Source organism: Ovis aries, chromosome 2 (assembly GCF_016772045.2).
Source record: "Ovis aries strain OAR_USU_Benz2616 breed Rambouillet chromosome 2, ARS-UI_Ramb_v3.0, whole genome shotgun sequence".
NCBI lineage: Eukaryota > Metazoa > Chordata > Mammalia > Artiodactyla > Bovidae > Ovis > Ovis aries.
In genome coordinates, this window is record NC_056055.1 from 71,061,265 (window position 1) to 71,115,104 (window position 53,840).

The window sequence follows — 53,840 nt, forward strand, 5'->3', positions numbered from 1 at the left end:
TGCATATAAGTTAAATAAGCAGGGTGACAATATTCAGCCTTGACGTAGTCCTTTTCCTATTTGTAACCAGTCTGTTGTTCCATGTCCAGTTCTAACTGTTGCTTCCTGACCTGCATATAGGTTTCTCAAGAGGCAGGTCAGGTGGTCTGTATTCCCATTTCTTTCAGAATTTTCAACAGTTTATTGTGATCCACAGAGTCAAAGGCTTTGGTATAGTTAATAAAGCAGAAATAGATGTTTTTCTGGAACTCTCTTGCTTTTTCAATGCCATTGTACAGGTATATATAAATATGCAGAGATACAGTGATTTCTGGATGAGTGTTGTGTTTGCTGAGTGTTTGTTGATGAGTGTTTGTTAAGAGTAGTATTTGCTAGAATATGAGATGGATTTTATTTTCTTCTTTGTACATTTCTCCATTGTTGATTTTTAAAATATTGATCTAGTATCTTTTTTAAAGCAATGAAATTTAAAAGATAGATTTCTTTCTGAATAACTTCAAATATCAGGAGCATGCTAATGGGTTGAACACATATTCATGATAGAACATGGACAATGGAAATAGAGAGCACAGCAAGACCTACTTATCTAGCAAAAGGGCTGGGAAAACAAACCTGCATGTAGGACCAAGTGATACAACTTCCTAAAATAATCTGAAGGAGCTTGCATCCTGGATGACACACTTAGTCTCCACCAGCCTTGGACTTCCAGGGCTTCAGGCATCTTCTGACAGGAGAAAAACGATGCCTGCATATACAACCTCCTACTTAGCATGCTTTCAGTTACATGCAGCTGAATGAATTTGTAAAAGCTGCATGCAATAAACTGCCTCAAATTGACTTTCCTTAGTCATAGTTTGTGATGTCCCCATATAGCAGGAGCTAAAATTGATTTTTGCCAAATTAAAAATAAATCAAGAGTGAAATTATGAGGGCAAGGAAAATGATTATCTTTGCTGAAAGACTAAGCTACTTATTAATCACAAGCCCTTTAGCAGCACCAAGCACAGAGTTACATACAAATAGTTCCTATGTCCACTATAATTATTTTTATTTATTTTGTAACACTTTTGGCAATACCTTCCTAATCTTGTTCCAACTTGTCTGAAGTCCAGTATACTGACTTTTCTCGTGGAGTTCTTGAAAATTAGCTGCAAAGCCTTAAAGTTTAATCTACAACAACTTAAGTATACGACCACAAACATAGCAGTTTACATCTAATATCTATGCTTTCCAGTGAGTGTAACTCACACAAACATGTACATCACTTAAGGTCTAACTCTTCTGTTCCAATTATATGAATAACCTTTACAATCAGAGATACAATATTTTAGAAAGCTGCACAGAAAGTACTTACCTACCCTATGCGATTCTGCCATGACTGGTAACTATTGATCTGTCTTCCTCCCCCCAGAAAAGGTTTGGAGTAAAACTACACAGGCAATGTGAATAATGTAATTGAGTCATTATTAATCACTTGTAATCCCTTTCCTTTGCCACATTTATTAATCCTTAAAGGTTTTCAGAAAATCATTCTATTCCAAAATTCTTCACATACCATCTGTTTAGGCACATTCCTCGTATTCTTACTAGGTTTTCACAGATGCCACTTTTTAAATCGGCAAATCTCCTCAGGAGCATCATCTGGCTCCCATCACCCCTACTTCAGGGAGCCCCTAGTCATCACAGTAATACCAGCATCAGAACAGATGTTCCATATTCTCAGGCAGATTTCCCTCCCTCCATAGAGTTTCTGAATGCAAATTTTGAGATGGGGAAAAAAAAAATCTTTTGGGTGCAAGAGTTTTCTGCAGTTGCTTCCTCTGTGTCAAATGCAGCCTGCAACCCTCATTTCTGCTCTTCTGGAGAAGACATGGTCAGAGGGAATCTCTTTTCTCAGGGTATAGGGAGCAGAAATGAACACACAGAGACACAGACCAGAGAGAATCCTGGAAAGCCAAAGGCAACAAGATGCAAAGTCGAGTTATACAAGGCTTAGTTCTTGTTTTGGTTTTGGCTGCCCTGCACAGCATGCGAGATCTTAGTTCCCTGACCAGGGCCCCATTCAGTGGAAGTATGGCGTCTTAACCACTGGATCGCCAGGGAAGTCAAGGCTCAACTTTGTGAAGGTCAACTGGGTCTACTCTGCCATGGAAATCAAGCAACACTCTGATTTGTGCAGAAGGGAACAGATTGTCTTTGGAAGATATGTGGAAATACAACTGTGACTCAAAACATAATGGAAGACTGAGAATTTTTCCATGGAATTAGATCACTGAAGGCAATTACTTTGGATAACTGATTTGTTAACTGCCAGGATCTGATACAGAAATTATCCCAAAATACTCTTTCCAGATCTATAACTTGCTTGTTCCACGTGAACACAATCTCAAAGTGAAGCTACATGCTGCAGTGATGCTGGAAAGGCCCTGGTATGAAACAGGGCTCTGCCCTTCTTCACTGTTGTTGGGAATGTAAACTGGTACAGCCACTTTGGAAAACAGTATGGAGGTTCCTTAAAAAATGAAAACTAGAATTACCATATGATCCAGCAGTTCCACTCCTGGATATATATCCAGACAAATTTAAATTTGAAAAGATATATGGCAGCACTATTTACAACTAAATGTCCATCAGCAGATGAATGGATAATGAAGATATGATATATATATATCATGTGATATATATAGTGGAATACTACTCAGCCATAAAAAAGAATGAAATAATGCCATCTGCAGCAACATAGATGAACCCTGAGATTATCATACTAAGCGAAGTAAGTCAGACAGAGAAAGATAAATATCACATGACATCATTTAAATGTGGATCTAAAATATGACACAAATCGCCTGCCTACAAAACAGAAACAGACCCACAGACATAGAGAAGAGATTTTTTGCTGCCAAGGGGGTGGAGGGAGGGAAGGAATTGGAGTTTGGGATTAGCAGATGTTTATACAGAGAATGAATAAACAACAAAGTCCTACTGTACAGCACAGGGAACTATACTCAATATCCTATAATAAACTAATGCAAAGCCCACCTCCCCCCCCAAATAGGGTTCTAGAATCAGACATGTACTAACTTGCTCAAGAGCCTGGTTAAGTGGCTTGTTCTATCTGACACCTCACTTCCTAATCTCTAATGTGAACAGTTGAACTAGATGACTACTAGGTCTCTCCCAGCCTGAAAGTAGCACGATGCCTTGTGCACAGTACGAATGCTCATATTTTATGATGAACTGGTTGTACCCACTTCCAAAATAGTATAACAGATGTCAAGATCTACTGGATCAGCTGGAGCAAAAAGAACAAAAGGAACCACGTTGAAAGACTATGTATGTTTCAGTTCAGTTGCTCAGTCATGTCCCACTCTTTGCGATCCCATGAATCACAGCACACCACCACCTAATCTTCAGACTCCATTCAGTTCAATTCAGTTGCTTAGTCGTGTCTGACTCTTTGCGACCTCATGAATCACAGCATGCCAGGCCTCCCTGTCCATCACTAACTCCTGGAGTTCAGTCAGATTCACGTCCATCAAGTCAGTGATGCCATCCAGCCATCTCATCCTCTGTCATCCCCTTCTCCTTCTGCCCCCAATCCCTCCCAGCATCAGAGTCTTTTCCAATGAGTCAACTCTTCGCATGAGGTGGCCAGAGTACTGGAGTTTCAGCTTTAGCATCATTCCTTCCAAAGAAATCCCAGGGCTGATCTCCTTCAGAATGGACTGGTTGGATCTCCTTGCAGTCCAAGGGACTCTCAAGAGTCTTCTCCAACACCACAGTTCAAAAGCATCAATTCTTCGGCACTCAGCCTTCTTCACAGTCCAACTCTCACATCCATACATGACCACTGGAAAAACCATAGCCTTGACTAGACAGACCTTAGTCAGCAAAGTAATGTCTCTGCTTTTGAATATACTATCTAGGTTGGTCATAACTTTTCCTCCAAGGAGTAAGTGTCTTTTAACTTCATGGCTGCACTCACCATCTGCAGTGATTTTGGAGCCCAAAAAATAAAGTCTGACACTGTTTGCACTGTTTCCACTGTTTCCCCATCTATTTCCCATGAAGGGATGGGACCAGATGCCATGATCTTCGTTTTCTGAATGTTGAGCTTTAAGCCAACTTTTTCACTCTCCTCTTTCACTTTCATCAAGAGGCTTTTTAGTTCCTCTTCACTTTCTGCCATAGGGTGGTGTCATCTGCATATTTGAGGTTATTGATATTTCTCCCGGCAATCTTGATTCCAGCTTGTGTTTCTTCCAGTTCAGCATGCTTAGTAGAAGCAATAAACAGACTTCAGATATCAAAGCAAGGTTTTTCTGAGTGAGAAACATTGCTCAGGGCTGCATGACCTGCCACTGAATTACAGAGGAGAGGACGGCGCCCAGAGTGGCAGATAGATGAGTCTCAGAGTCCAGATCCAGGTCTACCGGCCAATCACTGAGTAACACCAGGTAGAAAATCCACATGTCAATGTATGGCAAAACCAATACAGTATTGCAAAGTAAAATAAAGTAAGAATAAAAATTAAAAAAAAAAAAGAAAATCCACATCTCTGAACTGCTGCTTCTTCATCTTTAAAAGAAAAATTAAAGAGGACAGATATGCTTTGGGAAAGTGGGGTGTACCCTCCAGATTTAAGTCTGATTATAAGACATTGACAAAAAGAAAGTTTAGTTACTGTCTTCTCTTCTCCCCATCACTCATTCTTTCTTTCTCCAAACTCACAGACAACTTTAATTCGGGTAGAAAGAATGTCAACTGACTAAGACACTTTGCAATCAACAACTGTTCCCATTCATTCCACTGTTCACCTATGACAAGACAGGTAAAGTTACAGAGGAGGAGGTCAGCAAAATCTCAACTATTCAACTATTGGAAGAAATTTGTCAGGCTCAGCAGAGACCTAAAAAAAAAAATAACTTTTTTTTCTTTTTTATAAGTTGGGGAGATTGTTGTTTTTTAATTTCTTAGTTTGGGCTCAGGTACTAATCATCCATATTTTTACCTCAACTTTCCCCTGAACAACTACAGTCTTAGTCATGTTCTGGCAGCGACCTCAAAGATCTTCAAGAAAAACAGCTTTCCAACTAAATCCTAAACTTCTTGCCTTTTCTCTCTCTGCCTTTTAGGACTAAGTCTGCATGAAATTGCTAAAATGTATTCGGCTAGCTTGTTCTTTCCATTTGCCTCGGTTTCTCCCTTTGAATACTACTCTCATCCCAAGCCATCTGAATCCCTTCTGTCATGCCCCCCACACTCAAGCCTGCCCTCTACCTATTGACACTTTTCCACCCCATCCCCTGGCTCCATTCATTCCTCTCAAAATTACTTTCTCTCTGTCTCATTCCCTTTCAGTCTGGGAAGTGGTAGGCCAGTTTATGGGGTCAAACTCCTACGACCATGAGGTTAGTCTCTTCATTGTTCTTTGCGGCTCTACGAATTTAAGAGAGATTGACTCAGACACAGATAGTATCGTAACACTGCCCTGCCCAACATGGTAGCCACTAGTCACTTGTGATCCTTTAAATTAAATAAAATTTAAAATTCTGTTCCTGCTTATAGTCATGTTTTAAGTCAAAAGATTATTTCTAACAACATAGAAAGTTCTATTAGTCAGCACTGCCTTCACATAAAGGAATTCGTTGTAATGGTGAGTTGCGAATATGACCATTATTTCTGGACTGAGAAACTCTACAGGTGCTAAAAATGAATATATTTGTGTGTTATCAGTATATAATCAAGAGTTGGGGTAGGAGGTAGCTGGATGAGGGAGAGACAACTCTCTTTTGACAAGTATATTAGGCCTTGATTTGGGCAGAGGCAGGCCAATTGAAAATAGAGGGGCATTCTCTTTTTTGGCTCAAATGGTAAAGAACCTGCCTTCAATGCAGGAGACCCAGGTTGGATGCCTGGGTTGGAAAGATCCCCTGGAGAAGGGAGCGGCAACTCACTCCAGTATTCTTGCCTGGAAAATCACATGAACAGAGGAGTTTGGCGGGCTACAATCCATGGGGTCGCAAAGAGCCGGACACGACTGAGGAACTAACATCTTTCTCTTTTTATATTCACAGGAAATCCTCCAGCAACCTATTTTACAGGTGAGAAAACCGAGACAAAAAGGTGTTAAGAAGTTTGCCCCAAACTTAGAAACCAGAATGTAAACTCGAGTCTGCTTGAATCCCAACATTCTTCCAATTGTACCATGCTGCCTGTCAACCTCTGTTACCAGGGAAATGGGACTCCCAGTAAAGGTTCCCAGCCACTGGGTCTCAGGGGTTACTAGTTTTCTTTCCCCTTCAAAGTAGGGCTTGGGGGCATGTAATATAGAGCAATAAATATTTTTTAACACTTCCTTTTGAGATAATCCTAGATTCACATGCATTTGTGAGGACTAAGACAGAGATCTTGAATATCTTTTCAATACGTGTGTATATATATATATATATCTAATATGTTTTTGCTTTGTTTTTTAGTATTTATTTCTTTGGCTGCACAGGGTCTTAATTGTAGCAAGTGGAAACTTTGTGTTTATTAAGATTTTATTTATTTTTAATTTTATTTTTTGGCCATACTTCAGGGCATGTGAGATCTTAATTTCCTGACCAGGGATCAAACCCATGCCCCCTGAATTGGGAGAGTGGAGTCTTAACCACTGGACCACCAGGGAAGTCTTCAATTTATATTTTTAATCTTCTACAGACTGGATCCGCTATAAGACTATCTTTATCCTAGAAGAATTTAGAAGCTATCAGGGAACACATAAATAAATAATTAATATAGAGCCTGTTAAAACAAAAATGCAATGCCATTTTCATCTTTTGATTACGGAATAAGGATAATAGCAGTAACACAGTAGCAAAAGCACACTGACAGACACATTCCCATATTTATTGGTTAGAGTGTAAAGTGAGGCAAACTGGAAAGCAGGTTGGCAATACACGTGAAACATTTCCATCTTTCAGCCAGTATCTTTTGAGCCCTGCTATATATGTGCCAGGCCCTGGGCTAGACCCTGGGGAAAAACGGAAAACAGAGCAGACACTGTCCAGCCCTTCTGGAACTTACTGTCCTGTCTTGTTTATAGGCAGATACGCTTTGGTGAGAAGTGCTGTGATAGGCAAAGTACAGATGTTATAGAAGTGCATATGAGGAAAGCTGAATTCAGCCTCAGGCAACTAGGGGAGGCATTCCTCAAGCAGAGGACAAGGGAAGATAGCCTTCCATCCAGTGAGTGATAAACAGGAGCTGGCCAGAGGAAGGAGACAGTGTCACGTGGAGAAAGAGTGTCCTAAATGGAAGAAGCATGGGAATGGCCCACAGGAAGGCTCAAAATGAAGAAAGAATGGCCTAAAACATCTGGCAAAACTACCCTAAGGAATAACCTAGAATACCAAAACAAACAAACCAATAACCTTTAAAACAGATAGACTTTTTACCACATCATTAGTTAAAATAGTAGAATATTAAAAAATATCTATTTCAGTAAAAGATACTTGGCTATGTTATGGAGGGAACACCCACAATACGGAGTATTTTGTAGCCATTTAAAATAATGCTTACAGTGCTTTTTTAAAAAATACTGAAAATACTTATGTTAAAATGCTGAATGAAAAAGGCAAGAAACATAATTTTATATCTAATATGACCACGATTGTGCTACATATATATCAAAAGAGGGCTTCCCTTGTAGCTCAGCTGGTAAAGAATCCACCTGCAATGCAGGAGACCCCAGTTTGATTCCTGGGTCAGGAAGTTCCCTGGAAAAGGAATAGCTACCCACTCCAGTATTCTTGGGCTTCCCTGGTGGTTCAGACAGTGAAAGAATCTGCCTGCAATATGGGAGACCTGGGTTCAATCCCTGGGTTGGGAAGATCCCCTGGAGGAGGGCATGGTAACTCACTCCAGTACTCTTGCCAAGAGAATCCCCAAGGACAGAACAGCCTGGTGGGCTACAGTCCATGGGGTCACAAAAAGTCACACATGACTGAATAACTAAGCACAGCACAGCAGCATAATCAAATGAAGGAGACAAGTTAAAAGATTGATAGTGATCTTTTTTTTTTTAATATGTATGCTGTCAAAGTAAGTGTGGTAGGCTTTTGATAGTGAGATTACAGATGATTTTCATGTACATGCTATTTTATAGCATGATGTTTACTTAGTCTGGGGCAGAGCCCAGCCCCACCATTTCCTATCTGTGTAGCCCTGGTAAGTCACATAACTTCTCTGTGCCTCAGTTTACTCATCTGCAAAATAGGAATAATTATAGAACCTATGTAACAGATTGTTATAAACATTATCATAGTAGTTTCTCAGCATGCTGGCTATTAATGTATATTAGTATTCTGTTAAATATAGTAGCATTCTACTTTCTATTTGTAAATTTTTCTTTGATGCACTTACATGACTTTTATGAAGGGAAAATCACTTTTCATGAAAAGAAGTGCTTCATACTGTAAGCTAGCGGTATGTGTTATCTTAAATGAGAACACTGAGAACAGGCAGCTCACCCATTCCGAGGAAAAAGAGGGATGTGAGAGAACGGTCTCTGAGAAGGTGAAATCTGAGCTGATTTTTAAAGACCAAGGACTTAGAGAAGAGAAGGGCAGTGGAAAATTCTAGACAAATGGGACATCAAGCAAAGACTTAGAATCTTAGGAATCTCAAGGGAGAAGGGGGCTGGAAGATTAGCCAGCCCATCTTTCCACCCACTCGGGTCTCCTTCTGCTGCATACCCTACAGATGCTGACATGCATTCAGGGAGGGGGAGCTGACTGCTTCCAGAACAAATCCATCCTCTGGCTGGATAGCTCTCTTTGTTAGGAAACGCCTCCACATTTAGACGCTCATCTAACACTGCACTTGCATACATACACATCCGAGAAAATCCAAGTCACACGTTCACACCAATACACACACGTGAGAGTGTTGGTCACCCAAGTGTGGTCCATTAAGGCAAGACTCCTCAGTCTACCGCATGGCTGTGGTGTTTGTGGCTTGACTCTGAGACACCTTACAAACATTACTAATTCTATAACTTTTAAATGCAAAAAGTCAGGAGAGTGTTCAAGTTTTAGGTAAAAAGTAGCACATGATTGCAATAGAGGAAACAAAATATAAAAACAGTGATGCTATCACTTTCATAATAGCATAATTCATTCTGAAGGAAAAAGATGACTTTTAGCACCACATGAAAATTCTTGTAATGGTACAGCCTAGAGAAGAGATGGTGCTGGAAAATGGACAAGTGTGTGTCTGGAGAAAAAGCATCAGTATTGTATGCTGGAGAACCCTGGAAATTCACTAAGCAACTCAAGAGGCCAGGCCTGACCTCTGAGGCTTTATTGCAAGCTTGTAAGTCTAAGCCCTGTTGGAAGCGAAACACCATCTGCCGACGTTAATCTATCGAGTGCAAACCTTGTAGCAACTGTTACCTGTCCCAACACCTCTGAAACACAGTTAGAACTGAACTACATGATAAAGATAACACAACAAATCCAAGAGGAAAAGATAAGATTATTCAATTAATGCATTTGAACATCCAGATAAAATCCCATAAAACAAAGCTGGGTCTCTACTTCACTGTCAATGTCAAAATTAATTCCAGATGGATCAAATTCTTGCATGAAAAATGAAAATATAGCAAGTAAATTTTTTAAGAATGGCAGAGAGGCAAAGACATTTTAATATGACATAACACCCAGAAGTCATAAAATAAATATCTTACATGGAAAAGAATTTCACCAAAGGATAACAGGAAAAGTATTTGTAATTCATATCTCAGACAATGGGTCTATTTTCATAATATAGAAAGCTCTCCACTGATCAGTAAGAAAATAAAAACAACTCAGTGAAAAATAGAGAAAGAAATACAGCAGCTCTTAATCACATGAAAAGATGCTCAGTTGCATTCATAACAAGAGAAATATAAAGTAAAATTAACTCATGCATCATCTTTCATCTATAAAGTGGCAGAACACAGGAGTGTGATAATACACTCTAATACACTGATGAGCTGTCAATTAAGAAAGATTTCATGAAGGAAATCTGACACCATCAATCAAAATTACAAATACATGGTCTTTGAGGTAACAATTTATCTAACAATTTATCTTTCATACATCCTAACACATGTAAAATAGTGTGGGTACCAGGTTATTAGCTGCATCATTGTTTATAAAAACCAAGATAGAAAACAACCTGAAATCTGTTACTATCAAACTACTAAAGGGCTACCTTCAAGATGAGGCAGATACTTAATGTTCAGATATGAAAACACTTCTAAGATATATGGTTAACTGGAAAATAGCAAAGTGAAAGTGGAAGTCGCTCAGTCCTGTCCGACTCCTTGCAACCCCATGCACTATGCAGTTCATGGAATTCTCCAGGCCAGAATACTGGAGTGGGTAGACGTTCCCATCTCCAGGGGATTTCCCAACCCAGGTCTCCCACATTGCAGGCAGATTCTTTACCAGCTGAGCCACAAGGGAAGCAAAGTGAATCGCCTACTATAATTTGTGTTAATAACAAAGAGCTATTCAGATGATGTAGATGGAGCTAGGTTTTTGCTTGTATATGTTTAGACTATTTCTGGAAGGGTAATCAAAACCTCAGAGGTACACTCAATAATAGCTAGAAGTTTGAGTTGGGGGAGAAAGAAATTTTCTACTAAAATGCATCTTTGTACCTCTCAAATATTTTGTCATGAACATATATTAGCTATTCAAAATATTAATAAATCGAATTCGGCAACAAATTCCTGCTTGCAACTAATCCCTTCCTCCTCTCCGATACCCCTGTATTTTTCACTCACTTATTTGTTGTGCTTGTATATGTATTTGTATCACCTATAAAACCAAGAACATCTTGAGGGCTGCAACTCTGTCTCTATCAGGTTTCTATCTCCAGCATCTAGCACAGTGTCTTAGACACAGCAGGAGAATTTTATTTTAAGTGACATCTTGAAGACCGATGAAGACTTTTTCATGGAAGAAGTCTGGTTCCTTGATACAGCAGCTGAGCAGGGCTGCAAGACCTTAAGAATATTCTACCTTGCAACATGTCCTGATTCTTTAAAAGAAGGGAGAGAGAGACAGAAAAAAAAGAAAAAATAGAGAGACACAAAGAGAGAGAAAAATTGAGACAGACTCAAAGATCAGACTAGACTTTAGAGCAGTGCTGCTAGGAGGAATACATTTGGGGGAAAAAAGTATGATCATGTGACTAGATGGGAAAGAGATCATTTAAGATCTTCCATAAAGAGCCTCTTGATGAAAGTGAAAGAGGAGAGTGAAAAAGTTGGCTTAAAGCTCAGCATTCAGAAAACGAAGATCATGGAATCTGGTCCCATCATTTCATGGCAAATAGATGGAGAAACAGTGGAAACAGTGGCTGACTTTATTTTCCTGGGCTCCAAAATCACTGCAGATGGTGATTGCAGCCATGAAATTAAAAGACGCTTGCTCCTTGGAAGGAAAGTTATGACCAACCTAGATAGCATATTCAAAAGCAGAGACATTACTTTGTCAACAAAGGTCTGTCTAGTCAAGGCTATGGTTTTTCCAGTAGTCATGTGTGGATGTGAGATTTGGACTATAAGGAAAGCTGAGCACCGAAGAATTGTTGCTTTTGAACTGTGGTGTTGGAGAAGACTCTTGAGAGTCCCTTGGACTGCAAGGAGATCCAACCAGTCCATTCTAAAGAAGATCAGTCCTGGGTGTTCATTTGAAGGACTGATGCTGAAGCTGAAACTCCAATATTTTGGCCACCTGATGTGAAGAGTGGACTCATTGAAAAAGACCCTGATGCTGGGAAAGATTGAGGGCAGGAGGAGAAGGGGACAACAGAGGATGAGACAGTTGGATGGCATCACCGACTCAATGGACATGGGTTTGGGTGGACTCTGGGAGTTGGTGATGGACAGGGAGGTCTGGCATGCTGTGGTTCGTGGGGTCACAAAGAGTCAGACATGACTGAGTGACTGAACTGAACTGATGATCTAAACAAAAGGCAAATGCTGAGAGGAAAAGTAACTTGTCAGGAAGTCCACTTTTTAAGCATTCTATTGTCATTTCTGTCCCTGTTCATGGTGGGTTTACCTAAGACAGAGGCTGCAACTTCAACAGTTGAGTGTCAAGGCACAGGTGTCTACATTCTTTAGCAAATTCCGTTGATGCCATCTCAGCACACCGACACTGCTCGCTTCCTAAGGGCAGGGTTGGAAGACACTTTTATTAGCAATCATCTCTGCCACCTTCTGATTATCTACAGATTTAAGGCCACATAATCATCCCCTGCGTCACAGAGAGGAGGGGGGTGGGTGGAAACTAAGAGTCTCTAAATCCCTCCTAACACTTGCTTCTTCCCTACCAGCAAGATTAGAGCAGTCAACAGCTGCGGGCATATGTGCCCAGAACAGACAGGCTGGACTGGGCTGTCCAGGGCCTGAGGAAGGCCAGTTCTCAGGGCAATGCTGGGGACCCCAGGTCTGTTGGTCCAGGCGTGTCTCTCTGAGACAGCAGAGGGCACGTGACCAACTCCTAGGGGCAGTGAGCAGGCTAGGAGGGCAAAGCCAGGGCTCCCATTCCTCCAGCTATGCTGAAACAGACTGAGAGGAGGCGGTCCTGGGGCTACAGGTCCTGGAATACTACAGAGGGTGAAGACGCGACCCAGGAGACGGGGAGTCAATCCCACCGCAGGAGCATCTGCTCCGTGGGGGGCCGCTCGGGTTCCCAGGCCAGCATCCCACCGTGGACCGAGGGCAACTATAACTACTACATCGAGGAGGATGAGGATGGGGAAGAGGAGGAGGAGCTGTGGAAGGACGAGCCGGCCGAAGAGGAGGACCGACAGCCAGGGGAGGCCGCCACCACCGAGCGAGCGGAAGGCGGCGGCGCCGACACTCCGCTCGTGTCCACCACGCTGAACGTGAACGTGGGCGGCCACAGCTACCACCTGGACTACACGGAGCTGGCCTGCTACCCCAAGACGCGCCTGGGCCGCCTGGCCACGTCCACCAGCCGCAGCCGCCAGCTGGGCTTGTGCGACGATTACGAGGTGCAAACGGACGAATACTTCTTCGACCGCGACCCTGAAGTATTCCAGCTCATCTACAACTTCTACTCGTCCGGGGTGCTGCTGGTGCGCGACGAGCTGTGCCCGCGCAGCTTCCTGGAGGAGCTGGGCTACTGGGGCGTGCGTCTCAAGTACACGCCGCGCTGCTGCCGCATCTGCTTCGAGGAGCGGCGCGACGACCTGAGCGAGCAGCTCAAGATCCAGCGCGAGCTGCGCGCCCAGGCGCAGGCAGAGGAGGCGGAGGAGCTCTTCCAGGACATGCGCTTCTATGGGGCGCAGCGGCGCCGCCTCTGGAACCTGATGGAGAAGCCCTTCTCATCCGTGGCCGCCAAGGCCATTGGGGTGGCCTCCAGCCTCTTCGTGCTCATCTCCGTCGTGGCGCTGGCACTCAACACGGTGGAAGAGATGGAGCAGCAGCCGGAGCGCGGCGAGGGCGGCGGCAACCCGCGGCCCTTTCTGGAGCACGTGGAGACACTCTGCATGGCCTTCTTCACGCTCGAGTTCCTGCTGCGCCTGGCCTCCACGCCCGACCTGCGGCGCTTTGCGCGCAGCGCCCTCAACCTGGTGGACCTGGTGGCCATCCTGCCGCTCTACCTGCAGCTGCTGCTCGAGTGCTTCACCAGCGAGGACCAGCTGCACGTCAAAGGCTCGCCGCGGGAGCACGACCTTGAGACGATGGGCCGCGTGGGCAAGGTGGGCCAGGTACTGCGCGTCATGCGCCTCCTTCGCATCTTCCGCATCCTCAAGCTGGCGCGCCACTCTACAGGTCTGCGCGCCTTTGGCTTCACGCTGCGCCAGTGCTACCAGCAGGTGGGCTGCCTCATGCTCTTCATCACCATGGGCATCCTCACCTTCGCCGCCGCCGTCTACTCCGTGGAACACGACGTGCAGGGGACCAACTTCACCAGCATCCCGCACGCCTGGTGGTGGGCCGCGGTGAGTACCATGGCCCGTGACCTTTTCCTCTCGCTTCCCCAACTTGGCAGAAGCTGCTGCTCTCCTTCCTGAGTGATGCCGCCCTCCTTGCTTTGTTCCATCATCTTTCCCCTGCCTTGCTTAATGGTCACTGCCTTCTCGTTCTCACTGTCCTCAACCAGAAAATATAAAGCAGTAGCAGCAAAACAGGTTGGGTGTTAAAAGGCTCGAAAGACATAGTCCAAGAAGAAAGACGAAGTCCAAGAAGCTTGACATGGTCCTGACGTGATTCTAGGAATCTCCAAAGCTAAATTTAGTTTTAATACCCCTGAGAAGCTGATTTTAAGCAACAGTGATTGTTCACTGATGAAGCCTGACGAACTTCATCATCATCACTCGTGTTATCTGTCACTTACTGAACACCTGTTGTCCTGAATGGTTTATAATGCTTAACTTATTTCAGCATCACAACCATGTGAAGTGGCTAGGATCACTATCTTTCAAAAGGAAAAAAGTGCTTCAAGTGTTGAAGGAAACTGTTGGTGTCTGCAGGGGAGGAAACAAGACTTGGCTGAAGAGTGTCAACCCTCACTGAAATTTCACCAGTTCTAGCTAAATCTGAGCATCTAACTTTGAAACTTGCTCTGGTATCACAAAAATTATTTCTGGGCTTGGCATTATTGCCCCATTTTACAGCTAGAGGAATTAAGGTGCAGAGAAATTGAATGTAGACACATAGATAATAGCAAAGTGAGGATTGAAATGCAAGCCTGCCCAACTGCAAAACCCATGCCCTTTCCCCACCAAAACCCATGCCCTTTCCACACCCCAGCACTGCCCTTCTCAAGCTTGAGTTTTTCTGCATTCCTTGCTTAATTTGAAGTTAGTGCGTGAGTTATTTCTGTCATTATTTTCTTTGGTGTTTGCCTTTTATAATAATTTATGCCAGTTACTCAAATATCTGTTTCTCATGTGCTAGACTAAATCCTTGGAAAAATCCCTGAATTCCTGGAAATGTTGATTGGGTCTTAAGTCAATGAATGAACTGACATATGTGCATAGGAAGGGGCTTTCTTGGTGGCTCAGTGGTAAATAATCCACCTATAACGTAGGAGCCATAGAAGATGCAGGTTCCATCCCTGGGTCAGGAAGATCTCCTAGAGATGAACATGGCAACACACTCCGGTATTCTTGCTGGAGAAGTCAACGGACAGAGGAGCCTGGTGGGCTATAGTCCATAGGGTTGCAAAGAGTGGGGCATGACTAAAGCGATTTAGCACCCACACACGCCACGTGCACACATAGGAAAGAACTAGGTGTATGCTTTCCTTATTTTTTAATTAGCTTGTTTGTAATGCTTTTAAAGACAATAAGCAAATATAACCAGTTTTGGCTGTGTTAGAAAATAGATACTTTTGACATTAATATTGGATATGTTATAACCCACAGTCTGGTGTAAAATTCTGATGTGAACCTACTCAGGGCTCCTACTAATAGTGTAGCATAGTAAGATGGAAAATTGAGGTTTAGGTTCCAGTCACAGATCTGCTAAGAATTAACTGATCCTGCATAGTGTGTGGCCCTTTCATCAACTGTGAAACCTCGCCCCCTTTCTCCCTGGCCTCAGTCTTCTCATCTCTAAGAGGAAAGGGTGTAGAGCTCTACAGTTCAGTGAGTCTCACTTCCCTGAAAAGCAGAGCACTCACATGTACAACAGGGTTTGTGAGCTTTCCTTGGTAACAGGATGATGTTCGGCTCTTCCAAATAAGCATTTGAGCCAAATGCTGCTCCTCTGATCATATTCCAAATGATGAAAGGTCATCCCCATAGTAGATAGCCATGTGTACAGATGGAACTAACGGAGCATGATTTATCCATTATTGGATAAATAATGGATTCATCTTATTAAATAAATAAATTTTTTATTTATAAAAAAATTGTTTATAAATTTTGGCCGATGCCTTGGCCAAACACATGCATTAGCAAACAACATTGATGTTAGAGATGAGTAAAGCAAGGAGGGAAAAAAGAAAATCCACAGGCTGATAACATAAAACCAAGTTGTAGAAAGTCAAGTTTTCATTCAGCCAAATATCTTAGAAGGCTAGTGTTTGTAAGCTGGACTTAGTGGACTCTTTGATACTGTATTTTTAATGCACAAAAGGTTTTTTCTTTTACCTTTTGTATATTAAAATTTATAATGAGAAGTCTGTCGCTAATGAGTTTCCTCTTTAAAAAATTTTCCTGAAGTGAATGCCTAATAATCTCCTTTAATGTCTTGATCTGTTTGATATATAATACTTAAAATATTTTCAACTTATCCCCCTTTTTATATTAACTAAAAGCTGATATTTTCAAAGATTGGTAATTTGGTAATTTCAAAGTGGGTATTTTCTATCGATTTGACAATAAAAATTGAATTATCATTCAGTTTCTATCTGTAACAAAGTTTACCAATTATTACTTTTACCAGTGTGATTTTTCTTTTGTTATCTCTATAAGGCATGGTTTTCATAGGCCAGAATTTGCACATGTCAACTTGCCATTTAACCAACCTTAACCTTTGCCAATGGCATTCATCCATTTTGTTCTCTAAGAATTAGTTATACTAGTAAAAATCATTATGAATTAGACAAAAGACTGATTGCCTGTATTTGTTTCTGAACTAACCTATGAAAACAATGAGAACAACTCCCCTTGAAGATTCCTCAGGGCCAATATATTGTTAACCCAATTCATCTATATATTTCTGATAACATTGCATATTGTATACTAAGGGCCCTTATTTGCAATAAAACAAAGAGAAAAGAAGATGCAAAGTAAAAAGATACATAAGATTAGGACCAAATCTTCATGTAACCCTCAAAAATCCATTTTCATTCACTGAGCAAGATTTTTTTTTTCCCTCATGGAGTTTGCATCCTAATGGAGAGAGATAATAAATTATTTCAGATGTCAGTGTGTTTTTATAGGATAGAGAGTGATCTGGGTGGTAGAATCTACCTTTGATATAATAGTGGAATAGTCAGAGAAACCTTCCTGGAAAAGAGGACATTTATTAAAATTTGAGTGGTGAGCAAGCTGTGAGTACTGAGCCCCCGGGGCCTAGAATCAGCAAGGTGCCACAACTACTGAAGCCCATGAGCCTAGAGCCTGTGCTCTCCCACAGGAGAGTCACCGCAGTGAGAAACCCGTGCACTGCAGCTAGAAAGGAGCCCCCGCTCTCCGCAACTAGAGAAAGCACTCACGCAGCAACAAAGATCCAGCACAAACAAAAATAAATACATAAATATAACAGTGTGCACATGTATTAAAAAAAAAAAAGAGAGAGCTTGACTGGTGAGAAGCAGCTCATCTAAACAGGCATGACCGAGCAGACAGGAGAATCTGAGAAGCAGAATCCTAATGTATGATTATGATATCATACATCTCGTAACTTAAGGAATTTTGAGCACACACCCATGATAACTGTGTAGTTATTCGTAAGTTATAAGCTATTTGTTGCTGTAATAATGATGCATTACAAACCACCCCAAAATTCTGTGGCTTAAAATGTCCAGCATCTTTTTGGCTCATGAGTTTGCAAGTCAGCAACTCGGGCTGGTTTCAACCACAGGATTCTTGTCGTTTGGACTGGTGTCAGCCACTCATGTCCCAGTCTGACGGTCAGCTGCTGACATCTGGGATGAAGAGGGCCACTACGTCTTTCCTCATCCAGGCAGCATGTATCCATGGCTGTGGCAAAGGGCGAGAGAGAGAGTGTGCAAGCCCAATCATGCAAACCCTGATAAGCTTTTGCTCTTGTCACACGCTCAACACATTGGCCAAAGTAAGACACAAAGCCAAACTCCGAGTCAAAGGGCAGAGCAAATTAGCCCACTCACTGTAGGAAAGCACCACAGAGTTGTATGGCAGAGAACCTGGATACAGGAAGACATAGAGTCTTGTAATATAATCAACCTACTGCATTAAGGTATTACTTCTCAAATACATTGTATAGTTCAGAAAACATACACTCCCACATTGAAAATCTAAAGATGAAGTAAAGAAAAATAGTACTGATATTTGCTTGCCCGCTGCAGTGCTGGAGCCTCTGTGGTATATTCACCCACATTAGGAACGGGTTCTCTCATCCCTCCTTACATGCGTTTTTAGTGCTCTCGGACAACCCAGCATCTGACTTGTTTTTAATAATCTCCTCTGTCTCTATGCCAAGGATCCTGCAACTTTCCTCAGTAATTCAACTCAGGGTTTTTAAGAGAAGCATGGCAATTTTCATTATTGTGGATTCTCCTATAGCTGCAGAACAAATCCCTCATGGACACTCATGTCTGGAGATGCTCATGCAGTAGCTCATCTGTCAAATGTCGGTTATTTGTAAGCATAATGTTATAGGAAACATATGTAAAGTACGAGCCCGTATGCTATCCACAGTAAATAGAAGCTACCATATCCGACCAGTTGATAGTCTTTATCACATGGAAACAATCATCTTGGCTTCCAGATTCATTTAGGGGAAAATAAAACAGAAGTGATTCTTTCTCTCCTGGGGAAAAGAGAGAGACAATGAGATGCACAAGAGGGTCAGCTGTTCAATCCTGGGAGAGCTTCTGAGCATGCAGATAAACAGGCTCAGGCCTGGAGGAGCTCCAGCCGTGTGGAGGCTCCCTGGGTTGCCTGGGTGTGGGAAATGCATGGCGCAGCTTAACAAGCACAGTTAGCTCTGTGATCAAGCTGTAAGCATCGGCCTCGGTTGCAGCTGTGTTTCTGAGGAGAAAAGCAACAACGGGACGGTTGAACAGACCGTTTCCTTCTGAGCTTGGCAGAGCAAGTTAAAGCTGCGGAAACCAGATAGGAAATTATATCTTAAACTCATGTCTTTAAAAACTAACAAAATCTCTTAAAAAAAGAAAATTTATCTCTGGCTGAGGCATCACAAAATTGTGGCCCATAGACTTTGTTCTTGCTTCCGTTTTCCTCAAGCATGTTATCATTTCTTTGCAAATAGGTGGCTCTTACAGGATCACTGAGATTCATTTTATTCTTGTCACCTGCTTGCTTGGAGAAGGCCCATTTGAAAGGTGAATCAGGAAAACAGAAAACAAAACCAGGGTATTTTAAACAGAGGGCATTTGATACAGGGAGATTGATACATAGGCTGGAAGAGCAAAAGGGCGAAAATGAAAGATTCATAAGTATAGGAAACAATATTGGCCCCAGAATTAGGGGAGTAAATAGGAGAGGATAGAGTTACTGGAGAAGGCAATGGCACCCCACTCCAGTACCCTTGCCTGGAAAATCCCATGGATGGAGGAGCCTGGTGGGCTGCAGTCCATGGGGTTGCTAAGAGTTGGACACAACTGAGCAACTTCACTTTCACTTTTCACTTTCATGCATTGGAGAAGGAAATGGCAACCCACTCCAGTGTTCTTGCCTGGAGAATCCCAGGGACAGGGGAGCCTGGTGGGCTGCCATCTATGGGGTCGCACAGAGTCGGACACGACTGAAGCGACTCAGCAGCAGCAGGAGTCGCTATGGCTGTGGCCGATGACAGGACACCCAAGATGGCACCACGAGGCTGGTGCTGGGTTTGCTGAGAGAGGCCTGAGCCGTGGCTCTCTGTCATTGTTGAGGGATGATGACAGAAACCAGATGCAGCAAGAGAGACCCTCGCTTCCTCATTCCATCTTCCAGGCTCCCAACAGGGTCTCTCATTGGCAGAACCTCACCACAAGACAGCAGGCAAGGGAACCTGGAAAATGTGGTTTGCGTCCTTCCAGTTGCTGAATTACAGAAAAGCACCCAGAAGGGAATGGGGCTTGAGGCGGAGAAATAAGGAGTAAAGGTTTGGCACAGAAGGCACTGAAGTTCTCCTGGCTCCTTCAGAAATAGCACAGGAGCCATCAACTGGGCAAAGGCTCTTAGGCACCCTGGGGATTTTTGGTCTGGTGGACTCCTGATTTTGAGGTGGTCGCCTTTTAGCTCTGTAAGCTCTCCCTGTTGGCCAATATAACTCGAGTGGGACATGACAGAATTGTAGAGGATAGGGAGAAGTGCCAAGTAAGCTGAGAATGTGAAGGCATCATCATTCTTGTATGCCTTTCTAGGGACCGAGTCCAAACTGGCCTTAGCTTCTAGACAGCCTCCCCCTTATGGTACAATTCATGCACATCTCAGAACTTTCATACACACACGAGACTGGTTGTGCTCTTCAAGGAGATTACCCATGACCTCATTCTAACAGGGCTTCCACTGATCAAAACATTTTTTGAATTCCACTGAGGAATTGTTCCACTGAGCATGTGTCAAAACATCTGCGACATGTCCACTTACTTCTTCATAGTGGGGTTAAATCTTTCCCTTTATGAGGCTGGATTTAATGTTTTTAAATAGTCAAGACCCTTGATTTTAAGACCAGCCCTAAGGTTAATCCTCAAGGCGGATAAGAACACTTGTTTCAAGATCATACCACTGAATTCTCTGTATAGATTATAATCCCAAGAAGGAATTCCTAAAATATTTCTAGTAGCCACAGCCGCATGAGTAGGCTAAGTATAGTTTTTGAAGCTAAATTCGTTAAAGGACAACATGAAGTATGCAATAATCTGAGCCAGAAAACATTAGTCTTGACTACCTCAAATTCTTTGGGAATTAAGAGGAATTAATTCTTTGGCAAATCAGTTTTGTTCCTTGAAATCATTATTCCTGGATGTAGGGATTACTGGGTGCTAAGACATAATCTTGGAGTAGGAAACGGCAACCCACTCTAGCAATCTTGCTTGGAAAATTCCATAGACAGAGGAGCCTGGTGGGCTATAGCCCATGGGGTCACAAAGAGTCAGCCACAACTGAGTGACTGAATACAAGATGTAATTTATGACGAGGTCACTATGAAGGAACTGAACATTTCTTGCTGAAGGAGAAGTTCAAGTATAGTTATTCTAAAGTTTCAGAGACAAATGGGATGCTTGTCCTCCTTGTAACATTTAGCAGGTCAGGATTTGCTGCCCAGTGGGTAAGCTGCTAGGGAAAGGCTACATTCTGGCTTTGGGAACCCAAGAGCTAGGAAAAATATGTTAAGTTTTCAACAGAATGGTAGAGTGGCTGAGCCAGTCAATTTTTTCAGTGTATTAAGACGGATGGTGGAAATTTCGGTCACATGTCCAAACCCAAATCCTGCTAATGAGAGAACTTGCTCTGTGAGGTCACTGGAGTCACTCTGGGACCTTCCATTTTTAATGCTCTCTCAGGGAGAAATGGTTTGGTCTGTGGAATGTAGAGAAGAAGTTGCCATAAGCCAAGGAATCCTGGGTTCCTCTGGAGCCAAGAAGCAAGAACCAGATCACCGGTTAAGTCAGATTATCCCCCAAACAGGCAGTGCATAAATTAGCTCTGAATTTTGAGCGAACTCTTCAGAATCAGTCATACAGTCTCCTAGCAGAAGAGATCTCTTGTCTAAAAATAGAGATCCAAGACATACAAAAATATTTAGACCATATTATGCACATCAAATATTGAATCTTTCTTCAGCCAATTCTCTTTGCTTCTGACTTTTCGCTCAAAGTTCAGCCAAGAAAAATTAAAAAAGAAAGAAGTTGGGGTTGGGAGAGAATCAAAGCCAACTGTGGGGACTGAGCAAAGGTTTAAATTAGGCACTTTGTCTCAGTTATTTTCCTTCCTGTGTATCCTCATGTTTCCAACCCCCCCACCCCTTCCAGTCCTGGATCCTTGAGGGGCTGGTTTAGATCAAAGTCTCTGCTTTGGCCTTTCATGGGTGCTTCCTGATCTGAACTACCCCTTCCTGTCACTCACCCTTTCATCCAGACTCCAGCTAAGTTGACTGACTAAACACAAAGAGGTGTGAGTTAACAGGGTTAGTGACATATGGAAGCTGTTCACACACCTGGATAGAGAGCGGATGCAGTTTTTTTTAACTTTTTATTTTATATTGGCTTGCAGCTGATTAACAATGTTGCGATCATTTCAGGTGCACACCAGAGGGACTCAGCCATAGGTATCCATGCATCCATTCTCCCCTCCCCTTAGGCTGCCACATAATACTAAGCAGAGTACCATGTGCTGTGCTATAGGTCCTTGCTGGTTACCCATTTTAAGTATAGCAGTGTGTACACATCCATCTCAAACTCCCTAACTATTCAGGTTCGTTTATGTTCTGCGAGGCCAATGACAAGAAACACACACACAACGCAAACTTTTCTTTTTTACGATTAGCCCATGATCTTACTTTATCACTGTCTCTCATCACCCTTTAACCAGAAGGTAGGCAGAGGAGATTCTCTACTGGAGACGTGGTGTCCCATCCAGTCTCCCCCAGCAGCATTCAGCATGAGTCTCTTCCCCAGGCTAACATTATCCCTGATATCCCAGTGCCAGACTCCTCCAGGTGGCGCTGGTGGTGAAGAACCTGTCCGTCAGGGCAGGAGATGTAAGAGACGCGGGTTCAATCCCTGAGTGGGGAAGAGCCCCTGGAGAAAGGAATGGCAACCCACTCCAGTATTCTTGCCTGGAAAATTCCATGGACAGAGGAGCGTGGCGGGCTACAGTCCATGGGGTCACAGAAGAGTCAGACACAACTGAAGTGACTCAGCAGCCACTCCTTTAATTCCCTAACAACCCTGAGAGGTGCACACTATGATTCTCTCCACATTTCAAAAGTAGAAACTGAGGTAGAGAGCATTCAGGCCACTTACCCCAATCCCACAGCTGTGGCCCAGGGCTACACCTGCTTCCTAACCTAGTCTACACCCTCCTGCCTCTCTTAGATGCAGGCTTGAATTTTCCCACTAGGGGAGGAGCATCCCCGGACCCCCCACCCCCTCCAATACACACACATCCTCTGCAGGTCTCTCTCTGGAGATGGAGTAGTGAGAGGTGGCGTGTCACCTGTCCCAAGAGGAGTTGCAACCTCCCGCTTTGATGCGCTGCATGAAGCTCTGGTTCTTGTCAGGGCCACCAGATTTGCCCAGCTGGCCTACTTGTCCATTTCATTCTAACTCATCAATCACACTTTAAATTCAAACTGACCCTTACGTCATCGAAACAAAAAGGTTTACATTTCTAAGCTAGAGGCTGTCTCTGTACAGACCCATAGGGTGACCAGATCTGTGCATTTATAACCGTATGCTGGAAAATTGTGCAACAACACAAATCGATGAAGCTGACACTGCCCCCTAGAGTTGTGCGAGGCAGTCTTTTCAACTGTAATCAACAGCCCTGCCTAAAAGACTTCCAGTAATTCTGCCAAGAGTCTGGGGACTAACGGGAGTCTCAGTATATGAGGCATAAAAAACAGGCCCCGAGAGATTTTCCTGGGCTTTCTCTCGCTACACTAACTGATAACTAGTCCCGTGGGTATCTGCATGTTAAAACAGAAGCTTGTTAACCTAAATACATCTCTAATTAGTGGAATTTAAAGCAGTGACAAGTGTGATGGGAAGGATTTCATGCAGGGTGAACATATTTGTGGTCAGTGATGTCTTACAAAAGTCCCTTCGAAGAATAATGAGTATGTTTCTCCAGACATTGGCAATTAAAGCACCTTGAAGATAAAATATCTCATTCGAACTGCCTAATAGCTCTGAGAAGTATGAGTTCAGTTCAGTCGATCAGTCGTGTCCAGCTCTTTGTGACCCCATGAACTGCCGCACAGCAGGCCTCCCTGTCCATCACCAACTCCCAGAGTTTACCCAAACCCATGTCCATTGAGTCGGTGATGCCATCTAACCATCTCATCCTCTGTTGTCCCCTTCTCCTCCTGCCTTTGATCTTTCCCAGCATCAGAGTCTTTTCCAATGAGTCAGCTCTTCACATCAAGTGGCCAAAGTATTGGAGTTTCAGCTTCAATATCAGTCCTTCCAATGAACACCCAGGACTGATCTCCTTTAGGATAGACTGGTTGGGTCTCCTTGCAGTCCAAGGGACTCTCAAGAGTCTTCTCCAACACCACAGTTCAAAAGCATCAATTCTTCACTGCTCGATTTTCTTTATAGTCCAACTCTCACATCGATACATGACCACTGGAAAAACCATAGCCTTGACTAGATGGACCTTTGTTGACAAAGTAAAATCTCTGCTTTTTAATATGCTGTATGAGAAGTATGAAAGTTGCCCCTATTTTAAGGATGAGAAGAGGACAACAGAGGAGGCTGATTTTAATGTCTTTTGTGTACCTGATAGTATGAAGCACTTTATAATCTTTTTTTACCTGAACTTTAAACTTTTTATTTTGTATTAGGGTATGAAGTAAAGTGTTAGTCAGTCATGCCCAACTCTTTGCAACCCCATGGACTGTAGCCTACCAGGCTCCTCTGTCCATGGAATTCTCCAGGCAAGAAAACTGGAGTGGGTAGCCATGCCTTTCTCCAGGGGATCTTCCTGACCCAGAGATGGAACCTGGGTCTCCCACACTGAAGACTGATTCTTTACCATCTGAGCTACCAGGGAAGCCTGTGTTGGGGTGTAGTCAATTAGCAAGGTTGTGGTAATTTCAGGTGAAAGTGAAGAGATTCAACCATGCATATACATATAATCATTTTTTTATGTAGCCTTCATGAGAACCCTGAGACTTAGTTATTATCCTCCTGTTTTATTTTTTAAATTATTTTTAAAATTTTAATTGGAGTATAATTGCTTTATAATGTTGTGTTGGTTTCAGCTGCACAACTCCATGAATCAGCCATAACTATACACATATTCCCTCCCTCTTCAGTATCCCTCCCGCCCATCCCCCACCCCACCCTTCTAGGTCACCACAGAGCACTGAGTTCCCTGTGCTGCACAGCAGGTGCTCATTAGTTCTCCATTTTATACAGTACTCTCGCCTGGAAAATCCCATGGGCGGAGGAGCCTGGTGGGCTGCAGTCCTTGGGGTCGCTAAGAGTCGGACACGACTGAGCAACTTCACTTTGACTTTTCACTTTCATGCATTGCAAAAGGCAATGGCAACCCACTCCAGTGTTCTTGCCCGGAAAATCCCATGGACGGAAAAGCCTGGAAGGCCGCAGTCCATGGGGTCGCAGAGGCTCGGACACGACTGAGCGACTTCACTTTCACTTTTCACTTTCATGCACTGGAGAATGAAATGGTAACCCACTCCAGTGTTCTTGCCTGGAGAATCCCAGGGATGGGGGAGCCTGGTGGGCTGCCCTCTATGGGGTCGCACAGAGTCGGACACGACTGAAGTGACTTAGCAGCAGCAGCAGTGTATATATGTCAACCCCAATTCCTCCCACCTCCTCCCTTCCCCCCTTGGTGTCCATGTGTTTGTTCTCTATGTTTCTGTCTTTATTTCTGCTATACCATTTTCCTAGATTCCACATATATGTGTTAGTATATAATATGATATTTGTTTTTCGTTCTGACTTACTTCAGTCTATGTAACAGCCTCTAGGTTCATCCACATCACTACAATTCACTCAATTTCATTCCTTTCTGAGGTTGAGTACTATTCCATTGTTTATCACTACCATACCTTCTAGCTTCCTGTTTTGGATGCAAGGACCAAGGCTTAGAAATTCTGAATGCTTTGCCCAAGATCACTCAGCTGGGAAGGATCAGAGGAACCTAGGTCTGACTGGTTCTAAGCCCAAGCTCTTTTTAGTACATGTACCATGTAGGCAAGCCCACGGACCCTGTTCTAAATCTGGCCCCAGATGAAAGAGGCAGAGACCTACATTCCTTGAACCTGTTCTACGCTGGGAACTTCATGCGCATGCTCCTCTGTGCCCTTCACAACAACCCTTTAGAGTAGGTATTGCCTCCTCTGTATTGTAAGAACATGTATAAGTGACGGTCAGGATTTAAACCCAAGCCTTTCGGCTCCAAAGCTTGTATTCTTTCCATGACACAAGTCTTGGAGGCAAAATTCCTGGTACCTTCGAAAGCTGGCTCCACGGGGAGCTGTTACACGACCCACAGGCACCTTCAGGGGGATGGAAGACACCTTCCTACCTGGTTCTCCTGCTTTTCCTACGTCTCCCTCTCGATGCTAACAATTCCATTCTACTTTCCCTCCCTCACAGGTGAGCATCTCCACTGTGGGCTATGGAGACATGTACCCCGAGACCCACCTGGGCAGGCTCTTCGCTTTCCTCTGCATTGCTTTTGGAATCATCCTCAATGGAATGCCCATATCCATCCTCTACAACAAATTCTCTGATTACTACAGCAAGCTCAAGGCTTATGAGTACACGGCCATACGGAGGGAGAGGGGGGACGTGGAGTTCTTGCAAAGAGCCAGAAGGAAGATAGCAGAGTGCTTGGCTGGAAGCAATCCACAGGCCACCCCAAGGCTAAATAATTAATATTTCTTAGTACCTGTGGCTGGTTGAAGCCATGACTTCAAGGCTTCATTCCACTTTCCTTTTTTTTTTTTTTTTTATTATAGGATTGACAGTGAAAGGGTATGTGAAGCAGACACACACAAAAGGCATTCAGTTCACAAAGTTCTACCTCTAGAAATGTTCATTTTGGCCCAAACTCAGACTGCCTCCTGCTATTCTTTAGTGATGTCGTGTAAGAGTCTGACCTGCTCAATGACACTGATATTGAAAACTCCTCAAGAGGAGCAGCAGTTCCTTGTATTTCTCTTGTAGCTTCTTGTGGCTTTTCAGCAAATACTTTTGGACTTGAGCTGACTTGAATTTCCTGGTTGAAATTAAAAAAAGAAAAAACCACATTCCTAATTGTCTTGAGAGAGGAGTGTTGCAGCAGGAACGTTTAGACCAACCTCAGTCAGAAATCCAGGTCTCCCAGCTGTTCGATTTGGGACAAGTTACTTTTAACTGTCAGAGCCTCAGTTTCAACTTTAAATTATACTTTAAAAGGAAAGCTTTCCTTACAATATCAGCATGGGGATTAGAGATGATCCTTATAAATGTTCAATAAATGGTAGCTGTTAAAATTGTTAGAGCAGGTATTGTGTGGTCAGTTCTTGACTGGTGATTCTCATTCAAGGGAGATTTTGACAACTTCTCCGCACCCCTTGCCCTAGTACATTTGGCAAAGTCTAGAGATGGTTTTGACTGTCAACACTGTGACAGAAGATTAGAGGAGCTACTGGCACTAGTAGGTAGAGACCTGAGTTACTGCTCAACATGCTCTGGATAACCCTATCACAAAGAATTATCTGTCCCAAAATGTCAGCAGTGCCAAAGTTGAGAATCCTGGGCAAGCTGTAATGTGGGCGCCCCAGACTTGACTTGTGAAACATGCCTGAGGGTGTTAACCCCCTCCCTTGACAGGAGCCCCCACGTGTCCTCACCTCTCAGAGCCTCCTCTCCTTCTTTCCATGAACAGACAAAAGCAAACAGAAAAATCCTCTGCCTTTGGACAACTGTTCTGAGCTAAGCACTGAATGAAGTGAATTAAGTGAGCATGGCCCTCTGTTATGGATGCAATCTGTGGGTCAGAAAACCAATTCCTACAGGTTCTTTCTCTCCCTGTCCCCTTGTCCTTTTAATTCTTTCCTCCCTGCACAGGACTGTTGGCAAGTAAAGTCCTGGGCATTAGAGGCACTTTTGAATGGAACAAAAAGAAATTTCCTCTGTAACAAGGGGCTTGCCATGCTGACCATCAGTTTTGTCCAGGGCATGATCAGACCTCCACTTGTGTTGTAAAAATAAGAGTAACCAAGGGATTTCCCTGGTGGTCCAGTGGTTAAGACTCCGTGCTTCAAATACAGGGGACATGAGTTCAATCCTGGTCAGGGAATTAAGATCCCACATACTACATGGTGTGACCAGAACATTAAAAAAAATTTTTTAAGTTTAAAAAAAAAAGAGTAAACATTTTGTGCATTCTTACACTCACAGGCACTATGGACTGCACTTTAGAATATATAACTCCACTTACTTCTTCATCCATCCCTACATGAAGTGTTATATTCCCTTTTATACTCAGGAAGAAACAGACTCAGAGAGGTTAAGTAATGAGGCCAAGTTCACACAAGCAGTAGATGGTGGGACTGAGCTTTGGCCCAGGTATGTCTGATCCCTAAAGCTCTTGCTGAGAGTCTAAACTGTTGGTTCTCAAACTGCATCAGCAGCAAGTGGAGGATTTGTTACACACAGTGTGCCAGGCACCCCCTAGACTGATTCAAGAGGTCCAAGTGGGGCCCAAGGATGTGCTTTTCCACCAAGTACCAGGTGATGCTGATTGCTGCCGGGCCACAGACCACATAGGAGAACCACAGTCTAAGTCACTCCACTCTGCCCCTCCCATGAGATGCTCTCAATATGAAAGTAGGGTGTATCTGGTGCAAACTAGATCTAGCTTTCTTCAGTCCTAAGCATCCTTAACAGGCTTCCCAGGTGACTCAGTGGTAAAGAATCAGTCTGCCAATGCAGGAGACCCAGGTTTCATCCTTGGGTCAGGAAGATCCCCTGGAGAAGGAAATGGCAACCCATTCCAGTATTCTTGCCTGGGAAATTCCATGGACAGAGGAGCCTGGTGGGCTACAGTCCATGCAGACATGACTTAGCAACTAAAACAACAACAACAACACATCATTAACATCATTATAATGACCTGGTACCTAAAGGATGGACAGAAGTCTTACTATTGGAAGGCAGCTAAATAAAACAGGATGTCCAGGTAAATCTGGATTTTAGACAAACCACAAATAATTTTAGTAGAAGTGCATTCCAAATATTGCATGGTTTATAGGCTTACTAAAAAATTATCTGTTGTTTATCTAAAATTCAAATTTAACTGGGTATCCTTTAGCTTCATCTGCTAAATCCAGCAACCCTATACTATTGCTTTCAAGAGACAAAGGTTTCTCGTGTGGATGCAAATTACCCCCCAGGTCCTAAAACCCTACCCAAACATCAGGCCCCTCAGCCAAGGGGGACTTCTCTCCTCTCTTGCCAAATAAAAGAGGGAGGAATTTCAGATCGGGCTCCTTGCCAGAAACAATCATGAAAACAGGGTTACAGCGTGCAGGAGGTCTGGTGCACAGCTTCCAGAACCAGCTGGCGTGCTCACCGCCGCAGCCAGCCCTTCCTCGGGAGGGGTGTGCTGATGAAATGCATGTTCTGGGGCTGTTGAGGGCATGAGGGATAGGAAGAGCCAGTGTTCATCACCCCTCCCTCTGCTCAAGACCCAGAGGAAATGACCCTGACCCTTCTGAGCAGGACAGGCTCCGTGAGAGACAGGGGCAGCAGTGGCAGAGGGAAGGGTGGGGCGGTCTTGGTGAGGAGGATGAGCTTGGTGAGGAGGATGGTGAGGGAATCTGGGCGATGGCAGAGGCCCCCTCCTCCCAGGCTCACTGGCCCTATCTGCTTAGACAGCTGTGCTCTGCCTCCTGAGACAGCGGGACTGACTAAAGGGTGAACAAACAAAAAGAAGTAGAATTTCATGAGCCCAACCATGCACCAGGAACAGAATCAGTGTTATTTCACTTAATACTTGAACAGCCCTAAGAAAGCAGTTTTCCAGGTGGTCCCTTAAAAAGGCTCAGCCACAGTGACCTTGACAATGAAACTGAATTCAGAATCTGACTCTGCCAACCACTATGAAGTTTAACAATATAAAAGTGCTATTTTCTTTAAAAAAAAAAAAAGATAAATATTGGCAGTTTCCTATGGTGTAACTGAATAGCTGTGTGGTCCCTTAATTTCTCTGAGCCTCAGTTTTTGCAGCATTAAAATAGAGATAGTAGTAGTGTCTTCCTTAGGGTTGTGGAAGTGATTAAAGGACATAATGTCTTTAATTACCTTAGCACCCTGTTTAGCACATATTAAGAACTAAATACATGTGGCTGCAATTATCATTATCTCTGCTATTTTGCTGGATATACAGAAAAATATGTAATAGAAAAATTGTACCAGCCCAAAGAAGGTTGTTTATCATCAGGGAGAGAATTCTGTGTGTGAACTCAGAATCCTGTCACCAGCCATCTTGCCATCCAGGGCTGTGCACAAGAATCCAGACCAGTCTGTCCAATAAAATCATCAATGATGATGGAGACATTACGCACTAATACTGCATAATGGCCACAAGCCATGTGTGGCTACTGAGCCCTTGAAATGTGGCTAGTGTGACTCAGGACCTAAATTTTTCATTTTATTTAGTTTAGTATAATTGACTAGTAAAATAATACTTGTTTCAGGCGTGCAACACAGTAGTTCAATATTTTCATAGATTCTACTTTATACAAAGTTATTATAAAATACTGATTATATTCCCTGTGCTATGCACTACAACCCTGTAACTTGTTTCTTTTATACCTAGTAGTTTGCACCCCTTAATCCCCTCCACTTGTTTTGCCCTTCCCCCGCCCCTGCCCCCCTGGTAACACTAGCTTGTTCTCTGTATCTGAGTCTGCTTTTTTAAAAAAAAAAAATTCTACAAGTAAGTGAAAACATATAGTATTTTTCTTTCTCTGACTTTTTTCACTAAGAATAATACCTTCCAGGTCCATCCATTGTCACAAATGACAACACTTTATTCTTTTTTATGGCTGAGTAACATTCCACTGGGTATATATCCCACAATGAGGTATCACCTCATACCTGTCAGCACGGCTATTGTCAAAAAGACAAGAAATCACAAGTGCTGGCAAGAATTAGGAGAAAACGGAACCCTCGTACACTGTGTGGAGTTTCCTCAAAAAATTAAAAATAGAACTACCATGCTGCTGCTGCTAAGTTGCTTCAGTCGTGTCTGACTCTGTGCAACCCCATAGATGGCAGCCCACCAGGCTCCCCCATCCCTGGGATTCTCCAGGCAAGAACACTGAAGTATCCAGCAATTCCACACCTAGGTATTTAACCAAAGAAAACATAAACGCTAATTCAAAAAGATATAAATACCCCAGTGTTCATAGGATCATTATTTACAATAACCAAGATATGAAAGCAACCTAAGTGTCCATCATCAGATGAGTGGGTAATCAATTTCATAAACAGCCACATATGGCTACAGGCTGCCAGAGTTGGCAATGCAGTTAAAAACATTTCGTCTTTCACCCTCATGGAGGCATCTGCTCTGAGGTCAAGAGGACTGTGTGGATTTTGGGGAGAGTGGTACCAAGAGAAGAAATTAGGACAACCCCCCTGGTCTGGCCCAGAAGCTTAGACAAGTTTCCAGGACAACACAGATAGAACTGGAAGCAGAGGTTGTCAGTTCAACTGGTGGGCTGGAATGGCCTCTTTTGTTAAAGAGAAAAGAATATAAAATTTTCTAAAGCAGGCACACCAACAGCAAAAGAGCGCTCCTGCTGGTTCAGCGGTAACGGATCCACCTGCCAGGGCAGGAGACATGGGTTCCATCCCCAATCCAGGAAGATCCCACATACTGCCGAGTAGCTAAGCCTAAATCAGCGCGCCGCAGCTACTGAGCCTGTGCTCTAGAGCCCGCGTGCCACAACTGCTAGGGCCCGGGTGCCCTAGAGCTGGTGCTCCACAGCAGCAAGAGCCAGCACAATGAGAATCCTGTGTGCCACAACTAGACAAAAGCCCGTGCAACAGCAAAGACTCAGCACAGCCAAAAATAAATACATACCTAAATTTTTAAAAGAGCTCTAAAAGGACCATCATCATCATTTAGTGACTCCCAACCTTCACCCCGAGGGCCTACAAGTGATGGAGTTCTCCTGCTCTTGCTAATCCCTGAGCATCTCACCACCCCTTGTTGGCTTCCTTAATCCTGACCACATGTCTGTAAACAGAACTGTTAAATGATACAAGAAGGATATTAGAACAAGTTGGTTCTAATACCCCATCAGCCTATACATAGAAACCAAAATCTCTGCCAATACATGCTTCAAAGTTAAAAAAAAATCTAAGCACAATGACAAATAGCCAGCTAGCATTTCCCAAACAAGGCTCAGGCTATACCCAGCCAAATAATGTCCTTGCTTTTCTTCTGTCTTTTCTCTTTAAGTCTTTCCTCTAGCTCCTGCTGGTGGAAAGTGAAAACGAAAGTCGCTCAGTCATGTGTGACTCTTTGGGACCCCATAGACTGTAGCCCACCAGGCTCCTCTGTCCATGGGGTTCTTGAGGCAAGAATACTGGAGTGGCTGTTCCCTTCTCCAGGGGATCTTCCCAAGCCAGGAATTGAACCCAGGTCTCCTGCATTGCAGATGGATTCTTTACCATCTGAGCCACTGGGGAAACCTCATTGGTGGAAGACTCCTAATCATCACTTCTGGTTTGGCACTGCTCAGTTCAAATCTATTTTTGCTAAAAAAAAAATACTTACAATTTATAGTATGTGTCACTGGATCTTTTAAAAGAATCTTTATTAAATCTCTTTGATGAAATCTCTGAGTGTGTCATCTATTTTCCATTTGGATCCTAATCCACCTTGCCTAGCTTAAGAAAAACACATTGCTCATATTCCCTAAATCACTGCTGAAAAGATGAGATGTTTATCTGAGGATCTGAATCTCCCCAACATATCACCCCAGACTGAGAAACAGAGCCCTTGGATTTAAAGACTAGGAGCCGTGTCCAGTTCACAGAAGTCCGGTAGCACGGTGATGACTGGCTCCTTTAGCTGCCAATAAGTGATCCATTCTTCCCGTCAAAGGCCTCCAGCTCGACTCTCCTTAGGGGCAATTTTCAATGACTCAGTTTGTTGAACTGCCTTCCTCAGCCCCATCCCACACATATAAACGGATTCTCATGACTTCATGATGGAACAGTGTGCATACAGTAAGTTGCAATATTTGCAGCTAGGAACACACATTTTGGTGGCCTCTGAAGACATCAAGAAACCATCCTGAACAGTCTACTACCTTCCCTCACACAAGCTTCATTAAGCTTGCTTCGTCAGTGATGTAACTGAAACACAGAGAAGTTAAGAAATATGCCCAGAGATGGCAAACACCTGTTTTTCATGCTGCCACCCACCCCGTGCCCACAGCAGACATTGTTAATCAATCTCACGTTACTCTTTCCCATTGGAAAGCTTTCTTACTGCAGCTCTCCAGCAGCCAACACAAATCTGTCAGAGTTGACACTCAAGACATGTTTGCCATCCTCACACATGCTCAGACTTTAAAAATTAAGAAGAGGGACTAGAAACCAGTCTCTGAGTCTCCTAGTACACTGTTCTTTTTTAAGGATTTCTCTGTAAATCCAGAAAACCTGAGCAGACTGTGTTCATGCTATCCTTAATACCTATGATGCCTTTGTTAGGAAACATGCCCGAGCCTCCAATTCTACCTTACCATAATGAGATTATGATTAGCTGATACATGAATGCTGTCCTTGGCACACTCCTATCATATACTAGGTACTCAGCTCATGGAAGCTCTTATCCATTCTTTATAAACAATGCCATTAACATCCACTATCCAGAGCATGCCCTTCATGGTGGTCATTAGGGTCCATGTCATTGAGCTGTTAAATGCTTTCATTCTCCTGGAATATACGCATGGTAGATTGTATTTCTCCACCACATTCAAGTTATGTGTGGCCAAGTGACTTGCTTTGGCCAAACACATGTGAGCAAGAGAGACATGTATAACTTCTGGACAGAAGCATTTAATTGCTGCATCTGTATACCAGTCTTCCTTTCTTTCTGACTTGGTAATTATGGAAACAGATTTCAAGATGGAGTATCCATCAGCCCACAGCTCTGAGTGACAATGATCAGCAGAACTTGGGTTGACCCCATCTTGACATGTAGTGAGAAATACTCTTCTGTTGGGTAAAGCTACTGAGATTTTGTAGTTGTTTCTTTCTGCAGTCATAACCTAATCCACCTAGATGAATACTCTTTTCTCTAGCAAGGTTCCAGGGAAGCTGAACTTCTCCATTTCACCACAGAGAAATGACTTCAAATAACCATGTGTCTTAAAGGGTCATATCCCCAAAGTGACTGCTACACACCACTGCATATAATGCTACCTAAAATGTATTAAATGGCCATTATGTGCCAAACAGTGTTCTGGGCACTTCATGGGGACTAACGGGCACACTTAGAACAGTTCTGGCACAGAGTAAACATGCTAATTCACGTTCATCTGCATCACTGCCCTCATTACCGTTATCACACATCATCTCCAGTCCTGATCTCCTCTCGATAGAAGAGGAAACTAAGGCACAAAGCAGTTAAGTAACAGGAGCATGGCTTCAGAGGCAGAAAATAACACAGTAAAGATTTGCACTCGAGTTCACTGGAGACCGATCCTCATTCTTCCCTTGCTACTGCATACACATTCGGATGAAGCCCACCAAACTGTGTGGTGTACATTCCTGGGCCCCGCCACTTCCCCCTGGCGGGGTGGGTGTCCCACCATCAGAACTAAACCCCTTGGTTCCACCACTTGCAACAGCTGAAGCCTAATTCATTGAGAAGGCAGAGAAACCAGCATCCTTTAGGCCAACTTATCCAAGGAAATGAAACCCTGGCATCCAGGAACAGGGTTATGCTTTTCTACCAGCTGCAAGATTCACCGTCAGGAGGGCTTTCAAATTTCTTCAACATCCCTAGGCTGTCATTTATTCCTTTCCAGAAGTAGCACAGGTCCCAGGACCAGTGGTAAGTTTGCCCAGCCCTGTCCATCTCCCAAGGACATCAGAGGCCAAACAGAGAGGGAGAAAGAATCTCAGCATGGACAGACCCACGAACCACCCTCCACTCACCACATCTTCCTCCAGGCCATTTATTTCATTAAAGAGCAGGGTGCTCAAGGGAATCTCCAGAAAGGGGGCAATTTCATTCTTCCCACATCATAAAAATTAAAATTCTTTCCAAAAAAAAATAATGTGCTCTGTTCTTTGAGAAAGCTAAGGAGAGGAGAAAAGGGGTCAAGGAGTGAGAGGTAAGAAAATGTGAGGGAGAGAGGTAAGAAAATGTGAGGGAGAGAGGGAAAGAGGAAAGAAAAACAGAACAATAAATCGAATAGGGAAGACAGGGAGATTAAGAAGGGAAGAAAAAGAAGACAGAACAGAGTAAAGCAGCAGTGAGACTGGCTCTGTGCCTTCGTGAGATCAGCAAACCCTCTGAATTTTCACCTTTGCTCAAAACTGGAGTTGGTACTATTTTGCCAGTCACCCACATCTCGGTGTGTCCTGGCGTCCCTTCGCTATGCTCCTCCCCATATCCTGAGAAAAGCTACTCACTCAGTAGCTTTCACAGTCTAATCCCTACCCAGAGTTCATTTTGAAAGAACATGGAGTAGGAGGAGGAACTTTGTAGTCTGACTGGACTGAGTTCAGAATGCAGCCTTAGCACATATTTTCCCTTCAACAAATATTTATGGATAACCATCTGTGTGCCAAGCACTGTTCTAGGCACTGGGTAACAGTGAACAAAACGCCCTGCCCTCATATAACGTCCACCCTAGAGGAGTAAATAAAAATGAAAATCTGTATTATCTTAGTGTTAAGTATAACGGAGGCAAAGAAACCATGAGAGAATAAGGGGTAGTAATATCAGCGGGAGGGTCCCCAGGGAAGTCCCACTGTGAAGGATGCTACTGAAGCAGAAGGTGAGGAGTTGCCCAACCCCTAGGTATCTGGGGAAGAGCAGAGCAAACGCCCTGGGGCAAGAACACACCTAGCGAAGGCATGAGGAACAAGCAAAAGGCAGACGGTTCCATGCAGTGTAGCCCTGGTGCGGTGAAGGATTTTAGAAGTTCAGACATGAACTGGAAAAATAGAAAGTGATGAACGAAATATGGGACAATTGAAACTGACTTTAGGGAAAGGCTGCAGTTCCCTTAATGACAGCTTCTAGGATAAGACCAGGGGAGTGAGTGTCTGAAGTAAGACAGCACATACAACCATTAAAGAAGGTTAGGTGAAGGACCTGAGAGGCAAGGCCCTGGAAGTCTCATTGCTAAAAGCATTTTTTTTTTTTTTTTTTTTGGCCACACCACTCAGCATGTGGGACCTTAGTTCCCTGACCAGGGACTGAACCAGGGTCCCTTGCAGTGGAAGCTCAGAATCTTAACCAATGGACCGCCAGGGAAGTCCTGGAAGTCTCGTCTACAGAAATGTTAGGGTCACCAGGAATGAGAGAGGAGTGGTGTTGGAGAGGGAACCAGGGCCCCCTCTACAAGGAATTAGAGGGAGGGCCTGGAGATCAGTAGATGGTGGTGATCAGAAGGGGAAGAGGTCTAATGATGTGCAATTTACATTTAGTTCGGAGCAGTTAGGGAGAAGGCAGGCAGAGTGATCTGGAGGCAGCAATAAGGAGTAAGGAGAGCAGGCCCAGTAGGGAAGGGCTGTTGGACAGAAACCACTTGATTGAAGCGCAGGTGAACAGGATCTTTCAGGAGAGTCATGTCACAGTGAGGTTCATTGTCATCTCACCGGCATTTAGTGTGCAGAGGGGCCAAGGATGCTAAAAGCCCTGCAAAGCAGAGAACAGTCCCATGAGAGGACAATCCATCTCGACCAATAGTGCTCCCATGGCAAAACATGTAATCTGATTATGGAGGCAAGAGCATTCAACATCCAAAGGAAAGGCTAAGCGCGCAGAGGGAATTGCTGACCCCAATTCCAGGGACCAGCAGGGAAATACTGTAGAATTTGGAAAGGGGAGGAGACGAGATCAGAAAAGGGGTATCGGAGTGAAAGTCAGGGGGCTGAGGAAGGCCCCAGCAGTCCCAGGCTTCCTGTGCTGCTGCTCTTCAGTCGCTTTAGTCGTGTCTGACTCTTTTGTGACCCCACGGACTGTAGCCCACCAGGCTCCTCTGTCCATGGGGTTTTTCAGGGAAGAACACTGGAGTGTTCCTCCTCCAGGGAATCTGTGGCGACTGTCATAACCATGGCTGAAGGGGCAGGGAGATGGTCCTGCTGGTCTCGGGGCCGGTGTAGTGATGCAGCCCTGAGCAGAAGGGAGGGACATGCGGTCCTGGATCCACCCTGCATCCTTCTGATGCAACTGTGGAGTCTCACTAAGGGCTGTTCTAATCTGGAGCACCTACAGCTTGGAACTGCCTCTTGGCCCCGAAGACTGGAGGAAGGGAGGCCCTTCAAGGGCATTCCAAATGTCTCGATTCCTGCCAAGGCTAAGCTCTGTGTCCTTGGGCAAGTTACTTAACCTTGCTGAGCCTGTTTTCTCATCCATAAAGTGGCCCCCAAAACCTATCTCACAAGGTTGTAGCAAGGCTTAAAATCAAAGCCAGAAAGTGTCTAGCCCAGTGTGTGATAGGCGCTCACTGCTGCCAGGCCCACAGCCGGTGGCTCAGGTTGCACATGCCTGAGTCCAAATCCTGACTCTGTTGCTCACTGACCGTCTAACCCGGGCTAGTTGCTGAACCTCTCCAAGCCTCAGTTTCCTGCACATGAGATTGGGAGAGTAATTCCGGAAGTATAAGGTGTCTGGAAGAAATACATGAAAGATGATGTAGTGAGCTGTGAAGTTTTGCCTTCTCTTCACTGGAAAAGACGCCCGAGCATTACAAGGTAATTTTCTTCTTCTAACAGTCTCTCGAGTGAATCAGCAGACCTAGGTGTTCACAGCCCCTGGCCTCAAGGAGAAGCTGGAACTCCTTTTGGAAGTTTTCAGGGCTGATACTAAGGGCTTCCCGGGTGGTGCTGGTGTAAAGGACCCGCCTGCCAATGCAGGGGATGTAAGAGCCATGGGTTCAATCCCTGGATTGGGCCAATCCCCTAGAGGAGGGCACAGCAACCCACTCCAGTATTCTTGCCTGGAGAATCCCGTGGACAGAGGAGCCTGGGCAGGGGGCTAGAGTCCATGGGGTCGCACAGAGTTGGACATGACTGGAGCGACTTAACACGCATGCACTCAGGCCTTTGTTTGGTAGGCCATAGCATGTCAAGGAGGAGGGCAAGATGAGCAGTCTAAATCCAGGGAATGAGAGGTGAACATTCTGAGACAGGAGGAGAGGAGGCCCAGGGTCTGTGAAGGAATGGCAGAGGCTTAGCCTCGTCCTAAGGCCGACTTGGGGAGGGGAGGACAGCCACCCAGAGGGTGCATTTGGAGGTCCCACTCCTGTCTCAGCCCACCACACTGACAGCTGCTTCTGCAGCCTGAAGTCACATTTTCTGTAAAGGAGTACATTACATTTTCTTCCCTGTCTCTTATTTGGCTCAGAGTGTAGCAGTCCACCCACGAGACATAGTCAGACAGTTTCAGAGCCCAAGTCATCCTGCACAGGGGTGTCCTGGGGGTCACTTCACCCTCTCAGCAGAGGGTGATGGGGTGACGGCAGATGCTGGCAGTGCAGCTGCCTTGCCAGATGGCTCCAGGGGGAAGGGAGGGAGGGGAGGCTGGGAGGAAGGCCCCCAGCGCCTGGTGCGTCCTGCTTCCCTACACCCTCCCCCAGCCTCAAAATGTCACACCCTCGCTTCCTACTCATTCCTTGGTGACTTGGGGCCAATCATTTGGGAAAAACTCACTGAAGGTTAGGTCAGTTCCCTGGGAAGTGAGAATCGTTCCTATGGCCTAGGGTTACTGTGGCTCATGTGAATAACATAAACCCTTGAAATGGACGTGGCAACTAGTAAGCACGGAATGAACGGCAGAGGTAGTGGTGGTGGTGGTCAGAGAACTAGCAGTACTAGTAACACTACTAAGACAACAGGCAAAGTGCTGGCTGGCTCAGATTTAACCAGTCCCAAGAGTCCTGAGGCTGCTGCTCCGCTCCCAGCTTTGCCATAGACTGTGCTGGGGCAGTTGGGTTGCCTCCCTTCTCTGCCTTGGTTTTTGCACCTGTCACATGGGTACGGTCCCATCCACTTTAGAACAAGATCTTCCAGCTGGAAGGGTCCTTAGAGAACATCTGGTCCAGCCCTTTCTTCTCTGCATCCCATTTCACAGAGGCCAAAAGAAAAGCAGCCTACCTAATTCATGCAAAAATACTCTTTCCAAATCCACAGAAGCTCAGTTTATTCTGTTTCATTTACTAGTATGGGTTGGGAGGATTGGGGGCAGCAAGGGGCAAGTGATGTAGAAATGTGACATTCTCTTCCTTTGACAGGCTTTTAATTTACTGGGAAAATGAGATTAAATCCATGAGGATAAAAAGTTTTTTTAATGAGACATGTATGAGAAGTTCTCTGAAAATACTAAATACTTACACAGACAAACTGTGCAGATAGGCCTGCAAGACAGCTCCCAATGACCCCACCCCTTGCCTAGTCTCTCCCACACCATCCCAGCACTGATCAATGACATCTACAGGACAGGCAGAAGCGATGCTATGTCACACCTGAGATTAGGTAACAGCAGACTGCACCTTCTGCCTTGGGCTCTCTCAAGTCACTAGCTCTAGAAGAAGCCAGCTGCCATGTTCTGAGGACCATCAGGAAGCTCAGTGGGGAGGCCTGCATGCTGAGGGAATCCAAGCCACTAGCCAGACAGCAAGTGCGGCCTATGAACCACCCCATCCCAGGAATGAACTTGAAGTAGACCCACCAGCCCCAGATGACTGCAGGACTGGGGTGACAGCTTGACGGCCACCTCATAAGAGACTCTAAGCCAGAAGCACCCAGTTAAATCTTGCCTGCATTCCTGTCCCGCAGAAACTAGGAGATAGCACATACATGTTGTTGCAAGCTGCCAAATTTGGGGTAATTTTTTATGCAACAGTTTCCTAATACATAAAAACAGACCACCACCATTCTTCACAGAACACCCACTGCATGCCAGACCTGTGCTCCACAAAGATTAGATAGCAGTTTCCAGACAGAAACACCAGCTAGGAATTATGACAGCCCTGGGCTGATGGGTCTCTTGGGAGCAGAGGGTGGTACGTGCTAATGGGGAGGACGTAGAACCCTCAAGAGAGCCTATCAAATTCTCGTCATGGTTTCTTCCCAAAAGCGAGATCACAGGGCTCATGTGTGTGCCTGCATGAATGCAGGCGAGAGAGGGACGTACACACAAATGTCAGGATGGGGCAGGGCTCGTAGGTGGGGCCGTCTTCCACAGGGGTATTGCTGCTGCTGCTGCTAAGTCGCTTCAGTCGTGTCCGACTCTGTGCGACCCCATAGACGGCAGCCCACCAGGCTCCCCCATCCCTGGGATTCTCCAGGCAAGAACACTGGAGTGGGTTGCCATTTCCTTCTCCAATGCATGAAAGTGAAAAGTGAAAGTGAAGTGACTCAGTCGTGTCTGACTCTTAGTGACCCCATGGACTGCAGCCCACCAGGCTCCTCCATCCATGGGATTCTCCAGGCAAGAGTACTGGAGTGGGGTGCCATTGCCTTCTCCGACAGGGGTCTTAGAAGGAGACAAATTCTGAAAGGTTCCACAGAACAGGAGGGACCTTCAGTTGTTCCCACGGGAAAACCTGGCTGCCTCTGTGAACTAGGTTTCAGTCCTACCTATATCACATATCGGGTGACATCAGTCTAGTGACTTCCCATCCAAAAGTGGAAATAAACTCTCCAAAGGATGCAGTGAAGTTCAGATGAGAAAATATACTTTGGAAACTATAAAACACTGAGTAACATAAGGAAAATAAAGTGAGGTGTTGTATATAAAGTCCCTAGAACATGGCCTGGCTCACAATATAAGGTTCACAGATGGCAGTGTTTTTTTCTTCCCCCCCTGTTGATAAGCTCACCTCTGGTAAAAGAAGAAACAAGCAAAAAAAGTGATGGAGCAGGTGTTTTCTGACGTGTAGCCTGGGCCCCATTGCCACAGGAAGCCCCATCAATGCCCTGTCACACCTCCACCCACCCCGTCCCTTCCCCACCAGCAGGACTCACCCAGGGGGATTGGCGGGCTCTGGGTGACACTGCAGAGACCAAGCAGGATCGATCGCAAAGCAGGGGCAACAGGTTGGGAGGGTTTGACAACTTCCTCTCACGGGGATCTGAGGAGACGGAGACCGCCAGAAGGCATGGGATGGAGTGATAAGGAACAGGAAGACTGAAAGGGCAGGAAGAGAAACCCAGAGTTCCCTTTAATCCCTCTGCTAGGGCCTGGATCCTGATGATTTCAATCTCCACCTCTAGGATTAAGGGGGCAAGGCAACACACATCTGCACACTGGCGTGTTTCTGAAGAACTGCAGTTGAGGTCTGCCCCAGGTGGAGGTCACTAGGGTGGGCACTAATCCAATATGACTGAGTCCATGCAAAAACAGGAAATATGAACACGGAGCAGACGCACATAAGGAGAATGCCATGTGATGGCAAGATCAGGGTAATGCTTCTGCAAGCCGAGGAATGCCAATGATTGACAACAAATCACCAGAATCTCCAGTGGTTGAGAATCCACCTTCCAGTGCAGGGCACACAGGTTTGATCCCTGGTTGGGGAACTAAGATCCCTGATGTCATGGAACACCTAAGCCCGAGCACTGCGTCTACAGAGCTCTTGCACTCTGGAACCACAGCTAGGGAGAAGCACACAGGCTGCCACAAATATCCCGTTGCACTACAGCTAAGACCCAATGCAGCCAAAGATGAGTAAGTATATTTTTTAATATGAAATAAGTTTTTTAAGAAAGAGGAGGAGGCATGGAACAGAACCTTCCATCATAGCTATCAGAGGGAGCCAACCCTGCTGAGACCTTGATCCTGGACTTCTAGCCTCCAGAACTGGGAGATACCTTTCCGTTTTTAAGTCGTTCGGTCTGTGGCACTCTGCTGGAGTAGTCCTGCTAAACTAACACAAGAGCATTTGGCGTTAGCACAAAACCACAGGGCCAGACAGACCTGATGTGAACCTCTGCTCTTACCAACAGCATGTCCTGGGCCACTTAGGTGCCACAGTGGGCCTTGGGTTTTTAACTGTTAAATGGGAAATTCCATACACTTTATGTATAGTGACTGAGAAGCAAGTAACAAAGGCAAAGCAAGCAGTTACAATGCCTGGCTCCCGGTAGCCACTCAGCAATGGCCTTCACTAAAAGAAATGATAGCTCAGCTCGAATTCCTTCACCTCTCTAAACCCTGCACCCTCATGAGCAACACAGAAGAACCAGCTATCTGTCAGTCTATGAAGATACCGAATGCTGTGAAGGCAAAAGGCTCCGAGACCCAAGTATAGTGGATTTATTTGGCTATGTAACAGACTGCCACAAACTCAGGAGCTTGAAAAATTACCATCTCAATTCTACGGTTCAGAAGCTCAGAAGAACTTGGCTGGAGTCTCTGCTTAGGGTCTCACAAAACCAAAATGAAGATGCTGCCCACGGTGGGCTCTTACTTGGAGGTTCTGTGCATTAATTGCTTCTGAGCTCGTTGTAATTGTTGGCCAAATTCAATTCTTTGCCTTTGTGGAACTAAGGTTCCTGGCTTTGTCCTGGCTGTTGGTTAGGGATCTCTTTCAGCTCCTCAAGGTCTGTGATCTGTTTCTAGTGACAGCACCTGGGTTATGAAATCTGTAGGTTTTCTACACCAAGCAATTCCCCTGTTTTTTTGTGGACACCAACTGGATGTCCAACAGTCTAATTCAATTCCTATCTTACCTGTAGAGGACTCCAAAGACTAAGGGCTCAGCCCCACAAGATGCCTCCACTTCAGACTCCAGTAACAAGCCCAGGCAAGCCTGTACTTCTAGCCACCCAACTAGCTATAAAGTTGGGGGGTTCCCATAACCCCCTCTGCAGGTTTGATAATCTGCTAGAACAGCTCACAGAACTCAGGGAAACACTACTTGTGTTTACTGGCTTATTATAAAGGTTATAAAAATGATGAAAAGAAAGCAGCCTGAAGAGGTATGTAGGGTGAAACTGAGAAGAGCCCTGAGCACGTAGGCTTCTTGGGGGTGAGTCAGCCTCCCAGTAGTGGGATGAGCTCACCAACCTAGAGGATTCTGGATTTGAATGGAGGTTTCATTACAGAGGAAGCTAGATTCCCTGGTGGCCCAGACGGTAATGGGTCTGCCTCTAATGCAGGAGACCTGGGTTCAATCCCTGGGTCAGGATGATCCCCTAGAGAAGAAAATGGCACTCCACTCCAGTATTCTTGCCTGGAAAATCCCACAGATGGAGGAGCCTGTCAGGCTACAGTCCATGGGGTCACCAAGAGTCAAACACAAATCAGCGACTTCACTTTCTTCCTTTTTCATACAGAGGCATGCTTGATTAAATCACCAACCATTAGTGGGTAACTTGATAGGCAGTCCCTCTCTCCTCCCTGGAGGTTAGGAGAATGGAATTGAAAAGCCCAACCCTCTAATCCCAGAGGAACCTCCCAGCATCCTGATGCTATCCAGAGGCCAGTCAAGAATCACCTCCTTAGCATAACCTCCAGTGTGGCTGAAAGGGGCTTGATTAACATGAAATACTCTTCTCACCCCTATCACTCAGGAAATTATAAAGGTTTTGGAAGCTCTTTGCCAGGAATCAGGGATGACAACAAAATATATAATTATATCATAACATTAAAAGATCCTTCCACAAGGCCCCCTCCATCTTGGCAACAGAGAATTGCCCTCCTGTCAAAACTGCCTCATATTTCAGTTTTCCTGACGTCTTCTCCTGCCCCTAGCTGGAGAAAAAATGCACTGCTTTTAAAGAGCTTTTGGGGATGAGATTAAGCCCATTTGGGTAATCTCCCTTGTGCCATGTGACATAACCATCACAGAAGTAACACCAGCAAACAAAGGTCACAGACATCATCTTAAAAATTCTGCCCATCATACAGCTATTCTTGGCTGTACCACTGAGTGGATGAGTGACTGGACAAGTCCTTGTCCCTTTTGGACTACAAATTCCATTTAACTCTAATATGCTATACCCTGCCCCCACAATTAAATTACACTTTCTTAACTTTATAGGATGTGTCCTGATTAAGGGTAACAGAGAAACCTTTGCTCTCTGAGAAGGTTTACAAACTAAACGCAACATTGTTCATCCTTTATTGCAGATCACAATGGTCCGCTATCTTTAAAAATATTGATGCTGGGCCCCCATCTTCAGAAACTCTGACTCTCAGGAAATCTAGGCAAAGACAGACAAGGAGGACATGGCCTTCCCTATGGTGGGAGAGTAAATGAGGAGGGATGGGAGTCTTCTGCTTGCGTTTCGAGTCTTTTAAGGATGCGATAGATAGGGCTGAGGGCAGTGGCAGCTAGACCCAAGTGTGAGTCATAGCACAAGACATCCCTACAAGTCACATGATTTCAATTTTGTATGTTTCCTCCTAGTGGTGTCCCTAGGTGTGAGCCGAGGATGTAAGTTAGTGAACACATGTCTACATGCACTGAAACACTGTGCTCCAGACACAGAACATTCTGGGAGAAGCCTGTCTAGCTCCAAAGCCTGAGTTTACACTGTCTTGGAGAAAAATGAATGGAATGTAATTTTTTTGTTTTTGTCTAAGTACCCCAAGTAGGTATATATGTGTGTAAATATATATACACATATACTTAGAGAGAGATTATATAAAATTTCTATTCGATAACAATTGGATACTGGACAGTTATATTCTCTACCAAGTTCTTGTCATACAGAATTTTACCTTGTAGATTTTAAATGCATACAATTTACATGCTAAAACAAATTGTGAAAAATTGTGTAATGGGAAAAAGACTACTGAGTGTCCCTTCAAAAGAATGTGAGGTATTTAGAGCACCTTCCAGGGTTATCTGATTCTGAAGAGCTCTGACCTTCCAGCGCCCTTGACTATTGTGCAGTGCTGTAGAGAAAGATGTTAACTTCTGGAGGTCTAACAAAATACAGTGATCCTCGTTAATAAAAATGCCAAATTCTGCTGGATGAAGATACAGCAAAGTACTACCCTTTGCATGTTGAACAGTTTTCTACATTACAATCAAATTTTATGACATTTCATTGTATGAAGGAAAAAAGTAAGGCCCCTTTCCTTTCTCTGGAGGAAAAAAAAACAACTATTTTCCTTTGAAGAAAGCAAACGGGGGTTATAGAACCGAGTAAACAGGGGAGTCATAGTCAGTGAGCAAGGGTGCAGGTAGGTCTTAGAAACTGTGAGTGTGAGGGTCCTTTATGGTATCCTTTTCCAGAGACACAGGGCTCAGATAAAGTTCAGCACTGTCAACACCATACAGCAGAATGCAGCAATAAGGGCACCATCCATCTCTCATAATAAAACCGCACTGAATTCTGAAGCTAATACAACATTGTAAATTCAATAAAAATTTAAAAAGAAAGCAAAAAAAAAACCAGATTAGTGTTTATCACACTGAAGAGGGGGAGGCAAGTTAGGGATATGAGAGTAAGAGATACAAACTCCTATGTAAAAAAAGATACACAATACGGATATTTTGTACAGCACAGGGAATTACAGCCATTGTCTTGTAATAACTTTTAATGGCGCACAATCTGTAGAAATGCTGACTCACTACATTGCACACCTGACACTAATATGAAAGTATAAATAAACAACTATACTTCAGGAGAAGGCAATGGCACCCCACTCCAGTACTCTTGCCTGGAAAATCCCATGGATGGAGGAACCTGGGTGGCTGCAGTCCATGAGGTCGCACTGAGTCGGACACGACTGAAGTGACTTAGAGCAGCGTACTTCAGTTAAAAAAAAACTACAGTGAATCCAAATTTTTGATCTAATGTAAGCTGGAACACTATCCATCATAATAGAAGTCTTTATTTGGGGGAGAGTCTTCTTTAAAAATATCTATACCACAAACTTTTAAGTTGCAAATTGATGTTTCTCCACAAATATGAAAGTCCTTTGACACAGAATGAACCCAAAGTACAATTGGGCAGTATCACTTATAGCATATGATTTATTTAAAACTAAAGAAAAGTACTTGCCATTTTTCAAATTATAAATTAATTGATCTTTGATATTATTAAAAAGGTCTTGAATTCTTTGGGCAATTCTTTGTTTAATTCAAGGTCTTTTAACTTTTATAAAGTACTTTTTGGCTTCTCATAATTTCCTAACAAAGTTTCTATAACTGAAATATTTTTTAACCATTTCTCCACCGAAAAATATTTGTATATATGTTTATGTACACATGCAAGAGTTCAAAGTTACAAGTTCAAATCCTGTTAAAAATTATTAAAAAACATTTTGAACATTTAATTTTTATTTCAGATAACTAATATTGTGAGGGTTTTTTTTCCTTTGACTTGTAAGATGAAATTTCACTATTATTGGCTTAATATGTCTCTTTTTACACAACAAACATCCTTTTCATTTTGTTCTGCTGTAGCAAATTGCAACTGCCATTCTTTGTGAAATTTGCAACATACCTCCTTCCAATGTTTTTAAAAAAACTCTTCTAGTATATGCTATTGAAATTCAGACTTAGAAACCTAATTCCCAATGTGATGGTATTTGGAGATGGGGGCTTTGGGAGGTAATAAGGTCACAAGGGTGGAGACCTCCACAAGGGTGGAGACCTCATGAATGAAATTAGTGCCCTTCTAAAAGGGACCCCAGAGATTTCCTTTGCCCCTTCTGTCATAAATAATTTGACTGTTTAAGCCCATCTCGTGTGGTATTTTTTGTTATGGCAGCCTAAACCAATTAAGACATCATAGTACTAGTTTCTTTGTCTCCATTCAGTATTTTTCCCCCTGTGAGGAAGTATCTTTTTATTGTTAGAATTTAAGTCAGTCACACATTATTGCAAACATCTGGAACAGAGAAGAAAACATTTCAATTCTATTTCAAAAATGCCTCCAAGACCAAGCAACAGGATTCCATAGTCAAATGAACGGCATAAAAGTGCAATGGAGAAACGCATAAAAACATTTAGATTATTTCAGGTGGTCAGAGTATAACGACATATTTCACTTTATGTGATGAATGTACTAATTCTCCAGATTATCTTCAGTTCGGGATCACAGACTAATTTTTCTTTTGACAACTATTTTGGTATTTTTGACATTTACACAATCCAAACAAGGGTTTTGCACAAATGCAACATCCAACTCAAATGATAAAATGACCACAGCACATAATAAAAGTGCTCCAGAGACAGAAGACAAAAGTTAAAAGTAGTGTTGGTGCCATAGCCTTGCAATTCTTGTATTTCTTTATCGTTAAGGTTGTTGTTTAGTTGCTAAGTTGTGTCTGACTCTCTTGTGACCCCATGGACTGTAGCCCACCAGGCTTCTCTGTCCATGGGATTTCCCAGGTAAGAATACTGGAGTGGGTTGCCATTTCCTTCTCCAGGGGTCCTTTCATCTTTGCATCAGTAGTACATCTTTATTTTAAATTTAAAAATTTTTATATGTATTATTCTAATTAGAAAAATGATTTTACACGGGAATTACTATAGCTTACGTTGTCTACATACAATGTTAAAAAATCATACTAAAAAAATCATACTATATCAACACATAGGAAAAAATTGGTTGAACTGAAGCAGTCCATTGTCACTGACTAGATCAGTGATACGTGCATGTGTAATATCAGAAAAGCCCACCCACACACCACAGACATCATATATTAAGTGATGCAACAATTAAGAGTTAAATTTAGTCCTGCTGAAACAATACATTTGTGTCTAATGGCAAAATTCTTTACACTGTTTTGGTTTTCAAATTAAATTTTAAAAAATCAGGTTCTCAATCAGCCTTACTAAATTTCAAGTGTTCAAGAGCCACATCTGGCTAGTCAATATTATATTGATTAGTGCAGTTTAAAAAAGGAAGAGAGCTTTGGGGACCTACCAGGAGATGCAGAATTTTGAATACGGAGAAAACACAAAAGAAGACTTTAGTTTTGTTGCTGTGTTATATGGTATCCTCCCTTTGTTGTTCCCTCAAAAAAATATACTTAAGACCTCTGAATCAAATTAGAGATGGTTTTGAGTTACTTTATTTGTCTGCTTGGACTGCTACAACAAAATACCTCATCTAAAGTCTTATAAGGACACTGATCCTATCAGACCAGGACCCCAACCTTACCTCCTCATTTTACTTTAATATTTCTTTTCTCCAAGTACAGCCACAATGGAGCTTAGGGCTTAAACATATGAAATTGGAGGGGACAAACATTTACTCAATGAGAGTTATACAGACTAACAGTAGCAGGCATAAAATTTTATTTTATTCATTTATCATTTAAAATTTTAGACATTTTAAGAATTTTTCTGACTAGAGGGCCACAGAAAGCTGGACCCAATGAGAATCCAAAAGCTGGTCCAGAGTTTTAAAAAAAATATAATATCTTTTTGCACAATTTGGGCTAGCTAATACGTAACTAAAAATGTAACTTTCCTTTAATCACTGCATTGGCTAGCTGGTTTGAGTAACTTGCGCACTTCTGATTTAAATCCAGTCTTAATTGGGAAAATGTGGAAATATGGATTATTCTCCTCCTCTCTCTCATCCTAAAATCACACTAGGCACACAGGAGGTTGTGTAACTTCATGATGTGGTGGATGGGGGCAGGGTGGGCAACCGGCCACAGTTGTTTCTCTGAAGGCATCTTTCCCTGAAGTAACTCATCCATATGCTCTTTGCTCCTCATCTCTTAACCTAAGGAATCCACTGTTCAGGTACTCTTGTCCTCGGACATCCTGCCTGCGGTGGATGCAGGCTGTTCTGTGCCTTTCCCAGGCCCACACAAAGGCCCCCAAGCAGCGTGCAGTCACCCTGGCAGCACGACAGGAGATCAGATCTAGGGTGCCATCAAAGGCTCTCCTTGCCTCAGCATGCCACTGTTTCCATTTTGCTGTGACCAGCGTCCCATACCTGGGGCTCCTTAAGACTCTTGCTGCTGCTGCTAAGTCGCTTCAGTCATGTCCGACTCTATGCTACCCCAGAGACGGCAGCCCACCAGGCTCCCCCGTCCCTGGGATTCTTCAGGCAAGAACACTGGACTGGGCTGCCATTTCCTTCTCCAATGCATCAAAGTGAAACGTGAAAGTGAAGTTGCTCAGTTGTGTCTGACTCTTAGCAACCCCATGGACTGCAGCCCACCAGGCTCCTCCGTCCATGGGATTTTCTTGCAGTCTCTCTCAAATACATTCTTAGAAATGAAGATAGAAATTTTGTCTACAGAGGTCAATTATCTGAGGTTTCGCACTCCCTTCAACCCAATCAGGTAAGAAGACTGTGGGTGTCCTTCTCAAGAACCTGTAGCAGTGGCTCACCCTCACTCTCCTCTGACAGTCTTCTAAAGTAGCGTATCATTTCGCATTCTTACCAGCAGTGAACATGAGTTCCTATTTCTATACATCCTTGCCAGAGTTGGGTGTTGTACAGTACTTTGAACTGTGGCCATCCCAATAGGTATGCAGTAGTACGCTGCATGCTAAGTAGCTTCAATCATGTCCAGCTCTTTGCAACCCCATGGACGGTAGCCCACCAGGCTCCTCTCTTCATGGAATTCTCCAGGCAAGAACCCTGGAGTGGGTTGCCATCTCCTTCTCCAGAGGATCTTCCTGACCCAGGGATTGAACCTGCATCTCCTGTGGCTTCTGCATTGCAGGCAGATTCTTTACTGCTGAGCCACCAGGGAAGCCCCTTCATGTATTCCTAGAAAGGGGTAGCATTTTCTTGTTGTTTTAATTTGCAATTCCCCAGTGACATATGATGTGGAACATTTTGTCATGTGTATTCACCATCTGTATATCTTTCTTGGTGAAATGTCTTTAGATCTTTTGTTCACTTTTTAGTTGGGCTGTTTTTTATTATTGAGTTTTAAGTGTTAGTCCTTTGTATATTTTAGATACAATTCCTTCATCAGATATGAGGCTGTAAGCTAACAACCATAGTTTTACAGATGTTGGCAGAAGACACAAGATTTTGGTGTCGAGACAAAGGACTTTCCTACTCACAGCACGGCAAGTGGCATGAGTGTCTTGCTCACATCGGCTTGTCTTGCCCTCAGCTCCCTGCGGGATCACACAGAGCGGTCTCGGGGGAGAGGTACTGCACAGACAGTAGGTTTGTGTCACAACTGAAGAACTCCAGCCTCAGGAAGCCCAAATCTTTTCTAATGGGCTGCAAGGAAACTTGCTTAACTTTCACCCGAGAGGGAGAACCTCCTTTTATTACACTACACTCTAAAAATAACCAAACCTTTCCCTTTGACTTGGAGACACTCTATCTTCCAAGGTTGTCTGTTAGTCAAATGTCATTGAACAGATTGTTTGGCACAAAAGCTGTTAGTGTCTTTGCTCACAAGACTGTGCAGAAATTGATCAAGAACCGTCTCCCCCTAGTCATGACTCAACACCTCTAAATATCTTGGCATGTGTGCTCTAAATAAATTCTCATGTCTAATTACCATAACATCACAAATGAGAAATGTGACAATGATTTCTTAAGTCACAACTCCAACAGCTCATTAATATCCAGTCCATATTCAAATTTTTCCAAGTATGCCAATAACCTATTTTATGGCTCAACTAACAAATCCAAAACATAATCCTATCAAGGTTAACCAATATACTTGGTTGTTTTGTCTCTCTAGTATATTTTTATCTAGCACAACCCCTTTGCCATTACTTTTTGCTATGGGGAAATAGGTCTCACATTCTGAATTTGTCTGATAGCTTTCTTGTGATATCATTTAACCTGTTCCTCTTTCCCATGTATTTCTGATAAATTAGAAATTGAGTCTAGAGACTAGGTAAGATTCAGACTAAACCACTTTGGCAAAAATACTTCTTAGGTAATGTTCATTTTAAATACAGTGAGAAAGTATCACAGGAGGAGGCATTTAATGTCAGGTTGTCTTGCTACTAGCTTTGATTACTTGGATAAAGTAATCAACTTGCCAACTGCAAGACCTCTCCCTCAAAGGTTCATTCTTCTATTTGAAATCTATAAGCAATCTTAGATGTAATTCTCGTGTGTGTGTGTGTGTGTGTGTGTATTTAGTTTACAGTCATGTCCAAGTCTTTGCAACCCCACGGACTGTAACCTGCTAGGCTTCTCTGTCCATGGGGATTCTCCAGGCAAGAATATTTGAGTGGGTAGCCCTGCCCTTCTCCAGGAGATCTTCCCAACCCAAGGATCAATCCTTCTTTTCCCACATTGCAGGCAGATTCTTGGCATCAAACAAATGGCCGATTCCCCAACAGGTTGTAGCATCCATTGAAGTTTCTTCCCTGAATTATTTATTCACTAGGGTTAGGCTTTACTACTAATCAAAGCCAACCTTTTAAAATTAAAAGAAGTGAGAATGAAAGCAGGGAAGGAGGAAGAAGGAACATTTCTCTTCCGTAAAAATGTGTCTCCAAAAATGGACAGCTGTGGCTTTCAAGAGCTCATTTTGGAACACTAAGTCAAGAATTTTACTCTGTTCTTAAAGGTCGCCAGCATCCATCCTTCTCTGGGGGTGTTGGCCCTGATCCCAGAAGGAAAAATACAGGGAATATTTCAAATATTATCTGACTATACTTAAAGAACCACCTTTTCCAACAATGGAAGTAGAAAATCATCAGTGGATGCCAGAAGCCAAGGGCAAAGGTTTGAGAAGAAACATAGTATTTACATAGTCTCAGCATGCATTCCTCCAAATCACTCACTAATTTAAGAAGAGGAAGTAGCTCAAAGTTACCACCACCAAAAACAGGACACACTGAAGAAGCCTCCTGGTGTTCTTGGGACACAACATCATTTATGTGCTACTCCTGCCTGGACATGGCAAACTCTGGGTTAAATCAGGCAAATCAGGGACAGGCTGGAATAACTCTTCTGTGCTCTTAAAAAATGTGACAGTCAACGATGGCAAAGGAATGCTGAAGAACTACTGCAGATTAAAGGAGATTAGAGAGGCATAACAGCTAAATACCATATGTGATTCTGGACTAGATCAGGGACTGAGAAAAAGAAGCCATAAAGGATTTTATTGGGATAATTGAGAAGACTGGAATATAGACTGTAGATTAGAAAACAGTGTTATATCTCTGTCAAATTTCCTGATTGAGAATTGTACTATAATTATCCCCTTCATGGACCACAGCCTTGTTGTGGCGAATGGGCTTGCATAACTCATTGAAGCTAAGAGTCACGCTGTGCAGGGCCACCCAAGACAGATGGGTCCTACTGGAGAGTTTTGACAAAACATGGTCCACTGGAGGAGGGAATCGCAAACCCCTCCATTACTCTTGCCATGACAACCCCATGAACAGTATGAAAAGACAAAAAGATATGACACCAGAAGATGAGCCCCCTCGGTCAGAAGGTGTCTCATATGCTACTGAGGAAGAGAGGAGGGCAGTTACCAATAGTTCCAGAAAGAATGAAGTGGGTAGGGCAAAGCATAAATGACTCTCAGTTGTGGACGTGTCTGGTGGTGAAGGTAAAGTCTGATGCTGCTAAGACCACTACTGCAAAGGAACCTGGAATGTTAGGTCCACGAATCAAGGTTAACTGGACATGGGTCAAGCAGGAGATAGCAAGAATGAGCATCGACATTTTAGGAATCAGTGAACTAAAATGGATAGGAATGGGCGAATTTAATTCAGATGACCACTGTATCTATTACTGTGGGCAAAAATCCCTTAGAAGAAATGGAGTAGCCCTCATAGTGAACTAAAAGTCCAAAATGCAGTACTTGGATGAAATCTCAGAAATGACAGAATGATCTTGGTTCATTTCCAAGGCAAACCATTCAGTATCACAGTAATCCAAGTCTATGCCCCAACCATTAATCCCAAAGAAGCCGAAGCTGAGCGGTTCCATGAAGACCTATGAGACCTTCTAGAAGTAACATCAAAAAAGATGTCCTTTTCATTATTGGGGACTGTAATGCAAAACTAGGAAGTCAAGAAATACCTGGAGTAACAAGCAAGTTTGGCCTTGGAGTACAAAAATGAAACAGGGCAAAAGCTAACAGAGTTTTGTAAAGAGAACACATTGGTCATAGTAAACACCCTCTTCCAACAACACAAGAGATGACTCTGCACATGAACATCACCAAATGGTCAATACTAAAATCAGACTGATTATATTCTTTTCAGTCAAAGGAGAGGCTCTATTCAGTCAGCAAAAACAAGGCCTGAAGCTGACTATGGTTCAGATCATGAGCTCCTTATTGTAAAATTCAGGCTTAAATTGAAGAAAGCAGAGAAAATCACTAGGGCACTCAGGTATGACCTAAATCAAATCACTTATGATTATACAGTAGAGGACAGGAAGAGATTCAAGGGATTAGATCTGGTAGAGTGCCTGGAGAACTTATGGATGGAGGTTTGTAACATCATACAGGAGGCAGGGATCAAAACCATCTCTGAGAAAAAGAAATGCAAGAACACAAAATGGTTGTCTGAGAAGGATTAACAAATATCTGAGGAAGGAAGAAAAAGGAAAGGCAAAGAAGGAAAAGAGAGATATACCCAACTGAATGCAGAGTTCCAGACAATAACAAGGAGAGATAGGCCTTCTTCAATGAACAATGCAAAGAAACAGAGGAAAACAATAGAATGGGAAAGACTAGAGATCTCTGCAAAAAAACTGGAGATATCAAGGGACATTTCATGCAAGGATGGGCATGATAAAGGGCAGAAACATTAAGGACCTAACAGGAGCAAAAAAGATCAAGAGGTCACAATACACAGAAGAACTGTACAAAAGAGGTCTAAATGACCTGAATAACCATGATGGTAAGGTCACTCACCTAGAGTCAGACATCCTGGAATGTGAAGTCAAGTGGGCCTTAGGGAAAATTACTAAGAACAAAGATAGTGGAGGTGATGGAATTCCAGCTAAGCTATGTCAGATCCTAAAAGAGGATGCTGCTAAAGTGCTGTCTTCAATATGCCAGCATATCTGGAAAACTCAGCAGTGGTCACAGGACTGGAAAAGGTCAGTTCTCACTCCAATATCAAAGGGCAATGCCAAAGAATGTTCTAACTAATATTATGGGTTCAAATGAGTGCTCACAATTGTGCTCACTTCACATGCTAGCAAGGTTATGCTCAAAATCCTTTAAGCTAGGCTTCAGCAGTATATGATCTGAGAACTTCCAGATGTACAAGTTGAGTTTAGAAAAGGCAGGGGAACCAGAGATCAAATTGCCAACATTCA

The 53,840-nt window shown here is 43.7% G+C and overlaps 1 protein-coding gene across 1 annotated transcript; it reads left to right on the forward strand.

Annotated features, from left to right (window-relative positions):
- The first annotated feature begins 12,567 nt into the window (after nt 1-12,567).
- Nucleotides 12,568-26,928, forward strand: KCNV2 (potassium voltage-gated channel modifier subfamily V member 2). The gene is made up of 2 exons (XM_004005306.5): nt 12,568-14,016; nt 26,037-26,928. Exons 1-2 carry the CDS (start codon nt 12,601-12,603, stop codon nt 26,316-26,318), a joined length of 1,698 nt encoding a protein of 565 aa, XP_004005355.2. The 5' UTR covers nt 12,568-12,600; the 3' UTR covers nt 26,319-26,928.
- The last annotated feature ends 26,912 nt before the right edge of the window (nt 26,929-53,840 follow it).

Bases quoted from the DNA above. Each gene is read 5' to 3' on its own strand.
- KCNV2 (XM_004005306.5), top strand. From the start codon at position 12,601: ATGCTGAAACAGACTGAGAGGAGGCGGTCCTGGGGCTACAGGTCCTGG. The intron at 14,017-26,036 runs GTGAGTACCATG...CCTCCCTCACAG, and splicing joins ACGCCTGGTGGTGGGCCGCG to GTGAGCATCTCCACTGTGGG.